Genomic DNA, 72,089 nt, shown 5'->3' with positions numbered 1-72,089 from the left:
AGACCTCCAACCCTGTCCAGCTGTTCAGAGGTAGAAAAGGAGTAGGTAGAGAGTTGGATTTAACAAGGAATGAGGTTTTTCCAGGCTAGTACTTTGAAGGGAGACGGGTAGGACACTGAGAAAGAGTGCAAGGGAGTGATTATAATGGTAGACAAAGGAATCCAAGCTTTGTAAAGAGGGAAGTGAGGTGACGGGCAGGGTCAGGTCAAAGGATTATCAGTCCTAGTGGAGTCAAAGAATTGTCGCCAGAGAAGTGCTAGCGGGAATAAGATGGGTGGTGGCAGGTGGCAGAGAGTAGGACGATTGAAACTGAGATTTCAGAGGTGATATAATTATTGGTTATGACAAAGTCTAGGCTATGACATGGGAGTCTGTGGTGAACGTAGGTTGGAGACCAGAATCCTTTGAGATGAGACGATCAATAGATTTAGAGGCCAGAGAGTTGACGAGAGAGTCTGCATGAATATTGTAATCATCGTAAGGGTGATAAAAGTAGTAGTAGAGAGAAGGACCATGAGCCAGGTGCTGGAGTCTTCAGCGAATGGGCGGAGTTTACACGGTTGTGACAGAGAAACTGTAGTCTGATGGCACACCTTTTAAAGTCCTGGGGGCTGCAGGGAGGATGGAGAGACCATTGTCCACAGGAGGCAATGAGGGTTAAAGAGGCTCCTGCCTGACCTCTGCTTTCCTGTTGTGTTCCTTGTCTGTTTTCCTTTTCATTTCTCTTCTTGAGTGCCTGCTTTCACATATTACAATTATGATTTGAGATATGTTCATTCTTTGAAACTCAACTTCTGCCCATTGAAGTGACTAAATGCCTGAACTGGGAGAGCAGAGGTATGGAAGGAATGACAGAAGGAACAAAAGCAAGAGATATTTTGAAGAAGAACCAACCCAGTCTATCTGATCATTGCATATAGGAGGCAAGGGAAAAGAGGAATGAAAGATGACTGCAGAGTTTTAAGCCTGGAGGTGAGAGAGTAGCGAATATCATCACCACTGAAAGAAATAGAGAAATGAGCAGGAGGGCTCGATTTGGAAGCAAGATATTTTTTAAAATATGTTTTTATTTACAAAAGCAACACACAGTCATTGTGTCCTTGTATTATAACATATAAGGAAATTTAAAAAATAATTAGAGGTAAAATTTTGGTATACATTTTCCCAACTATGTATGGATATATATGTTTGTATTTTAAAGTATAAATTGGATCATAATTTACCTAAAATTGCATAACCTGATCTTTTAACACTTAACAATGTTGTAAACCTTATAGGTCATTGCATAGTCTACCCCAGTGCCATTTTGAAAAACCACATTAGTAGTCCATTGTACATATAATTTACTGTACCAGTCCTCTCTTGTTGGATATTAAGGTTATTTCAGTTCTTTTGCTACATTCAGTTCTTTTGCAATAGCTATTCTTGTAGCTAAATATTTGTTCACACTCACAATTCTTTCTTTTATTCATTTATTTTCCAAATACATATTGAGTGCTGAGTCCATGGAATCAAAAATGAATAAGAAACCATCCTGATCCTCAAAGTTCACACAGTTTAGGGCAGGGAACAGACAAGTAAATAGGCCTAAACTTACAAGGGTGAGTGGTAGACTGTAATTCTCTGATTCCCTAGAATATTGTATTGTTTAGATTTTAACTTAAAATGTATATCCTCAATACTTGGTAAAATATCATGATGATTTCTTCAGGTTAATTTTTAGAAGTGAAGTTGTGATTCAACGTTTTAAAGTTTTCAATCCATATTGCCCTGTTGCTCTTGAGAAAGGCTGCACCAGTTGTACTCCTGGTGATGGTGCAGCAGAGGCTGCTGACTCTCTTCTGATGCCCATTCTTCCCTTTCTCTCAGGGTGATAGATATCCCCAAGTTGTAGCTGGGCACCCAGTTTTGCAGCTGCAGATTAATTTCCCAGTTTCCCTTGCAGCTAGGTATGGCTATATGACTTGTTCTGGCAAGTGGGGTGTGCAGGAAAGGATGTGTTTGCAACTCCGGGTCCTTCCCTTATAGACATTTACTCTGGACATTCTCCTGTTGATTCCCTTGTTGATGGCTGAGAAATGGTGATAACAGGAGCAATCTGGGAAACACATAATCGGGGTGGCAGAACCAGCACAAACCCTGGGTTGTCGTCTCCTAGACAGCCATGTGAGTGAGCAATAAACTTCTATATTGTTTTGACACTTATATTTTTGTTATTGTTACTGCAGCTTAGTCTGCACCCAGTTCATATAAGCAACATCTAAGAGAATCTCTTTCCCTAAACCCTCACTAACACTTTGCAACTTAAGGCCAAAACTCTTCTCTCTTTTAACTTGTTTCTTTAATGGCCCCCAAATTCTGTCTTCTTTTATTTACATGTTTAATGGTTATGGAGTTACTTTGAACTTGTTAATTGGAATTTTAACAAACAGTTCCACGTTTTGCTTCTGATTTAACCCAATTTAACCTAATTTAACTTTGGAGTCACTCTTTACTCCCCTTTCTCAAATCCACATCTAACCTGTCAGGAAATGTTTTGCCTCTACTTTCCAAAAAGATCCAGAATCTGACTCTTTCTCCTTCCACTGCTACCAACCACCCTATTCCCAGCCCCCTTACCTCCCATCTTTTCCCAAAAGAGCAGGCAAAGCGATCCTTTAGAAGCTACGTGAGTTCACGTCGCTTCTCTGCTCAAACCCTCCAGCAACTTCCCATTACACTCAGAGAAAGAGCCAGCGTTCTCTGCTGTGGCCTTGATGGCCTCCTTGCTGATCCTGAGTGGGTCAGGCACACCCTGAACCGAGGCCCTTTTCACTGGCTGTTCCCTCTGTGTTGTTTATTCTTTGTCCAGATATATTCATGGCTTACTCTCACCTCCTTCAAATCTCTGTTGAAATGCTACCTCCTCAACGAAGCTCAGCCTGACCACCCTGTTTAAAACTGCAACCAGTCCCACCAGCTTGGCAGTGCCATTTTCTTTCCTAACTACTTATTTCCCTATAGCATGTATCTCCTCCTAATATACTATGTACTAAACAATTTACTTAATATGCTTTTTGTTTATTTCCTATCTCCTTTCACTAGAATGTACGTCACACGAGAATAGGGATTTTGTTTATTTTGTTCTGTGCTCTATACCAAATGCATAGTACAACACTTGGCATGTAGTAGGTGTTTTTGTTTCCCATAGCTGCTGTAACAAATTGCCCCGAATTTGGTGGCTTAAAACAACACAAATTAATTATCTTACAGCTCTAATAGTAAAATGTTGGCAAAGTTGTATTCCCTCTGGAGGTTCTAGGGGAAAATATGTTTCGTTGCTTTTTCCACTTCTAAAGGCTGCTGACATTCCTTGACTTATGGCCCTGCTTCAGGACAACCCCTGCTTCCATCCTCACATCGTCTCTGTTTCTGCTCTCTTCCTCCATACTTCCCTTGCGATTACACTGGACTCACCTGGTGTATTAGCTTGGGCTGCCTCATAATCAAATACCTAGACTGGGTAGCTTAAACAACAGAAATGTGTCTTTTATAAGTGTACTAATCCCATCATGAAGGTCCCACCCTCAAGATCTTATCTAAATCTGTTTACCTCCCAAAGGCTCCATCTCCAAATACTATGGCGTTAGGGGTTAGAGCTTCAGCGTATGAATTTTGGGAACACAATTCCGTTCATAGCATGCAGATAATTCAAGATAATCTGTCTCTCTCAAGATCCTTACTCACATCTGCAAAGTCCCTTTTGGATTGTAATCCCTTGGCCATATTCATAGGAATATAGAATTAGAAGGTACATATCTTTGGGTGCCATATAACTGCCTATCATTTAGGTGATTAGTAAATATTTGTTGAATGAGTGAATAAACCCTTTGGAATATTAAATAAATTTCAGGTTTTGGTGTGGTTGCTGTACATTTAATTCTAGTTCAGGCCAGACTGACCTCACCTCTGGCATTCTAGTGGTTAATTGTTCCCAGAGGATCTTGGTGGTGGAAGCTCCCCACCCCCAATCTGGTGAGACAACTCCAGGTCAGCTCCCCTGAACTCTTGCTTCAGCTCTCTTCCCATGGAGCTTCAGGGAGCTCGTCATATAGTGTGAGCTGGTAACATCTCCCACTTCGTTCCTATTTCTGCTTTTCAGGCCTCTCAAGTCTCAAAATACCTTGTAGCCTGTACCACAGTATTGCCCTCTCAGCACTTATCATTAATCTCCTCTAACACCATCCTCAGGTCATGCTTCCTGCAAGGGTGCTGGTAGCCTCTCCCTTCCTCCCACCATGGGGAGCAGGGCTGGGTACTAGTACTTCAGTGACCATAATTTGGAGTTTTTGAAGAATGGATGATTACAAGCTCAATCATACTATAGTTGCTACAGCACCTAAGGGGAGATATAAACATCCATTCGTTTATTCATTCCACCAGTGTTTACTGAGCACTTTGCAAGGCATGAGGGCACCAAGCCCTTGAGAAGTTCACTAGATAAAACGTCACAGGAGCACAGATCAGAGAGACAGACACATGTGCTTCCTCCAGACCATAAAGAATGCTGCTGCTCTAAGCCAGAGGCTGTGTGGCTCCTGAGGACAGAACTAAGACCCTCTGGTAGAAGGTGCAAAAAGGCAGATTCCATGGAAGGGATCACGTTTGATTTGTCGTGTCTTCCAGGTAGCAATTTCCCTGATACAGAGAATGTTTAGGCAGAAGACTGAGAGGATTAGAGGAGACTCCTACACTGGTGGGAGTTTAAGTCATATGACCCCAAACTTCCTTCAAGTCCAAGATTCTATTTTTTGATTAAGGTGGAGTCTCAGGCTGGGATAAAGTCATATGATTAGGTATATTGGTCACTGTCAGCTGCAAATGACAGAACCCACTCTGGCTGGTTTAAACAGAAAAGAGATTTTTTTTAAATTAAAGGATATTAGTCACTCACACAATGGTTGGGATGCTTTTCAAAACATCGTGGAGGGTGTGCTTCCAGGAACCGGAAACCACTCCCACTCTTGTTGCCGCCAAGCCCTGGGAGCCGGCATCTCTAGAAGGGACTAGATGCCCACTGGGAATGATTGCTGAGACCTGGCTTCCCTCTGCTTCCTTCCTTCCTTCCTTCACTGCCCCTTCTCTGTGATTAGCATGCACTCCTCAAGACTGTTCCTTCTTTTTTGATGTTGCCTTTATCAGAATACACGTTCCATGTTTGGAATTCCCCTTTATATTATATCACATCTTTTTTTCTGGGAGGTAAATGAAGTTGAAAAAGAAAACAATTAGGGAGAAGAAAAGACTCAGGGAGATCAGGCGTCATTTCCATTCACATAGCATCAGTTTTGTTGGCCACTGCACCCACGGGCACTACAAAACTCAGTTAATCCTAATGCGATTATTTAGCTGACGTGTTTCCTTTTTTCTCTCTTCCTTTTCTTTTGCTTTCTCCTCTGGGGTAAGGGATGGAGAGATAGTATTTATAAAGTAAAGACAAAAGGAAGAAAATTCCCTCCTGATTCCACGCCTCAGAGCATAAATATCTTCAACCAGGAGATGTTTTAAAAAATCTAAATTTGTAGCACAATTTATGTAACTTCCCCTGTTGACGGACATGGGGAATTTCCCTATTGCCTGATGTTACAAACATCACTACACTGGGCATGTGTGCACGTATATCTTTATGCATTTGTTGCTACTATTGCTATAAGATAGAGTCCTTGAAGTGGAATTTCTGGATCATATGCCATGGTATGTGTTTTTTTTTTATAGATGATGACAAATTACCCTCCTCCGAAGTTGTAAGATTTACATTTTCATCAGTAGTATATAAATGCACACTTTCCTGTACTCTAACACTAAATGTTAATTTTCCCCCCATTTTTAGATAAAAGATGGTCTCTCTTAAAAATTTTCTTTTGCTCTCAGTTTAGTAGTTCTTGTTTGCTTATGTTTATTGGACATTTTAATTTTTTTCCTTTGTGACTTGCCTGTTCATTTCTGTTGGTGATTTTCACACTGAATGGATTCTCTTTTTTAAAAAAAAAATATTTACAGGAACTCTTTATACATTATAGCTATTAACTCTTTGTGATTATTTTCTTCTAGATTGATTCTGACAAGACACTAATTCTAAATAGTGGCTTTACTCATATAGTTAAATTTGTTGGCCTTTTCCTTTATGTTTTCTGGGTTTTGCTTCATGCTTGGAAAGGCTTTCTTCATCACAAGATTATAAAAATTTTATATATTTCTCCTAAATATTTTTCAGTATTTTAATATATATTTTTTTCATTTTGCTATTTAATCCACTGGGACAGTTTTGTTAATATGGTATGAATTTGGAATCTAACTTTATTTTTTCCCCAAATGAGTGGCCAGTTTCCTCAGGCTTTAAAAAAATCATTCTTTCCTTAAGTTTCAGCTTTTGTTATATTACTACATATATAGATATATAGAGACATACAGATCTCTCTCTCTCTCTCTCTCTGTATATATATATCTCCAGAGCTATTTTGTACATTCTAATATGTTTTACTGCTTCTTCACTATTCATATTCCAGCAATATATTGCTTTGATTATATTAGTATAAACTCTTCCCTTATTCTTCTTTTCACAATTTTCTTGACACAGTTGACATCACAAATGCTGCTGAATATTTTTCTTGTTTATACTGTATCCGATTTTTCTCCTTGTGTGCATCGCCAATTTAAGCATGTTGACTTTGAGATGGAGGCTTGAAATTTTCCAGTTGAAATGCTGGGCAGGCCCTGGAGGTGTGAAGTGAAAGGGCAGGGATGAAGTCACAGTAGAGAGACCCAAATCTGTGAATCACTCTCACAATTGAAGCCAGGAATTAGCTGAGCTCTCAGAAGAAGGGTGTCAGGAGGAAGATGAATGGAGGGCCAAGGACTAGGCGTTAGAGATGGTAAACAAGCGGAAGAGGAGCCAAGCTAGAATCACAGAATTCATACTGTAGAAGGCAAGCTATAAAGATCAAAATGCTTGGGCCACATTGGAGGCCCCTGCTGAAAAAATAAGACCTTCAGGCTTTCTGTTTAGAGAGAGATGGACAAAATAGTGCAGGTACAACATCAGTACCGTTGGGATGAGGATTTGTAGGCAGCTCTGCTGTCACTTGGTCAACAGCTCAGATCCTATAACCAAATTTTATTAGTCAGTCTCAGAGAGTGATGCATTTTGGGTCATTTTTCTGTGCTGGTGATGCATTCAACTAATTAATTCACCTTCTGCTTCAACCAATGCCCCTGATGACTTAGAAAGCCAATTTCAGCCTGTGGCCAGGGGCAGGGTGGCAATCTGTGAGAGTGGGCCAGATGGATGCTAACTGGGCCATCCAAAGCTCTGAACTGCCGACCTTAGTCCCAGTCAACAAAAGAGACTGGCCATATTCAAAGAAGCAGTGACCTTGGTTTTGTACTATAGGAAGAGTATAGCCCTTGTGTTATCTCAGTGAGAAATAGGTCACAAAATTGTATATTTTAAACACAAGCATATAGACAACCTGAAATACTGCATCAGGTGTTTGAGATAAATGTGGTTTATAAAAATAGTTACTTTTGAAATGCATGCTGTGTAGCTTCAATCCTGCTGCTCAGTGATGTTTCAGTCATCTTCTGTTGACTATTCAGGAAATTCACCGTAGTAGTTCTTTTCCTATTTTTCATACTCACCCAGCTTGTTCACTCTCAGCAGTTGACTTACAGTTCTATTCTACTAGAAGATATAAAGCATTAGTTTTTAGTTTCATGTCATTCCCTTGACCCCTCCCATCCCCACCCCATCAGCCTCTCACCTCAAAATTTATTTTTCTATACCTTCATCTCTGCCTCCGAATCTCTCTGTAGCTCTACCCACCTCTCTTTCTCTCTCATCTCAAAAATATATAATCCTTCTTCACTTTGGACCAAAATTCATTGACATGTATGTCCTTTAATTTGCGTACAAGTAAAAAAGTCAAATAATGTTGAAAGGTTTTATTAGAAAATCATCAATCCCCTGGTTTTGCCCCTTTCAAATCTTAGGTGTTTTTTCTTGGCATTTCCCCTCCACATTTTAAAATAATATGCATGTATCACTTTCACCTGAATTATTCATACAATTACCCCGTATGTTATAATCATAATTCTCTATAAGATTTATATTAAACATAAATATGTAAAGTTCATTCACGGCTGAGCCAAGTAGTCCAAGTAGTGTACCATAATAACATTTCTTTTATCATACAATTCTTTTTTTTTCCTGGAGAAGCAATTTCCTTATTTTTTTCTTTGAGTCTAGTACTGATGCTTGCTTTGTCTCTTCAGCCTGCACTTCTTTTCCCTTTAGGATGTCTTTTACTTTTTTGTTGAAAGCTGGACATAATCTATCAGGTCAAAAGAACTGAGGTAAATAGGTCTTTATTATGATGTTTTATGTTTACTTGGCTAGGAGTTAAGCTGTGTTTACTACTTATTGCAGCTGTGGTATCAGAGGCTAAAATTTTCTCTAGTGTCCTTGGTTTTGTCTCTTCTATTGTCTTTGGGTTTCCCTAGAGACCTCTTCTTAAATAGGGTCTGAGGCTTGCAGTTCTGTTAGCTGTAATCCCCCATTATTATACAGGAGCCCTAGTGATGTGGTGGTGAGGTGTGGGAGAAGGGAATCATTGTGTGGCCCTGTGCTTGAGTCTCAGTCTATTAGTGAACCTGAGTTGGGTATTTCTCTTTCTCTATGTCAAAATCTAGAAGGATTTGGGTGTTTCCTGTCCTCCAGGTTGGTAGTCTATGGTAAAACTATAGGTTGATACAAATGAACTTATTTACAAAACAGAAATAGACTCACAGACATAAAAAATAAACTTATGGCTACCAAAGGTAGAAGGGGGGCAGGGATAAATTGGGAATTTAGGATTAACAGATACATACTACTATATATAAAATAGATAAATGACAAGGACCTACTGTACAGCACAGGGAGCTATGTTCAATATCTTGTAATAACCTATATTGGAAAAGAATCTAGGGAGTTTCCTGGTGGTCTAGTGGTTAGGATTCCGGGCTTTCATTGTGGTGGCCTGCATTCAATCCCTGGTTGGGGAACTAAGATCCCACAAGACTTGTGGCCAAAAAAAAAAAAAAAAAAGGAATCTGAAAAAGAATATATACAGCATATGTACATAATACATATGTATGTACATTATGAAACATTGTAAATCAACTATACTTCAATAAAAAAATAAATGAATAAATAAAATAATTTAAAAAAACCCCACAGGTTGATTAGGATCTGATACAACAGTTTCCCTTGAGGCCAGGCCTTTTCAAGGAGAACAGAGAGCTATGGGTGCATTTTAGAATGGTTACTTCTCCCCTTCTCCTGCCAGGAGCATGAGGGGATTTTTCTCCATTTTAGAGTGAGAATCTGGTACGGCTCATGCAGGTAAAATTGACAGAAGTGAGGGGCCCTTAAAGTTGGGCCCCTCAGAGTTTTTAACTCTCAAGCTTGTCCACACTGAATCTCCAGCAATGTGTCAACTACAGTTTAAAGTTTTCCTACTGGTATTGGCTCCAGCTGTGGGCTTCTGCTCCTGGTACGCTGTGCTCCTCTGTAGTGCCTGTCTGTCTTTCCAGTTTTCAAGGCAGCAGTTTGCCCTGTGACCTCACTTCTTTGATGCATCTAAGAAGAGCCATTGATTTTCAGTTTGTTCAGTTTTTTTCTTGTTGCGAGGATGGAAGTGATGACTTCCAAGCCCTTTACATGTCGTCCAGAAAACTCAAACCCTTTACCTCAGGTCTCTGGCTAAGTCTCTTATTCACTCCTAAAATCCTGTAAAATCTCTCTCAACAAAGTTTATCAGATACCTTCCTGTTCCTTTTGTGTGTGTTTTGTTTGTTTCCTGGAGACATCCCTCCTGAAGCCCTCTGTTCTCCTGCTCCTGTCTGGAATGCTTTGCTCTAAATTGGCTGCATCCTGAGGCTTCCTTTTGCTACAATCCTACAAATTCCCTTTGTATTTTTCCTGCCTTCTATCCTCTGTTTCATGCAATCCATGTTTTCTCTTTTTTTGTTTACTTCCTTATTTTAGTGGAGCATTTATTTTTATAGTTTCAGGTGCATGGAAAGCACTTTTTAAAAGATATTTAATGTCTGAATTGTCTATTCTGCTGTCACACATGATTATTAGTTTGGTGGGGTACATAATTCCAGGTTGAATATAATTTTCCCTCAGAATACTGAAGGCATGGCTCCAATGTTCTCTAATTTTCAGTATTTCTTTTGAGTAGTCCAAGGCTATGTTGATTCTTGGGGGGTTTTTTGTTTTTTTTTTTTTTCCCTTCTAGAGACTGTAAGATCTTATGGGATTCTAAAGTTCTACAATGATGTGCCTTACTTTGGGTCTTTGATCATTATTGTGCTACTTAGACCTATTTAACTAGAAACTCATGTCCTTCAATTCTGAGACATTTTCTGTTTTCTCCATTCTTTCTCTTGAGCTCCTATAAGTCGGATGTTTGATCTCCTAAATTTTCCTTAACTTTTCTTTCCTATTTTCCAATGCTTTATTTCTTTGTGCTAGTTTCTAAGAGATTTTCTTATTTTCCAGTACGTTTGCCAATTAAAAATTTTTATTTGTCACCACATTTTTCATTTTCAAGAGTTGTTTTTTGGCTCTTTATTGTTCCTGTTTTTATCCTTACCTTCTTCTTATATCATAGATGCAATATTTTCTCTTAAATGAAAATAATAATGATGGTTTTTGTACTCTTCCATGAAGAGGTTCCCTTCATCTATCTGGTGATTCTTGGCTGTGTTCCTTTATATTTAAGACTGAGTCACTAGGAAACTGTCTGGAATCTTTGTGTGCGTAGGCGGGGCTTGTGATAGATGGAGTGTTACTACCAGGTGCTCTGAGGGAGTCCTGGAACTGGCCTGGGAAAGAGAGTTGGGGGTCCCCCTGCTAGCTATGCAGAATTTTATTTACTCTCTTACTTTTTAGTCCCATGCCTCACCCATGCTCTTCTCCAGGTATGCTGTTCTCAAGGCTGTAGCCTCTTTGGAGTTATTTCTCCAGAGACAATAAGTTCCCTGTGGAGCTAGGGGATGAGTGGAGCCAGATTGTGCTTAGGATGGAAAACTGGGATCTAACTGCTCCATTTTTCAGGCCTCCAGCTGCCTCTCTCCTTTCAGAGTATCTCAGCTCTTGAGCCTTTCTGGAGCGATGTTAGGTAAGCCATCTTACTTCTCATGCATCTCCTCCCTCAGTTAACTCACCCACCAGTCCTTCATCTTCATTTCCTTTATGTACGCTAACCTCTCTCTGTTTCACTGAAATAGATATGTCTCTCCTTGTTGTACTGGGGGAAGTTGTGAGAAAAAAAAGGGAGTAGAAGCATCTTGAGTCCAGCAGCTCAATGCCCTAAGTCCCTGATGGCCATGCTCCCTGCTGCTAGATATGAGCCTTGTGTCAGGACATGTTTAGTTGGTGTACAGGTCAGTTCCAGGCTAAGGAACCAGTGGTATTACATAGGAGGGTAAGGGGTGGAGTGGGAAATGCCGGATCTGAGCCCTCAGGCTCCCTGCTCCAGGAATGTCAGAAGCACACACAATGCAATCTAGTGTCTCCACGGTCTACTCTAGCTCCAGAGAGCTCCTCAGAGCTGCAGCTTCCTGGGAACACATTTGCTGTTGTCTTGAAGACTACAACAGTGTCCTACTGTAGAGCACAGGGAACTGTATTCACTATCCTGTAACTGAGTCACATTGATGTACAGCAGAAATTAACACATTGTAAATCAACTATACTTCAATAAAATTTAAAAAATACATATTTGTTGAAAAAAAAGACTTCACAGAGCTTTTGTTGCCGTTTTTAGTTTTTTTGCCCACCACCCCTTGCCTTTGCTCCTTCTCCACCATTCCAGCATTCCAGTTGCACGCGCTTGTTTATCTGCTCTTCTTACTATCTCCATGTTTAATATTTTGGGACCTTAAAAGCCCATGATCAGCTGCCTTAGATCACAGCTGGTGCTGTATGCTTACCTCATCTTTCTCCTGAAATTTCCAATTTTCCTTCTCCCTCACCTTTCCTCCTCTGTGTACAAATACGTGCAGAGTTCCTCATCTTGAAAATATTTTCTATGAACTCTGTGAACCCCTCAAGTGACCATCCTTTCTCATTCCCTTCCTCTGGCCAACTTGTCAGAAGAGTATGTACTTTGGGCCTTTATTTTTTCACCTCGCAGAGACTCTCATTTAATGCCTTACATTGTAATCTGACTTAAGCCCCATTACAACTTAAAACATCTGTCTCCAAAGTCACCACATGATCTAATTTCTAGATCAGTTGTATTTTCTTACCAAGTTTGATCATCTTTCCTTTTTGAAATGCTCATCTCCTTAGCCTGAAAAACACATTACCCTAGGACTTTTGGCCCTCCCTGTGGGTTCTTTTTTTTTTTCCTTCTCTTTTTAGTCCACCCTATTCACTCCCCACAGATGGAGATGAGGCTCAGCCTCTTGGTTTTTAGTTGTTTCTTTTCGAATGCCCTCATCTTATCCACTATCCTGGCATCAAAATTTCTCATCCAAATCTCCAGTCTGTAACTGCCTTCTGAGCTTCAAAGCTATAACTCCAATTATTTGCTTAATAACCTCGCTTACAAATTTGACTGACACTTCAAATTTAACATAGCACTGAATTCATCTTTTATCAAAAATTAATTACACCTCCTGATGTACTCAGGAATAAGAATGGTGGTGTTGTTTTCACTTTCAACTCAGCTCAAAACATTTAAACCATCATTTACTTTTCCCTCTCACTCACCGCCCCCATATGCAATCAGTCTTCTTTTGTATTGCCTCCCATCTTTTGCTTTTTTTTCTTTGCATTTTTTTTTTACTATGCTAGGCAGAAGCCTTCCTTAACTCATTATCCACTTTACTACAGTTGCTTTCAAAGTGATCTTCTAGGTTCTAGTATCTTCCCCTCAATTTACTGACAGAACAATTGACTGATGAACATTGCCCCTTTTTTAAAATAAGTTGAGGCATCTTTCTCTTTGCCCTTGTAGCTCCACTACTCAAAAACTTTCTGTGGCTCCTGAGTTGGGCTGACCACAAAGGCCTTTACAGTTTTGAAGTCAGCTCTTGGATTGTAAATCAATTTTATTTTTGTTTTGCCAGCAAATAAGCAGAACAAGGATACGAGCAGGTGGGAATGCTGCCTTGTTGCCTTCCTAGTTCTTCATGAAGGTACACCTGATATTTAGTGGCTCTGAAAACCTCTGTGGAATGAGGAACTTGCCAGGTCAGAGAAGCTCAGAGCCCTAGTGTCACTGCCTTTTCAATCTTTTGGGGCTTGTCAGAGGTGTACCAGGGAAAAGTGGGTATGTTGGCAGTTAAACTATTCCACAGTGACATAGCTTTGTGTGCTATTTCCTGTTGTAGCATCAGACCTATCTGAGGTTTTAGTAGAGTGGGCTTGGGCCATTGCCCACCAAAGTACATATATATGCAGGATGTCAAATATGGTATTGTCATGACCACTTTTTCCTGTACTCAGGGCAGACATTACTAATCAATCACAGCCTCTTTTGTAAGCCAGGATGTGGCTCCAGAATCCTCAACAAGGTGCTTCAGCCATCTCTTACTAATGGTTTCATTCATTCATTCCACAAATATGTGTGTAGCAACTACAATGTACAGGCATTATTCTAGGTGTTCCAGATATTGCAAAGAAAAAGCCAGGTGTCTGTTCTCATGAGGCTTACATTCTAGTTGAGGATAAAGGAAATAAGCAAACAGACAAGATAATCTGAGATAGTCATAAGCTCTATGAGAAAAATAAAACAGGACCCTGTAATTGAGAATGACTGGGGGTAACTATTTTGGATGGAGAGGTCAAAGAAGGCTGCTCTCAGAATGTGGCTTTTGGTCTAAGACCTGACTGAGGAGAAGCAGGTGGTTCTGTAAAGAGCATTCCAGAGAGGAGGAACAGCCTTGAGGTTGGGAGCCATTTTGGCTAGTTCCAAGGACAACCAGGAGGTGAGTGTGGCTGAAACAGAGTAAAGAGTGGGAGAGTGATATGAGAGGAAGGCAAGTGTTGTTGGTCTGTTTTTTTAACTGCTGCATTCTCAGTGCCTAAAATAGTGCTTGGCACAAAACAAATGTTTGTTTAATGAGTAAATGAAGGGAGAAGCTCCAATGTGATATAATGACAAAACCTATTTAAAGACTCTTTATGGTCTGATCCCTACCTACTTTTTCAGTCCACAATTTCCTTGCACAAATAGACTTTTTTTTTTTTTTTTTTTTTTTTTTACCACAAATACACTGTGAACACTTTTTTCTTCCACATTTTGTTTCCCCATATCCTTGCCTCCCAGGCTCCTTGCAAGTTTTACTCTTTAAACCCCAGATATTGTCATGTCTTTTCTGTGAGACTTTTCCAGTCAACTCAAAATAGGGTAACTTTTGGGGCTTCCCTGGTGGCGCAGTGGTTGAGAGTCCGCCTGCCGATGCAGGGGACGCGGGCTCGTGCCCTGGTCCAGGAGGATCCTGCATACTGCAGAGCGGCTGGGCCCGTGAGCCATGGCCGCTGAGCCTGTGCGTCCGGAGCCTGTGCTCTGCAACGGGAGAGGCCACAACAGTGAGTGGCCCACGTGCTGCAAAAAAAAAAAAAAAAATAGGGTAACTTCTTCTTCTGAATTCCTCTAATACCTGTCATAGGTGTCATTTGTTAACACTGAATGTAATAAATTAAACAACTTTATTATCAACTTTCTTCATCCTGTTTCTCCCAACCACTACTGTTTTTGAGGAAAGAGGCTGTCGCCTGTGTTTTGAAGTCTTGAGCTCCTCCTGGTTGCTTTGCCCATGGTGGTTGCTGAGAGAGATTGTGTCGATGATATCAGTATCTCCTCAGAGAAGCTAGTGTCTGTGACTGGTGAGTTGAGAGCATGTGGCGTTGATGTTCTGTTTGGGCCCACGTGAATCAGTGAACCCCCTTCTGCTCCCTTCGCAGGGGAGGGCTCCACTGGTCCCAGGAGCACCTGGGAGAAGGGACTGGATGAAGGATGATGGTCACCTTGATGACTACCTTTAGGTTGTTGAAAATCATCACCACGACAAAAGTCAGTAAGATCTCCACTAATCGGTCCTCTGTCAAAAAAAATCTCCTTTCCTTTGATGCATCAATAACTTCACCTTTATATTCAAAGCACAGCAAGTAATTAATCTCTTATATGTGGGAGAACAAAGCATTGAATGAAATCCACATTTTAGATGTTGGAAGGGGCCTGTGAAAGAACCAAAATAAAACCGAACGAATGCAAAGCAGCAGTAGCAATTATTCACACTTCAGGAATCCAGAATTTAATAACCATGAACAGAACCTTGATAGATAAACAGCAAGTTCTGGAAGTAAAGTTTAATTACCATGTAATTTTTATCATTGGGTTACATTATCACCTGGGGACATCCCTGCAAATGCTGAAAGCTATGATGTCCAACTGGAGATACATGTGCTTTATGTCCCCTTCAGAGAGAGAACTTCAAATATGAAGTATTCAGTCACCTTGGTCCTTTTTAATCACTGCTCTAAAAGTCCCTCTATCTCTCTCACTCTCTTTTTTTTTAAAACTGTTGGTTAAATAAAAGTAGCAATAAATACAATCTGCCCTGAGCAAATAGACCATACATCAAGAAGTGAACACTTAGCATAAGCCATTTTCCATGAGACCCATGAAGCATTTCTAATTGAAACTTAACAAGCTACAAGAAGCAGACAGTCTAATCTGAAGCTCTAGAAGGGAAATGTGATCCTGCATGCAGACATAGAAGCTTTTTAATTTAGCTGGAAGAGAGTGTGACTGTGTGGTTGCGTGGTATAATTTTTTTAATACCTGGAGTGTCATTGTTTGTTATTTCACATTTATTGAAAAATGTAGATGCCACATGTAACAGAATAGCAATGTCTTGTTCCAGCCTGATGGCTTAATCTTACTAACCACATAATATATGCTAGCTGGAGGTGGGACTATTTAATAAAACACTGGAATAAATTTGTTGTGCTTACATTTTAAGGAAATTAATAAAAGTAACCTCATCTGCAAAATTTAAAACTTTATTGATTTTAAGTCTGTATGAAAGAGCAGTGCAGGGATGATCACTAGATGAGAATGGATGTATGGATCCTCTATGAGGATCTTAGTCATTGATCACAGGAGCAGGTGTGCCAGGATTGAGGCACATTGTACTGGAGAGAAAGGCAAAGATATTAGCAGGATCTTACATTTGTCTGGGTTTCCATGTTTGAGTCCTCTGTGTGCACATTTTTTCATTTGAGTGTAACAAGCCTCTAAGGTGGCAGGGCGGACACGGCCATCTCCATTTTATACAATAGAATGGAAAAGGATCCTAAGACTTGGAGAGACTTTCCCACCCAAGATCACAAAGGTGGAGCCCAGACCATCCACTCCCCAGTTAGTCACAGATCAGATATACACACACTTAAATGGACACAGTGTCTCCACAATTTCTATCAAAAGGGCTCTCTGGTAACCGGAAAGACGTCATGACTATTTTGTCGTAGAGGGTGCTTGGGCCAAACCCCTCCTTCCTTTTCCGTTCACTGATCAGGGACCCAGAGTCCTCCCACTCCAGCCCAGCTGCGTGCAAGGTCTGCACAGATAAATTACTTGCCAAGCCAGAGCTGAAAGCTAAAACATGTGATTATTCAAAAAACAGATGCAAAGGATAATAGAGGTTAATGACAGCTAGTCAAAGTACAAACCTTGGTGTTTCTCTGTCTCTTTTGGAAGAACAATCACAACTGTCATTCATCAAGTAATTCTGCACTATTGAATTAAAGAACAAGTACTGGTTTTGAAATGGTTAAAAGATAACAGTAAGAGGGAGAGGAAAGCAAAGTTCCAACTCATCCCATACATCTCCTTTGGCTTCCTCGAAGGCGTCCTGGACTGGGGCCTGCGGGACCCGCCATTCAGGTTGCGCGCGTCCGGGGACTCTTCACGGGAGCATCTTCCTTAAACACTTCAAGGGGAAGTCCGCCACAAGTCCCTCTCTCCCAACATTCCAAGTTCCGACCTAGCTCTCCCCACCCTGCCCCCCAGTACAATTTCGGCCAATTCCTAATCGCCTCTAGTAATGTCAGTTACTCTTCTCGGCCTCAGAGTGGGAGAGAAGAGAAAGCAGGTGCTTCCCGGCAGGCGGACCCCGCGAGGGCATGCAAAGTTCCCGCGCCGAACTCAGGAAAGTTGGGTGACCGCCTTCCTTCCTCCACGCTCCCCGGCTCTGCGGCTTCTTCCAGGAGCGCGCGTGGATGCCGAATAAAAGGCGGCGCGGAGGGCACTCATGTCGCAGAAACATACCCAGCTGCCTCTGGGAGCAGAGAACAGGTGCATTTTCTCCGACGTCCGGGAGCGGCGCCCGTTGCACCTTGCCCGCGATCGCGCCCCTCGCGCGGACTCCCGCTCGCCCTTTGCGCCCCCGCCCCCCCCAATTCGGGGCGGGGAGAGGCGCGGGGCCACGTGTAATTATTGCCGGCGGGGCCCGCCGGGGAAGCGGGGGTGGGCGCGCCGGCGGGGGGCGGGCGGCGCGGCGCTGGCATAAAGGGGCGCTGCGCGGCGCCCCGGCGTCCGGCTCCCGCGCAACATGCCCGCCCACGTCCCACCGCGCCGCCCGCGTCTGCGGACGCCACCGCTGCTGCTGCTGCTCTTGGCCCTGGGCGGCCTCCGCCTGCGCGCCGAGCCCGGCGACGGCGCGCAGACCTGGGCCCGCTTCGCGCGCCCTCCGGCCCCGGGTGCCGCGGGGCTCTTCCACGACACCTTCCCCGACGGCTTCCACTGGGCCGTGGGCAGCGCCGCCTACCAGACGGAGGGCGGCTGGCGGCAGCACGGCAAGGGTGCGTCCATCTGGGACACGTTCACCCACCGCTCTCCGGCGCCTCCAGGCGACGCCCCGGTAGCCGGCCTGCCGTCGGGCGCCCCGTCGCTGTCCCCGCCCGCCACCGGGGACGTGGCCAGCGACGGCTACAACAATGTTTTCCGCGACACGGAGGGGCTGCGGGAGCTCGGGGTCACCCACTACCGCTTCTCCATCTCGTGGGCGCGGGTGTTCCCCAATGGCAGCGCCGGCGCCCCCAACCGGGAGGGGCTGCGCTACTACCGGCGTCTGCTGGAGCGGCTGCGGGAGCTGGGCGTGCAGCCCGTGGTCACCCTGTACCACTGGGACCTGCCCCAGCGCCTGCAGGACGCCTATGGCGGCTGGGCCAACCGCGCCCTAGCGGACCACTTCAGGGATTACGCCGAGCTCTGCTTCCGCCACTTCGGCGGCCAGGTCAAGTACTGGATCACCATCGACAACCCCTACGTGGTGGCCTGGCACGGCTACGCCACCGGGCGCCTGGCCCCCGGCGTCCAGGGCAGCCCGCGGCTCGGGTACCTGGTGGCGCACAACCTCCTTCTGGTGAGTTCGAGGGGCCAGGCGGAGGGCCACGCCGGGGAGAGGGCCACTGGAGACGTGAACCTCCGGTTAGATGAGGCTCCATTTGAGCACATCTGTGAGGTTAGCTGGGATTCACACCCGGGGAGGAGGCGGGGGGGCGGGCCGGGGGGCGCTGAGCATCTTGGACTTCCCTGGAAAGCGTGGAGTTGGGAATGGGAGGGAAGCCCCCGCCGTGGGAGTGCCTGTGATTGCCCTTTTGGGCCCATCGTCAAAAAGAAATTGGAATTAGTTTCTCCTGTGAGAAAAGGGAGCTCCTTTCTCTGAGGTTAGAGGAATTCCTAGAGGTAAGATAGGGAGGAGTAGGAGCAGACACGGGGAGCATGAGAAAAGAAACAAGTTTGTTCGGAAGCCACGCAGATAGCGTTACTCTCTACTAGAATTTGTGGAGATGTCGAGAGTTCAGTGTTAATCCAATAAGATCTGTCTTGCTTGTAGCACAAGTTCACGCTGCAGCAAATTTGAAGGTATTAAAATCGCATCTACTGCAGAGCAGAGTTCAAACTGTCTTTGGATGTTCTTTCTGTGGATTGAACACTACATCCACCAGGCTTACTTAATCAGCAGGGGTATAATGACCCCTCATAAAATCTTAAACAAAGCTAGCCATAAAAGATAGAAACCACTACAGGGTGGTACAGATTGGGTCCTACAACAACTGTATTCGCACGATGCTCTCTCCAATAGGAAGGATTCCTCAGGGATGAGATTATTAGCCTGACACAATTGATTTTAACACCCTTGTGCAAAAGGCTTAATAAATTTTGACAGCAGGAAGAATGAATGTGCCATGATAAAGTTGTTCCCCAAATAATTCTTTCTCCTTTTTCTCCTTTACTTAGTATTGAAGGTTAGGTCTCATCGATTTGAGGGTTCATTTATAATCTCAGTTATTGGTACACTTTGTACAGAATTTTGTATCATGAGAGAATATTTTATGGATATGAGCAAACATTTTAATAAAACTGTTGAAATGTGTAACTTTGGGCACCACATTTTGGTGACTTGTGGGCCTACTGGAAGACCTATTTTTCTTTAAACATCTTTATTGGAGTAGAATTGCTTTACATTGTTGTGTTAGTTTCTGCTGTATAACAAAGTGAATCAGCTATACATATACATATATCCCCATATCCCCTCCCTCTTGCGTCTCCCTCCCACCCTCCCTATACCACCCCTCTAGGTGGTCGCAAAGCACTGAGCTGATCTCCCTGTGCTATGCAGCTGCTTCCCATTAGCTAGCTATTATACATTTGGTAGTGTGTATATGTCCATGCCACTCTCTCACTTCGTCCCAGTTTACCCTTCCCCCTCCCCATGTCCTCAAGTCCATTTCTACGTCTGTGTCTTTATTCCTGTCTTGCCCCTAGGTTCTTCAGAACTTTTTTTTAAAGATGGAAGACCTATTTTTAAATTTAGAATTAAACCACATATTTTGAACAAAGTCAAGATGAAGACCACTTCTACACACTTTAATTGAAGCCATAGATAATTGAGGCAGAACAGTATTGGGTTATTGAGTTGACTTAACTGCTGGAGCTGCTGGTAATGTTGTAATAATGGCTAATTAGATTGTATGTCAGCTCCACAAAACCTGTTTGGTACCACAGGTCATAAAAGAATGTTGGCTTTGTTTGACAAAAAATTTGTGATTTTAGTGATTCCATATTGATACATATTTTTCATTAAGATACTTTAGAGCAGTGGTAATAAACTTTTTCAGTCTGTCAATCCTTTTAAGGAATCAGAAGACCCTAAATAGCACCTGTTCATGGTTGGTGATAGAAAAACTATGGGAAAAACTGGCCGTCTTTTAAAGAAAACGTAAGGAAATTTCAGTTTGTACCAGTTTGTACCAGAAACAAGAGATATGTGGACCAGCTGAAGGACCTAATAGACCATTCCTGCAAAATTACTACTTTAGATTTAAATCACATGAGTTCTATTTTCAGAATGCATGTAATAAACTCTGTGTAAATACAAAAGTTATCAATTGTTATAGCCACTTACATGATCAGTTCATACATAAGATAAGGAACTGGGGCTGTAGGAGCTTTCTGGTACTCTGGTATTTTATTTTATTTTGATTCTAAGCTACTGATTTTTTTTTTTTTTGGAGTACAGTTGCTTTACAATATTGTTAGTTAGTTAGTTTCTACTATACAGCAAAGTGAATCAGCTATACATATACATATATCCCCTCTTTTTTGGATTTCCTTCTCATTTAGGTCACTGCAGAGCACTGAGTAGAGTTCCCTGTGTTATACTGTAGGTTCTCTTTAGTTATCTATTTTATACATAGTATCAATAGTGTATATATGTCAATCCCGATCTCCCAACTCATCCTACCACCACCCCCTCCCCCTTGGTATCCATATGTTTGTCCTCTATGTCTGTGTCTCTATTTCTGCTTTGTAAATAAGATCTATACCATTTTTTTCAAATTCCACATATATTACTCTGGTATTCTAAATAGTCAACATGCTTTTGGTTCTTGTGCCCACTCTTGGCCTTTTGATTAACTTCCCAGTTATATTTTTGTATCCTTACACAAAAACTTGCCAAACACTAACCATCTTTCCCAGAAATGCAGTGGACTTTGTGTTCATAAGAAATTAGTAACAGGGGGACAGTTGGTTTTGCTGATGCTACAAACATAATTACAGTTGCTGTAAAATATTAATTTTGCTTTCAAATTTCTTTGGTTTGGAATTTAGTCATTCTTGTATCTTACAAAGAAGTAAGTTGTCATGATCAAAAATGGTATCTTTCATTGTTTCATATGAGATATTTTCATTCTGATTTCAATACTCTTTCTTGGCGTGTGTGTTAGGGAGGGAAGTTTTGATCTTAGTTGAAAAGATAAATTATATTCCCCAGATTTTGGTAATGGAACGTTTTGGTAATAGAACATTTCAGCTAGGGCTTAGATATTACTGGCAGGGGTCACTGGGCCCCTAGCTTATTCATCTGCGTTTGGGGATGTAATAACTTGTGAAGGATAAATCTGGCCAACACCCCTCCCCTGCCCCATTCTCTGCTTCCACTAATTTACAGGTGGACTAAGGAGACCCCCTGGGGAGACTGGAAATTTGGACACTACCGCCCCCCCCTACCCCGGAGGACAGGAGGCAGGCCAGACAAACTGCAGGATGAATAATGAGGTGGGGAGGCTTTGCTCAGAATGGAGTCTTCGTGGTTTTTTGCGGGTTTCTGGTGCTGAGGTAAACCTTAATAAAAATAGCCTCTGTGTGTGTATGTGTGAGAGAGAGACAGAGACAGACTGACAGCCAGAACTGAAAGGAGGATTTCTCTGCAGAGCCCTAGGAATCCAGACTGCTTTGCTCAGAGTATAACCCAGGAAGAAGACACACCTCCTCTCTGACTTGAAGAGGGACTGCTCTGCCTTCATGGCTCTTGAAAGATGGTTCTTGATGGCCCCAGAAAAACTAGTGTTAAGGCCTGTGGTTGGGAGTCCAGCTCCAGCGGTGCCTCTGAGTCTTTGTTCTGCCCGTGGGTTTCTGACCGAGTTGAAGATAAACATGGGCCTCCCAGGGAGTCTTGCAAATGTCTGTAAAGGGAACCTGTGGGAAAAGACAACTTGTTTCACTTAAGGAGGTGGGGCTGGGAGATGTTACTTTGGGCATTTCGTATAGTGCAGACCTGACTGGTATTGAACATCAGTGCTCCTGTCTCAGCTGATCTACCCACAGCATCTGTCCAGCCACTATTCTCTTTCTTGCTACACTTCCTCAGCTTGGCTTCCAGAACCCAACTGCCTCTCCCTTCTCCTCTCAGCTCACTGGCGATTCGTTCCCAGTTCCCTTTGCTTATTCCTCTTCATCCTGCCTCTAAATACTGGAGTGCCTTGTGCTCCCTCCTGGGACCTCTTCTTAGATTCGCTCCAAGTGAACTCTTTGAATACTCTATGTCCTGATGACTCCAAATTTTGAGTCTCCAGCCAGAACTTCTGATCTGAGCTCCAGACTTGGAGCACTTGGAGTGCCTTCTCCACTCTGATGTCAAATAGGCATGTCACATTTAACATCCAAAATCAAATTCCTGTTTTCCCCATCTCCATTATGGCAGCTTTGCTCTTTCAGTTGGTTGGGCCCCAAACCTTAACTTCTTCCTTTCTCTTACATCTTATATTCAATCCATCAACCAATCCTATAGCTCTACCTACCTTCAAAATGTATACAGAATCAAAGCACTTCTTTTATCTATAGCTACAGGTCCAAGCCCCTATCAGATTCTGCCTGCATCACTGGAATAGCCTCCTAGCTGATGTCCTTGCTTCTGCACTTGCCCCTTGCAGTTTGCCATGATGGATATTCTCAAGGATATCATTATGTATGAACAAGACAAAGTCCCTCATTTATTAAAATCCCACTTCTTCTTCGAGAACCAGCTCACATGCTCCCTTTGGCTCCACACTCGAATGCCATCTCTTTCTCCTGTGGAATCCCACAGTGCTTCACTCTGATGCCTCCTACCATACTTCTCCTTTTATTTAATCATTTGCTTCCTTTCACTAGCCAGGTAATTCCTTAAGTGAGGAAACCAGGTTCACTTCATCTATCCTAAAATGCCATCTTGCCCTTGGTAGGTGCTCAGTAAGTGGCTTCTGGCTGTTTAACAGCCTGACTCTGCCTTCATAAACTGATGCTCCTAGGATCTGCTCTCTTTGTCAGTCTTTCTAGCCATGTTCTTATGGGACAGGGGGTACTAAATTCTAATCAGATAGTAAGATCAGTAAATATAATGGGGCAGAATCTGATATTTTTCAGTAAAAATATAAGGTTCATCATTAAATGTATGACTCCATTGTAAAAATTTCCAAACAACTGAAAACTATCTATAGTCACTATGCAACACTATAAAAAAGTTTTCAGAATGGGAGGTGGGGAAATTCTCCTGGCTGGCTTTGGGAGCATTTATTGGAAGTGGCTTGAGTTTTCATTCCCTAAGTAATAGTGGAGGCAATTTATCTACTAGATACATGTTTAAATTATACATGCTATGTACTTTTGTGAAGCACTTTACCAATTTTCCTCTCATTAAAATGTTTTTGGTACATTGCTGGAATAATCAACTGGGTTGAACGTTAATGTATTTTATAGACTACTGAATTCAATGGTGTGTTTAATCAGAAATGGTTAAAATATCTCCTGAAGAGCTTGACTCACTCTTCTTTGAATATCTGATTGAACACAGTGTTTTTTGAAGGTCACAGTCAAGTCCAAGAAAAAAATTTACAAATAGGAAAAGAACTAATAAAATAATTTCAAAATCATAACAATGTTTTACAATGTCAGTTATTTCGAGTTGAAGAAAAGAGGGAAAATACAGACTACTAAGCATTCAAATAATGCCAATATACATTTCTTAAGTGCAAAATGAATGAATGCACAACTGTATTACCTGAATGTGTAGTTAGTCATGAATTTGGCACACAGAAGTCCTCTGAGTTATCTTAATTTTTCAAAAAATATGATTGCTCCAAGCCAGAATTTTAAAATTAATTTGTACAAAAAGTGCTTTTCTTTCAACGAATGTTATCTTTTTAAGGCATAAAGGAAATTTTAGGTGTAGGAAGAGAATAAGTACAAAATAAAATTGAGAGGACAAGAAATAAAGAGTGGGTAAGTAAGAATACATACTGTTACTGAATCCTTCAAGATCCACATCTTCTCAGGAAACTGCAAAGTGATACTTGTAATCTGTACTTAAACAGATAGAGCATATAAAAGGTAGATTATGCTTATCTTGATACATTCTGGGTACAAAGATAATCTAAAGGATCAGTATAGCTCTTTTCCCTTCCACCTTGGGATAAACTCTTATTTATCCTTCAAAGACTTGACTCAAACACTCCCATTTTGCGATAACAGGCAGAGAGGATCATTTACTCATTTGCGACTCCTTGAGGTCAGAGACTGCATATCATATTTCTTTTTAAATTTTTAGTGCTTATCTCAGTCCTTGGAGCAGAGGAAATATTCAATACAATTTTTAATGAATGAATAAATATAGATGTAAAATAATTTTACTTCAATATGTCCTTTTTTTCTTTCTTCTAAATTGAACACCTACAGTCTGTTTTCTCACCCAGTATCTGGGAAGGAGTTTTAAAAAGTGAGGAAGAACAGGGGAAAAAATTTCTGCCCAGATAAGTATGTAACCTTTGCACATTTACAAGGCAAAAAATATCCCCATCCCCATTTTCATCCCGTGGACAGGGGAGGAGGGGAACAGGGGAAGGGGGAGAATGTGACCTTGTGAGTGCCTGACCTGGAAGCTGCATCATCTCTTCCACTCACCTCCCATTGGCAGGACTCAGTCACGTGGTGTAAGGAGCATGGGAATTACTGCAGCTGCGTAGCCATGTGCTTAGCGAATCAGGTGGGAACACGTCATTAAGGACAAGCATTCAGCTCTCCTACACCGTCCACCTCTCAAATATATTGTGAAAATTAAAACAAAATCATGTATGTCGACATGTTCTGAAAAACGTAAAGAGCTCTACAAAGGTGAGGTATGAATTTTTATTGTCAATAATAATAAAAGCAAGAGTGTTTGAGAAGTGATTCTCTTGAGCTGTTTAGGTGAAAGGAATTAGACAAACGCTTTAGAAATTGTTGCCTCACTTAACTTCTTCATTCAGTGGGATAGAGTCTTTGCAATTATTTCAACAGCATTTGACTAAAGATTTTCAAATGAGTTTTGAGATAATTTATTTTACATAAAACCTATTACCAAGTACCTTTTCTTGATGTTTAAAGGAAATATACTAAAATTTATGACTGATATAATTTGATATATTGACTTAAAGATAAATATTTAGTGAACTTGCATGGCCCCAGTCTGAATAGATTTTTTTTATTAATAACATTATTATTTGAAGTATGGATGTCAGAACATCATCCATGAACCAGTATCATTTATAGTTTGATAAAATACTCAAAATAAACTGAAACCAGTACTATACATTAAGTTTAAATATAATGGTGAGAAGATATTATTTGCATGTCTATAAGTGCACTACTATTTGATAATTAGAATGTTAGAATTAGAAGGCACCAGGGAAATCCCAGGTCAGATTTCTTCTCAGGACCAACTCCTTGCAGTTTCCCTGGGGTCCTCTAGCTTCTGCTCGACTATTTGCGGCAAGAGGAACCCAGCTCCTCTCAAGTTGCCCACTCGATTTTATCTTTTATATTGATTGGAAACCTGCCTCTGTATGGGACTCACCGCGGTTGTCTCTGCCTCCCTAAATCTCAAAGAATGAAACAAACTGCTTTTTGACGAGACAGCTTTTCAAATATCTGAAAAGGCCACTATGTTCTTCCTAAGTATTTTCTATTTTATTCACACTCATGGCTGCTCCTCCGAGAAGAATTAGAGGGAGCTGGCATTTAGTCAGGGCTCCTTCTTGGGAGACTGCGGTGGGGCAGACAGGAATGTGGTTGAATTCTGAGAAAGCAAATGTGGCTGTTGAGAGGGCTCTTTATCTTCTGACACTTGAGGAAACGGTGGGGAGGGAGAGGGAAGAGTTGACCTTTCTATCTCCCCAGAGGTGGGTCTTTGAGGAACAGAGCAGAACAGGGATGTCTGTGGGAGCTGCCTGTGTCCATCGCCCTTACCAAGGGGCTGCAGATGGTGGAGATGACTGAGGACACCCAAAGTAGGAAGGGCGTTCTGGGCTCCGCGTTCTGGGAACCAGCTGTGCAGCCGGGGCCAGGTGCAGCAATGCGCAGTTCACGTCATAGGATCAGCGCATGGAGGGGCCGAAGCTCAGATGGGAGAGGAGGGGAAGGACACGAAGCAGGAGAAGTGAGCCCAGACTCTTTGAAGGCTTCTCTTAAGATTTGATGTGCAGACCAAATTTCAGCTGCCCCAGATGTTCAGGGCACATTTCTTATTCTGGACACCGAATCCTGTCCCTGCCGTCCAAGACTGCATTCGCGGTTTTGGCTGTTACCTTCCTGCGGACTCGGATTAGTTTGTGGTCAGCGAAAACCTCTCAGGCTTTTAAATTTTTTCCCATGTGAATTGCTGTTAAGCCAGACTTCCCTTGTCATCTCCTTTTGTCACTTATTTTTGAACTTTTAATCGTATTAAATTTCATCCTCAATGTGTAAAGGTGAGAGGAGGATTACCACAGATGGTGGATGCTTCTTAAAAATTGGAAATAACCTAAATATACTAGGGTGATCTGTTAAAGGAATAGCAGTGCACAGGTATAGTGGAATAAATAGTATTCGGCCATTATAAAGTTAATGTACGGTGATTAAAAAGTTGCACATGGTATGTTATTAAGAGAAAAATGCCATATGATATATTATGCTTCTTATATATCTCTGTTGTGTGAAGAAGTGTGAATAAGTAGAGAGCACTCTATAGCTCTTTAGCTGTGCTGAGCTCTCTTCAGCCACTGTCCTTTCCCCCAGCTTCTTTCGTGGCATGCCCAAGCCTAGATTTGTTATCCCTGCTTTCTCCTCCCATAAAATCCTGCACTGCCCTTCTAATAATACTTCACACATTTTATTGAAATTATTTGTTTGTCTTTCCCCAAAGACCTCAGCTTTGAGATGCTAGGAGTCATGTTTATCTTGCTTTCCATTTATATCCAGAGCATGAATGAAAGAGTGCACTGGCTCCCCCCACCCCCTCCCCCCCAAATGTGAAAGGGAAAAAGAAAAATGTTAACAGTGGGTTATTTCTGGATAGTGCGATTATGGGTAATTTTTTCTTTCTGATTATCTGGATTTTCTAATTGTTCTATAAGCAAAATGTAATACTTTTGTGATGGAGAAATCGTAAGTGGTGTTTCTGGGAAAAGATGGCTGAGTGAATTTACCCATCTAATTTATTTTCCCTCTTGAAACCCCATTAAACTTTAGTAAAGAAACAGTTAAAGCAAAGAAGGGGGGCGGCAAGGGGAGGGAAGGAGCAAAGGAGGGAAGGGTGAGGGAGAAAGACCCACAGTGATGGAGAGAGCAGAATAGTAACAGAAATTTGGAAGCTGAGAAGCAGGTGGGAGAGTATTCCTGACTCAGCGGATCTGAGCAAGCTGACTGCTGAATTGGCTGTGGGAGAAGCCAAGAACCAATCCTACGATTGCAGAATCTTCCAGAGGCTCAGAGAATAGCAAGAGCAGGTACTATGGAACTGGAGGTGAAGGGAGTGGGTGCTTAAAATGAGAATTGGTTGAAAGCTGTGTAAGAAACAACTAGGTTTCTGGGTCTCTTCCCCCAGTCCCGCCTGTTGGGCATATGCTGCTTCTCCACTCAAGGAGAAAACTCGAAGTGAACTTTCTGGAGAGTATAAAATGGAAAGTGTCTGGACTGAGGGACATCAGGCACAACTGAGGGCATGAGCACCACACTGAAAATAAGGACTAAGTGAACATATGCGACAAGTTTGAGACACCCACCCCTTCCCCAGACCCCTCCTCCACCCCGCTCCCAGCTCTCCTTGCCCACCAGGCTCTTGGAATGTTGGCTGTGTGACTTCTACTCTCCAGGGAGGGACTGGAAGTGTCTTCTCCAGGGAGTCTGATGAGCTCATGCGGAAAGACCTAAGATGCTGATCCTAAAGGTTCCACAACAAATGGCAGAGACAGATCACTCCACAGTGAAGCTCAAAATCAACATGCCCCACCCACATGCTCAGACCTTCCAGTCAGGGTTTTTGTTTCTCGTTCTTAAACATGAGTAGACAATCAAGAATCAACAGGATCCGAGGAAAGCCTCTAACTTGAAAGATTGAGACCCACCTAAATGAAGAGGGGAAAAAACTCAACTTTCTGGGGCAAAAACTTGGAGGAAACTGAGAATATATAAGGAGGAAAAAAAGCTAAAAAGAAAAACAGAAGACTCAGTCAAAAGATATTACAAACTTCTAGTTATAAAATAAGTCATGGGATGTAATGTACAGCATGGTGATTATAGTTAATACTGTATTTTGTGTTTGAAATTTGCTAAGGGAGTAGATCTTAAAAGTTCTCACAAGAAAAAAAAAATTGTAACTATGTGTGGTGATGAATGTTAACTAGACAGGTTGTTTCACCCGAGTGAAGTGGGCAAGTAGGAGAAGTTGTGGCCCTGGGTGAGCATGTGCCCCAAGTAATTCTCTGTCAGGAGGGATGAGGTATGGTCCTGCCAGATTCTCTGATTTTAAAAGAAGCTAGAAACTCAGAATTTTGAGTGAAATTTCCTGAATTTTAAAGATTATCTCAAAAAAAAAAATTTAAGCCTGACAAAGGCCAAACAAATCTGTATGGATTTTGAGTTTATAACCCCAGACCTATAGCATCTGGCTCATCTGAAGCCCTGACAGGAGCGTGACTCCACACCCTCCAGTGTGCCTCGTCCATCACTATCTCCCTGAGGCTCTAGACGGGGGCTGTGGCTTCCCACTGAAGTGGTGAAATTTCCCCAAATTGAATGGTTGCATATGTTGAAGAATGTGGATTTTTGAGCGTGTTCAGATTGGGTAGTGCCAGGGATTAGATCCTGCAATATTAAATAAATAATGGATATTCACTTAAACTTATTTTATTCGATGACATCAGTAGGTCTTTGTCAGATCATTAGACAATCTACTTAATCGCAAAGAATACTCACACCCTACCATATTCCCAGGCCTGAGACTGGAGGCTTGCTTTCTGGAGTAATTGAAAGACAGGGGAGTGGAACTTTGGGGCTACATAGAGCAAAGACAGGAGTGAGACACGGGGATGAACACAGTGGCTCAACTGGAATTGGACCTACAAACTTCCCATCACCTCCCAGCAGCCTGATCACTCTAAGCAGATAGCATCTGTCTCTCCTGGTAGGGGAAGGGAGGGTATTCGGTGCCTTTGAACGGCACCAAAGTAAGGATCTCACCCACTGACATTGGGGGCTGGTCCTCTAATGAAGTGACTGACTTCCTGGCAAATCAGCATAGCTTGCTGCCTATAAAGTGTCCCCATGCCTATAATTTTGACTAGATTTTAAACACTTTTCTCTTAAATAAAAGTGAATGGACAGCCAAGCATCAAAAGGTATTTGAGGAAAAGTGTCCACCATGAAACAGGGAGAATAAAATAAATACACAGAAAAGCAAACCATGAAAAACACATTATGCAGGAAATTAAATACACACAAACTGAAAAAGGAACAAATCAGAGAATATTTAAAAATTCTTGAACATCAACAATGTGACTGTTGAAATAAGATGTTTAGTAAAAAGATTGAAAGATATAGGAAAAGAAGTGCCCCCAAAGTAGTACAAAATGACAAAGAAATGGAAATATTAAAGAAAGGGGAAAAAGATTTAAAAGATGAAACATAAAAGTCCAACATCAAACTAATAAGAATTCAGAAAGACAATAAGGAAATGGAGAGCAGGAAATTATTAAAGGAAGAATATAAGAAAATCCTTCAGAACTGAGGAACACAAGCCTTTAGCTTTAAAGATCCTTCTGAATTCTTAGCACAATGAATGCACAGTTATGTAGGGATTTAGAAAGCTTACCTTCTGATATGGTACTGGCACAAAAACAGAAATATAGATCAATGGAACAGGACAGAAAGCCCAGAGATAAACCCACACACATACGGTCACCTTATCTTTGGTAAAGGAGGAAAGAATATACAATGGAGAAAAGGCAGCCTCTTCAATAAGTGGTGCTGGAAAAAATGGAAAAAATGGACAGCTACATGTAAAACAATGAAATTAGAACACTCCCTAACACCATACACAAAAATAAACTCAAAATGCATTAAAGACCTAAATGTAAGCAAGATCCTTTTTGACCCACCTCCTAGAGAAATGGAAATAAAAACAAGAATAAACAAATGGGACCTAATGAAACTTAAAAAAGCTTTTGCACAGATCATAAAGAAGACGAAAAGACAACCCTCAGAATGGGAGAAAATATTTGCCAACAAAGCAACTGACAAAGGATTAATCTCCAAAATACACAAGCAACTCATGCAGCTCAATATCAAAAAAAAACCCAATCCAAAAATGAGCAGAAGACCTAAATAGACATTTCTCCAGAGAAGATATACAGATGGCCAACAAACACGTGAAAGGATGCTCAACATCACTAATCATTAGAGAAATGCAAATCAAAGCTACAATGAGGTATCACCTCACACCGGTCAGAATGGACATTATCAGAAAATCTACAAGCAATAAATGCAGGAGAGGGTGTGGAGAAAATGGAACATTCTTGCACTGTTGGTGGAAATGTAAATTGATACAGTCACTATGGAGGACAGTATGGAGGTTCCTTAAAAAACTAAAAATAGAACTATCATACGACCCAGCAATCCCACTACCGGGCATATACCCTGAGAAAACCATAATTCAAAAAGAGTCATGTACCACAATGTTCATTTTAGTTCTATTTACAATATCCAGGCCATGGAAGCAACCTAAGTGTCCATCGACAGATGAATGGATAAAGAAGATGTGGCACATATATACAATGGAATATTACTCAGCCATAAAAAGAAATTGAGTTATTTGTAGTGAGGTGGATGGATCTAGAGACTATCATACAGAGTGAAGTAAGTCAGAAAAACAAATACCGTATATTAACACATATACATAGAATCTAAAAAAAAAAAAAGCTTCTGATGAACCTAGGGGCAGAAGAGGAATAAAGACACAGACGTAGAGAATGGACTTGAGGACACGGGGAGCAGGAAGGCTAAGCTGGGACAAAGTGAGAGAGTGGCATGGACATATATACACTACCAAATGTAAAATAGCTAGTGGGAAGCAGCCACATAGCACAGGGAGATCAGCTCGGTGCTTTGTGACCACCTAGAGGGATGGGATAGGGAGGGTGGGAAGGAGATGCAAGAGGGAAGGGATATGGGTATAGATGTATACATATAGCTGATTCACTTTGTTATACAGCAGAAACTAACACACCATTGTAAAGCAATTATACTCTAATAAAGATGTTAAAAAAAAAATAAATCCTACCTTCTGTGTAATCTTTCCTAAGAAGCTAATGGAAGGCATGCACCAACGAAATTACAGAGTAAATAAACGGGGAGAAAACAGATGTAGAAAAGTATAGCTATAATCCATAAGAAATAAAGAAAAATTCTAGGACGAGAGCAGTTCTAGACAGCATCTCGTCCAGATGGAACCAGGAGGATGGAAGAATCTAGCAGAGAAGGGAGAGCTCTAAGTAAAAAAGTAGACTCAATAGAATAGAGGGTAGTGAATATGATGGAGAATCACGAAAACATTAAAACACGTAGGAAGTATTACACAAGTTTAATAGTGAGGTGATGATTTATTCAAGGGAAAATAAAAAGCTGTACAAAAAAAGAAATATTATAGTGTCCTATTTGGCTCTCCAGTGAACAATATTTATATGAGAACCTCGATGCGACTATTGGTTAATGATTTGAATAAGAACAGACATTTGGGAGAATGAGGCAAGAAAATTGAGGGGTGTGAGAGAGCTAACTCTTCATTATGTTGAATTATTAAATGTTGGAAGAAGCATATTATTTAGAAATATGGTAGTAATTACTGGAAGAAACAGCTAAAAGTTAACTGTAGTTGTCTGCAGGGAGCAGAAGTGGGAGTTTGAGAAGGCCTGGGGAAGATGCTTACTGTTTTTCATAAGCCTTTGATTTTAAACTACATTAATGAGTTTATTTAATTAAAAATAATTTTGAAAAAGCCTGTACCACTGAATAATGCTTTAAAGTTTCTGAAATGCTTTTGTGTATTTTGGGGGGCCGGTAAAATAGTTGAGAGGCTCAGATTTTAGGGATCTAAACTGCCAAGGGATCAAACTGGGATCAGAACCCAGGTTTTCCAGCCATCTTACCACTGGGCGTATACCCTGAGAAAACCATAATTCAAAAAGACATATGCACCCCAGTGTTCATTGCAGCACTATTTGCAATAGCCAGGACATGGAAGCAACCTAAGTGTCCATCGACAGATGAATAGATAAAGAAGATGTGGTACATATATATACAAAGGAATATTACTCAGCCATAAAAAGAAATGAAATTGAGTTATTTGTAGTGAGGTGGATAGACCTAGAGACTGTCATACAGAGTGAAGTAAGTCGGAAAGAGAAAAACCAATATTGTATATTAACACATATATGGGGAATGTAGAAAAATAGTGCAGATGAACCTATTTCCAGGGCAGGAATGGACGTAGATGTAGAGAACGGACATGTGGACACAGCGGGGGAAGGGCAGGGTAGGATGAATTGGGAGATTGGGACTGACATATATACACTACTATGTATAAAATAGATAACTAATGAGAACATGCTGTATAGCACAGGGAACTCTACTCAGTGCTCTGTGGTGACCTAAATGGGAAGGAAATCCAAAAAAGGGGATATATGTATATGTATAGCTGATTCACTTCGCTGTACAGCAGAAACTAACACAACATTGTAAAGCAACTCTATTCCAATTTTAAAAAAAAGAGCCCAGCTTTTCTGAACCCCTGGTTGCAGTGCTCACTGCCTTACTGCATGCTGTCTCCAGCCCACAGTTTTCATTTGTGTGTGTGCTGGTGAATGTCTAGACCAAGGGTAGGTTCCCTCCTTGTCACATCGGCGCTCAGAAATGGAGGTGTCACGAGTGTACCTGGGCTGTGAGCTCTGCATATTCCCTGCCTAATAACTTGCCCGTTGTGTAAATATTTGCTTGGTGGAGTAATGATTCCATGATAACTCAAATAATAGTCATGAAAAAGACACATTTCAATTCAGAGCTCTCATTTTTTTTCTTCTACACAATTCTCATTTCTGAAAAATTAAAGAAACCAAACAATCTTTCGTGAGGAGTTACAGCAGAAACCGTGTGTGGATGTTTCCTGGTGTTTATTGCTACTCTGTGAGAAATAAGATGGGGGAACGAAAACCGCGTCATTCACAATTTGATTAAAAAGCTTTTCTTCTTTTTTTTCTTTTCCTTTCATGTTTAAGCCTTGCAGTTTTGAATTTTCCCTTTCTTCATAAAGGAAGACAGGTCAAGCAGCTATGATTCCAGTTCCCCATTCTGGAAACACCCTCACAGCTGTTTAATACATTTGGCCTCAACTCAACCCCCTGTCCACTCACTCACTGCCTTTCAGCCACAGGAAGGGCTTGCTGTTGTGCCTTGGGGCCCTTTTTTCTGGTTCTTCTCTCTGCCTGGAATGTTCTCCCCACCCCACTGTACCCCCAGATCCACAGCTCCCTCACCTCCTTTAAGCCTATGCTCAAAAGACACGTTCTCAAATGAGGCACATCCTGAACACCCCATTTAAAATGCTTCTCCCAGCACCCCAGACTTAGTGGGAGTAGAGGACCCCTTCCTGGCTCAAGAAGCACTTTCTGGGGGCCTGGAGAAGAGAAGAGTTCACCGAGTTCATAGGTACTGCAGATGAAATGTGTGAACATGACTTTCTTGGGTTTGGTTTTTAGCTTCAGAATAGAAGAGCAATTAAAAAAACAAACAAAAACAAACACACAGCCTCTGGCATAATAGTGGCTATTGAAAAGGCAGCCTTCGATTCCTTATGCAACCCCCAGACAGAAGCTCATTCTTTGGATTTAGTAGTTGCTCAACACTGCAGGGCCAAGAGGCTTATGCGTGTTAATTAACACCCTTGATGAACATTTGTAAATGAGTCCCACCAAAGCCCAAGCTGACCAGCTTTTTTTGTGATAAAGAATAATCTTCGGGGATTATTTAAGATCACAAAAGGAGACTAAGGAAAAAATGTTCCTAGACTTGGAAATGGGGCAGAAGGATTACTGACGTCCTCCTGAGCAGCGTGCCTATTAGGTTAATCCTATTCTCTGATTCTGACTCTCTGTGGGTGCAGAAGGGAGTGTGTCTTTTTTAGATTTGTTGTTTACTGTGGATCAGGGTATTTTAAGTTCTATAAGGGTAGATGTTAATGGAAATGATTCTTGCCTAATAGGAGCACATACGGATTTTGTCCTACGGAGATGGAAAATGAAAAGATTAAAACTACGGCATATTCAATGAAAGGAAAATAAAGACTCCTGTGAGTGCTACCAAAACCAATGGCATCTCCTCTCCTTGGCACCCAGGGCTCCCTTATTTTGTTCCCTTATTTTCACACCACTTACCATCTTTTAACATGCTTTTTAGTTCACGTTTATTATGTTTGTTGTTTTTTTCTTCTCTCCTCCTGCTGAGATGGAAGTTCCATGAGGGCAGAGGTTTTTGTCTGACTTGTTCACTATTGGATCCCTAAGCGCCAGAACTGGGCCAAGCCTATAGTAGGTGCTCAATAAATACTTGCAGAATGAAAATAGCCCTTAACATCGATCACTGACTTTCAAACTTTTCTGACCTTGACCCTGACAGTAAGAAAGGCATCTTATGTGTTGACACATACACAACAGAAGTCTCACAAAACAATACTTACCCTTATGACATGTGGTGCACTCTGAATAGAATTAGTTCTATTTTATTTCCATTTTCAAAATTTCTGTGGCTATACATAACTCGATTTCACAGCTAGAATCTGTGGTGTGAAAAACTTTGACTTAAGACCATGTAGAAACTGCTACCACATAAGGCAAATGGGAAAAGGGGGGGAAAGAGGGGCAAGCAGATTACTTTCTATTATAGGCTATTCCATAAAACATATTTCCTATTCCTGTAATCTTATCCTGTCTGACAATGTAGAAGACCTCACACATCCACATGTCACTTTTTCTTTACGCGAAAAGTGTTCTCTCTTGCAAGGGAAATTGAGTTATTTCCAAAGCAAAGAGCTATGAATGAGCCTGGGAACTGAGAAATGATCTTAAAGTCTCAGAGAGAGTCAGTTGGTTGGCATCTGCTGTTGATAAGTCAAAGCAGGAGAATTAGGTGACGAGGCAGAAGTAAACATTTAGAAAGTAAAGGTGACTGTTATGGAAGAAAAACACTTTTCTCAATTTTGTTGAAGTCAGAGAGTAGCCGTTTCATGAGGGTATTACAGAATTACTTTGGCAATTATAGTGATAGATGTTTACTGAAAAGAGCCTGGTTGACTGATGAAACTTAGGATGCTTTGGCTGATCTTGGGAATACATCCTTTATCTGAGTCCTTTATCTTCTTGTCGCTTTTTCTCATCTAGCCTGAGGTCTCCCTCCCTGTTCCTTTCTCGGCTCTCATTTTGTTGCTATTAGAAAAACAGGTGCAAAAACCAGGAATTGGAACCCCTCTGTGTCTCCGATAACGTTGTGATTAATGGACCAGATGGATTCTGGTCACAAGCCAGATATTTTGTTAACAACCTAGCATCAATGATTTGGAAGGATTTTCATAGCAGCATGATTTAGTATTAAATAGAATGATTTAACTGATGTTGATTAGTCCTGTACAGATAAATTAATGAGGCAAGAAACCTAATCTCTGATTTATTGATGTATTTACCAAGAGTGAGTTATGAAATAATTTTTACTTCATTTGAAGGAACTTTTTATTCAAAAATGAATGAGTTAAGGCCTTTTATGTAACCTACTTTGGAAAAATCCAGACAAAATGATCATAAGTAACAAAACTCCAAAACTACACCATGATTTTAAAAAAAATCTACCTTGATCTGTATCTTACCTAGTTGTAAAAGCATTCCTTTGAGTGAGTTCTTATAGAATCTCAAACTTGGTTATATGTGTATTAGGAATTCTATATTTGCAAATGACCAACCCCAACTAAAACTAGGTTAAAGAGGAAAAGGGACTTTATTAGAAGGACACTGGGGTGGGTCACAGAATTGGCGAAGAGCTCCAATGACTTTGGGAATAGGACTTGGAAATCACCATTCCCGTTGAGGAAGGCAGTCTTTCTCTCTCACTACACACATGTGCATGTGAGGGCACTTTCCAGTAATCATCACCTTTGTCCAGGACCTTAATCATAACTACATTTTGGCAGTAGCGTTCCAACTTGCAGCATCCAGTTGTTCACATTTTAATCCATTCTGCAAGAGATGATTTTGATTGTATGATTTTGATCCTCATTGTCTCAGAAGTTTATGCTCACCTGTTATGATCTGTTCTATCAAATCCAAATAATTTTGCATTTAAAAGTTTTCATATTCTGGTCCCACACTTTCTATTGTAAACTTATATGCCAAAAGCCACAACGTTTTAAACGCTTTCTCTAATTAGGCTAGTATCATTATTTTCACAACACTGAATACATTCTTATGTCTGTGCCTTTAATCATAATTTCCATGCTTAGATACTCCACTGCCCTCCCCAAGCACCAGCCACATTCCACTATGAGGATATTTTAAATGCTTGTTGCCCCTATACCACTCACCCCAAATGTGGCCCGGGCTAGAAAAGAGATCCTAATTGTTTGGCTTATTACATGGATCTTAGAGTTTTGGGGTGAATTCCAGATGATCTGATGAACTACAACTTGGTCAAAAACATTTTGATGGAGAATAATGTAATGAACTGGATCATTTGGTCAAAAATAAATCTCAGTTACTAGACTTTCTGTATTAATAATTTTGTTTTTCTGTGAATCTTTTAAGCATTCCTAACTTTTTTCCCCCCAGAAATTATGAGGCTAAAGTGTAAGAAACTGTTCTTCCATGTTTGTGAAATTTTGGAGCAACTGAAATGTGTGACAATAGGAGATTAGTAAATCAATAAGTAATTGTTGGATGGTGTGAGATAGAATTAGTTGGAACAATCCAAGTCATCCATCTTTGTGCAAAACATGAAAACATAGCTAAACAAGCGGGACAGACATCATCAGTTTAGGAAATAATCTAGTAAATAATTTGAAGCAGAAAATTCCTGAAACTTGAAAATTTCAGTTACTTTTATTATTTATTTTTCTTATTAGAAAAGCAATGCATGCATGCTTATTACATAAAAGTTAGAAAATCAGAAAAGCAGAACAGCATTAAAAAATGGCCATAGTCCCACTCAGTAGAGATGACAACAATTATCCCCTTGGTAGAAATTCTTCAGAATCCTGTCTTATGTATATTTATTTTATAGATGTGCATATGATTCCATAAATTAGGTAACACTGCTTATGATTTGACTGTAGCTAACTATAATTTATTAAAGTGATTTATTTGTAGCCAACGATTAATTTGTTCCATTTAACCCCTAATTTGTGAGTTATTTCAACTAATCCCTATTGTTGGCCTTTTAGATTTGTTTCAAGTAATCTAAGAACTATGACTGGCACATAGTAGCTACTCAATAAATGTTTGACTAAAAGAATAAGTAAATGAATAATCTCATGTTGTTGGATGTTCAGATTGTTTCAAGTCAACTCTGTTGTTGATGGAGAGTGTACAGTCTTGATGAAGAGCTGCCAGTTTATGAAGAAGCATGACATCTACCCCAACTGTATTTGTGCAGAGGGCAATGGGAAAGGGATGTCTACTGTGTCTGGGGAGCCAAACAAGCCTTCACAGGGGAGATGAGAGTGGAGGTGAATTTGGAAGGAGAGAGAATTTTTCAGAGAATAACTGGGGAAAATAGCAGTAAGAGGAAGCAGGATTAATTAGGGACTCCTTCTTGGAAGAGGCAAGTGTAAACAGAAGGCAGGGAGGGATAGAGATGATAGAGGAAAAGTAGAATGTCATTACAGAGTTGATAGGTTGTCATCCAAGGTATGTACAGGCTTGGGTGAGGGGTAACAAGAAGTTGACCTGACAGTAGCAAAAGAGCAGAGTTGGGGAGCGATGAGATATACATTGATAGGAAATTGTTAATTTGTGGGAGGCTGTAAGGCTTGGTGATCGAGCTAGAAATTCTACTTATTTAATTGGCTAAGAAGTACAAAATAAAGTCAAGCAAGCCCAGCTGCTGCCTAAGTCCATGATTTTTCTGACTGGGTATCAGCGAGGGTGGACATAAGGCCCTGGGCATAGGTTGGGGCCTGGGTGATAGAGGCAGGTCCCAGGCAACTTTTGAGGAACTGCACACAGAGATTACTGGTTATTTTTGTAGATAAAAGTCATAGGGGCCTATTTTTTTGAAATTATTTATGTGCTCTATTAGGTGGTTGTTTTGGGGGAGGATGCTTGAAATTCTTTCTGAAGGAACTTTAGTTTACAATCCATGGGGCTGTGCTGATAGAAATAAGAGGAATAATTCGGCCTACAGTCATGAAATTTAGGCTAGTTGGTGTACTTGTGTAACAGCCCAGGGCAGCAGTGACTTTTAAGAAAGTCCCTAGATGTGTAATCATGATACTATTCTTGAACTTGTGGTAAGAGGATGCCAAAGGGGAAAAAAACTTTCCAGTGCTCTCTGAAATTTATCTAGTCCTTCGACCTTTCTCAGAAGAGTACACCTTTATTTTACAACCAGAACAACATCTTGAGGGCTCTTTTTGGGTAGGGAGTAGACACAAATTAGCCGTTTGAATGTTATTCTGTTTATGGGCTGCATTTCAGTTCTTTTACCATTGGTCTCAGTCCATTTAATTAAGATTATTTGTAGGATTAAATTAATCCTTCAAGAATTATTCCATTTCAGTTTTTTAAAAATCTAAAGAATGATTAAAAAAAAAGTGACCCATTCACTGTCACCTCTGAAATACATTTGAATGTTTAGTACCGTCCATGTCTTTTCCAACTTCAGACTCAGTTACCCAGCTGCCAACCAGGGATCTTCATTGGGATGTCAAACCCATGACCTAAACAGAACTTGATCGCTTCCCTTCCCCAGTCCCTTATTTTTTGCTTTCTCTGTTATCCTTGATTCTTCCCCTCACAAGTCATATGTAACATCCAATTCATCAGCAAGTTCTACTGATTCCACCTTCAATGATAGACTAAATCTGGCCCCTTCTCACTATCTCCTTTGGTCCAAACCAACCTCATCTTTTGCCTGGACCATTGCAACAGCTCCCTAACTGGTCTTCTTGCTCCCATCTTGCCCTCCTAGAGTCTGTTCACCACACAACAGCCAGTCATCTTTTAAAAATCATAAATCAAGTGACATTACCACCACACTTGAATAATAGACATAAATGGCCAGTCACAATTCTAAGTGCTTTCCATATATTAACTTATTCAATCGTCATAAAGATGTGAACATTAGGTGCTATTGTTATCCCTATTTTCCAGATGAGGAAACAGAGGCACAGAGTTAGATTATGTGTCCAAAGTCACACAGCTAATAAGAGTACAGATTTAGAACAGTCTGAGTGACTGTTGTGGTTTTGGTTTGTATTTCCCTATTGATATTGGTGTTGAGCACCTTTCCATGTGCTTATTGAGCATTGGTGTGGATGCTCTAGTGAAATGTCTGTTCAAATTTTTTGTTCATGGTGGGGAGGGGGGTGGTTTCTTTTTTATTATCGATTGGTAGGAATAGTGTATTTACTTGGATATAACTCTTTCGTCATTTACATATTTTTAATATTTCCCCTCAGTGTTTTGTCTTTTCTTTCGTTAACTTTTGATGAGCAGATTTCAATCTTGATGATGTCCAGTTTATCAATTTTTTTCTTTTATGATGAATGCTTTCTGTGTTCTAAGAAATCTTTTCCTACTCCAAAATCAAGAGGGGCTATGTTTTGTTCCACAAGCTTTATAGTTTTAGCTTTTACATTTGGATCTATGAGTTATCTCATATGAATTTTTATGCACAGTGTAAGGTTGAGTTCATTTTTCTCCATATATTTTCACAATTGTTGCAGGAGAATTTGTTGAAAAGTCTTTCCTTTTGCCATATAAGTGCCTTGGTGCATTTGTTGGAAATCAGCTGGCCATGGGCTTTAAAAAGTCTCTATTCTTCTCCTTTGATCTATTTGTCTGTCCTTATGCCAATATCACACTGTATTGACTATTATGCTTCGACTTTGTTCTTCCTTTTGCAGAGTATTTTAACTGTTCTAGGTGCTTTGAATTATATACATTTTAGAATCAATTTATTAATTTCCACAAAAATTGTATTGGGATTTTGGATGGGATGGTGTTGAACCTAGAGATCAACTCAGGGAGAACAGATAATTTAACAAGGTTGAGTCTTACAGTCCATAAAAGTGGTATCCCTCTCACATGTACATTATTGATATTATGTATAAAATAGACAAGCGATGGGAATACACTGAACATAGCACAGGGAACTCTACCTAATGCACTGTGGTAACTTAAATGAGAGGGAAGTCCAAAAGGGAGGGGATATCTGTATATGTCTGGCTGATTCATTTTGTTGTGTGGTGGAGGCTAAAACAACATTGTAAAGCAACATACTCCAATAAAAATTAATAAAAAATGGTATTTCTTTCCATTTATTTAGGTCTTCTTTAATTTCTTTTAGTACTGTTTTGTGTAGTCGGTTTGCACATCTTTTGTGAAATTATTCCTAAGTATTTTATGGTTTCAGTGTTATTGGAAGTGGTATTGTATTTAAAATTTATTTTCCAAATGCTTGTTGCTCATATATTAAAATACAATTGAGTTCTGTATCTTGACAGTGTATTCTGGTAACTTGCTAAATTCACTTATTAATTCTAATTAGGGTTTTTATTTTTTTTTAGATTCCTTAGGGTTTCTATATAGTTAATCGTGTTTTATATGAATGAGTTATTTTCTCTTCTTTCCAATCAACATGACTTCATTTCTTTGATTTGCCTTACTACACTGGCTAGGACATCCAGTATAGTGTAAATAAAAGTTGTGAGAGTGGTTAAGTTTATTTCTAAGTATTTTATTGTTTTTGTATCTATTATAAATGGAATTATTTTCTTAATTTCCTCTTTAGATTATTCATTGATATTGTATAGAAATACAACTGATTTTTTTTTTTTTTTGCGGTACGCGGGCCTCTCACTGTTGTAGCCTCTCCCGTTGCGGAGCACAGGCTCCGGACGCGCAGGCCCAGCGGCCATGGCTCACGGGCCTAGCCGCTCCGCGGCACGTGGGATCTTCCCAGACTGGGGCACAAACCCGTGTCCCCTGCATCGGCAGGCGGACTCTCAACCACTGCGCCACCAGGGAAGCCCAATACAACTGATTTTTGAATGTTGATATCATATCCTACAATTTGCTGAATTCACTTATTAGCTCTAATAATTTTTGTGTGTGTGTGAATTCTTTAGCACAAAAGAATTATGTAGAATCACGTCATTGGTGAATAGAGATAGTTTTACTACTTTCCGACTTCTTTCCTTTTCTTCCCCCTTGCCTAATTACTCTGGTTAGAACTTGCAATGCACTGTTTCTGTCTTGATCCTGATCTTAGGAAAGTCTTTCACCAGTTGAGTATGATGCTAACTGTGGGTTTTTCAGAAATGCCCCTATCACATCACAGTAGTTCCCTTTTATTCCTGTTTTTTTTAGTATTTTTGTCATGAAATACGTTTGGATTTTGTCAAATGCCGTTTCTGCATTCACTGAGATGATCGTACGGGGTTTCCCCTTCTTCATTCCATTAATGTGATGTATTGCATTGATTGATTTTCATATGTTGAACCATCCTTGCATTCCTGGGATAAATCCTACTTGATCATGGTATATACTCCTTTTAGTATGCTGCTGGAATTGTTTTGTCAGTATTTTATGGAGTTTTTTTTGTATCTATACCCATAAGGGCTATTGGTCTGTAGCTTTTTTTTTTTTTTCTTGTGATGTCCTTATTTTAAAAAAGAGAAATTGAAGCAGAGAAGTCTGTCACTCACAGGTCCTGGAGGAAGTACGTAGCATGCCTTAAGGGACCACATGGGGTGGTTAAGGCAGAGCACAGAGAGAGGGAGAGAGACAGAACCCCAGACTCATGCCTTTAATAGGGTCCGTGTGTGAGTGCTTTGGGGTTCCTGGGCCAGATTGGTCAATTCAAACCAAAAGAGGGGTTTTGGTAAGCCCCACAGGGGTCTTTTGTAAGGGGTGCATAAGGCATATACAGTCTGCGAGGCATGGGAGACCTGTTGATCACAGGGGCTATTGGGGAGGTCATCTCAGGAACTTACACTTGTTTGTGATTGTGGGCTGCTGTCTAGGCAGGGCATGCGCTTGCATGAGGGGCTAGTGTCAGTTTAAGTTCCCTGTAGGACACACAGTTAAACAAAATGGATGCCAAGGCAGAATACCATGAAGTAGCTGGTTAAACTCTTGACAGATGCTTTACCTGCCATGTGGGGGGTCCCTCAGTCCAGTCAGTCGACACATAAAACTAATCATCACACTTTCCAGTGCTACAAATTTATACTGTACTTCTCTAAAATAATTGACCACTTGAAAAACACTTTCACTTATATCATATTTAATCCTTGCAATGTCCCTGAAGGAGAATAGATGCTATTCCCATTTGTTCAAAGAAGTACCTGAGGCTCACACTGGTAACAGAGGATTTGGTATCCAAACTTGAGATTCTTCTAATCCAAACTCCAGGTCGTATCACTATATCACAGCGATGCTATGGGCTGAATTCCTCAGCAGGTGGCGTTTCCTTTACCTGCTGTGTTTTTCTTTTTGTTCTGTTGATCCTTTAGGGAGAGAAGGAATAAGCATTCATGGAGACCCTACCATGTGGAAACTCTGTTAGGTGTTTTGTGTAAAGTATCTCATTTAATCCTTATTACAGCCCTGTGAGAGACAGAGGAAAGTTAGTTTTACCTGCCCTGGTTAAGTTATGTGGTCAAAGGCACACAAAAAAGTGATGGAGCAGGAATTTTATCTGATATCAAACACCACGTGTGCACTTCCCTATAGCCAGGGTCATTCGTTTCCTTGCCAGACCTCCTCTGAGCCATGTCAAAGTACTCAAGGTTAGAAGAGTGGTCTGTGATTGTAGACAGTTCTACTGTATGGCTCTGACTTCAGCTACCTGCAAAACTGACCCATATCAGGAAGTTCTTGGTTGCTGCCACTTCTCCCTGGCCTCCTGACTCCCCCCTCTTAGTGCTTGTCCTGTAGAGGTATGTCTGTTAGGGTTAGGCCATGACTATCCACGGGCTTCAAATCAGCCAAATTAGCGAAGTCCTCTAGGCTAACATCGTGAGTGCTACAGCGTGGATTTCCCCTTTTCTTTTCTGTTTAACTGTTAACTGGTGAGATTTCTTGTCAGTGGGGAAGGGAGAGATAGGGTGGTGAAGGTGAGGAAGATAGAGAAGGGTGGGGTACATCACAAATCCAGCAGCATAGCACAATCAACCCTCAGTTTCTTGAATCACATGGGCAAAGGCCACTATTCTTATGATCAATATTGTATTCTCCATTTCCTTCCTAGCATATAGATAGCTGCTTTAGGTCATGAAAAAACACATTCCGTGAAATGAAACCTAGTAGATGTTTACTAAGAAACTAAAAATGAAAGACATGCACTATTTGATTCCACTGAAATATCTGGCTGAACTCATAAGAATGGTGATGAGGCCATTCTTGGACACCTGCACTGAAATGAACTGAGAGCAGAATATTAAGGAACAAGGAAGAGGAAGTTTGGCATATGAGTGCAAGAGCTTCTTCAGGCCCAGGGAGTGGAATGAAAACTGGCATGATCATTGGGAGAATGTGAGTCAAACAGAGAATTAGAATGGAATTTTCCAAGAGAATATATTAGGAGAGCAAAAGGCTGATAAACAGCTCTTGCATTTGGAGAAAAACAGGGGGAGTAAATCAGGAATTCAAAAGTAAAGAAAAACCTAATTCAAGTAAGGGAGGAAAAAAACACTATTCTTTGTAAATAGAAAGGAGACAAATGAAAATAAGATATCAGAAGTCAGCAAGATTTTATGGGAGTCTGAAGTTGATTTAATGGAAGCAAAGCCCATTTCATTGCTGTAGGAAACACCCAGCTGAGTTGCTGATTCACTGTGGACATCTGATCTCTTCAAAGCTGCATTTAGGTGTTTTTGCTCTTGGCTTGTATCTTGTACCCTGCGGGGGTCGGCAGGAAGCCAGCCATGTCCCAGAGTACTGGGTGGTGGGCCAAGATTAGATGTCGGAGTTGGTTCTTTACCGCGCTGATTCTTCTTAGAGAAGAACAAAGATTGTGAGAACATGTGTTAGAATTTTTGTTATGAGACATGAATACAAAATATTAAATTGACTCCAACAATTTAAGTCGACTTGAAAACTCCCGGTCTCTTAGGATAAAAAAATATAATCCTATTTAGAAATTCCTGGTGTAATCACAGATGCGGGATTGACTCTTTTCGCGAAGGCTATTAATTAAAAACTACATAATCCAAAGTCATTTAAGTAGTAAGATATTATAACAAATTCTTATTTCATTAACTTTTCAAAGTATGAATAATAACTACATATTCAACACAAGAAATTCACATTTTTCCACTGGCTGCTGAAAAACAGTGGAAATGATTCCAGTTATGGTTGCAGCTCACTGTGGGCTGACTTACCTCTGGAATTATTTATTGGTTCCAGGTGACTTTTACATTGTGGGGTTAGTCATTAGGTTAGACTTGATGAGAAACAGATACAACTAGAAATGGGGATTCAAATACATGTTGTATTTCTGCTCACAATCAGAGATAAATTCACCGTGGTTTTTCTCTTTATAGGCTCACGCCAAGATCTGGCATCTCTACAATACTTCTTTCCGCCCCACTCAGGGAGGCCAGGTGTCCATTGCCCTGAGCTCCCACTGGATCAGTCCTCGAAGGATGACTGAACATAGCATCAAAGAATGTCAGAAATCTCTTGACTTTGTCCTAGGCTGGTTTGCCAAACCCGTATTTATTGATGGGGACTATCCTGAGAGCATGAAGAATAACCTTTCATCTCTTCTGCCTGATTTTACTGAATCTGAGAAAAAGTTCATCAAGGGAACAGCCGACTTTTTTGCTCTTTCCTTTGGACCAACCTTGAGTTTTCAACTGTTGGACCCTCAGATGAAGTTCCATCAGTTGGAATCTCCCAGCCTGAGGCAACTCCTTTCCTGGATCGACCTTGAGTATAACCACCCTCAAATATTTATTGTGGAAAATGGCTGGTTTGTTTCAGGGACCACCAAGAGAGATGATGCCAAATATATGTATTACCTCAAAAAATTCATAATGGAAACCTTAAAAGGTAGGATTGTGGATAAAATCCTAATTTTCTGCCAGAATCCACTGGAAAAACAATCTTTAAGATGATCTTAATAAACTGTGTGAATTTATAGTTTTTAATCAGAATGTAGAAATTCATTTTGGCAATAGTAGGAATGCATTTATGTAACACCTTTCTCATTTGGGACCTTGAGGAACTTGAATTAATTTTTTAAACTCGTTTCATAAATGAGAAACTGGGTTATAATGTTTAAAATTACTAGACTTTCAGAGTTACTACTCTAGATTTTTTAGATTATATTAAAGATTAAGTAAATCCCAAGATATCTAGATCTCTGTACACATTTTTCAGTTCAGATTGCTTGTACTGAATAAAACACTTTTTATTAAAGAAAAAAAGGAATATCAGTATTTTCTGAAGAAAAGAGTAAGTAGTCCATGCCTTTGAAGACTTAATTCATTTACTGCATCAGGCACAAAGATAGGTGCTTAGGATAGAAAGTAGAACAAGATATCTTGGCCCAAAGGGCACCCACTAGAAATAAGGGAAATTCAGATAAAAACATATTGGAGCTAAGCCTATCTGTGAAGACATTTAGTAATATTTGTAGAGTTATCTAGGTTCTCTTAGAGCCTTTCATCAGTGAGAAGGGTCATCAGTTTACCAAACAATAAGCATTATACTTACTGAAGTAGTAAAATCCTCAAATGCTCTTGAATCATGAGACGAGTGCCCATCACAGGGTCATGTTGCTCTTGTCCTCTTTCCTTTGCAGCCATCAGGCTGGACGGGGTGGATGTCATCGGGTACACCGCGTGGTCCCTCATGGATGGCTTCGAGTGGCACAGAGGCTACAGCATCAGACGTGGACTCTTCTACGTCGACTTTCTAAGCCAGGATAAGAAGTTGTTGCCGAAGTCTTCAGCCTTGTTCTACCAGAAGCTGATAGAGAAAAATGGCTTCCCTCCTTTACCTGAAAATCAACCCCTAGAAGGGACATTTCCCTGTGACTTTGCTTGGGGAATTGTTGACAACTACATTCAAGTAAGTCAGCTGACAAAACCAATCCGCAGTCTCACCAAGCCCTATCACTAGTAAGTAGTACTTCCTTATTAGGTTGTCATGGCACATTGTCCATTCCTCAGGCCAAACACGGTTCCTTAGTGAGCACGTTAAAGGCACGCTGCACTCTTCTCTCCAAAAATCTTCCTAGCTTCATCTTGCACTTTAAATCAGCTCCAAGGGGAACAGATTAAAAATATATCCATCTTTAAGATCTGATAGGATAGTGAAAGATAAAACAGTCTCTTTTAATACCATGGTTTTCAACCCCTTTTAAAGTAGTTGTTCTTCCATAAACAAGATATAAAACAGAACTCCACATTATCTGAGATCTTGGTGGAGCTGCTGAGATTGAAGCAGGAGCATTAGGCAGAGCCCTCCTGAGGCATAACTGTGGAACCCCCAAGCTTGTGGAAATAGCTCCAGAAAGAAAAACACTTGCTCTATGATTCACTGATCGGAATGCCATTTCTAGCAACAGTTTTTGAATTGCAGTGGTAATGAAGTTCTTCAAAATGGTCAACCAATATTTATTGAGCATCTGCTGTGTAGTTAGCCCTCAATATTATTTTTAATTTTTCCAACTTTAAAAGAATCTGTTTTCTAGAGTTTGATTGAATACTTTAGCGAGCACTTTTTGGATGCTTAGTGTTAATTGCTGGGGGGAGGGGACCTGGTTGAGGGGAGTACACACTAAGATGAGTAAGATACGACCCCTGCTTTCAAAGGAGTCTATTGAGGGAAAATGATGGGTCGCAAATAGTTTGACAGTGTGAACAGAGCATGGTGGTAAGTGAGCAGGGTGGGGAGGGAGTGGAGGTGTTGCTGAACAGAGTCTGTGTGTGCAAATAGAGACCAAGACGGAGACAAAGTTTGGTATCCACAGACAAGCAAAGGGTTTAGCATGTTGGGTGCTTCTAGCCAATTCACTGGTTCTGCTGGGGAGGAAAAATAACTTTTCCTCTACCCTTCTGAGTTCTTAACTGAGACCCCTGTAATAAGAGATAGATTAACATGAGAAGAACAAACAGAAGTTTATTAGTATGTTTACCTCATGTATACATGGGAGACGCTCTGAGAAAAATGAGTAACTCCCCAAGGTGGCTTAGAGTTCAGGCTTAAATACCATCTTAATAGGAAAAGGGGAAAAGTAAATGCTTTTTAGGAAAGATGAATGGGCCCTTAAAAGAATAGATGGGAGCTATGATAGTTTGTGACAAAGTTTGCCTGCATGTGATGTTGGCTTTGAATATCCTCTCCTGTGATAAATCTTCCGTGCTTGGTGAAACTCCCACAAAGGGATTTATGACAATCCTTTTGAGTTCCTTTTGGAGGATCTGTCTCTAGGCAGATAAGAGGAGTTCAGAGAAAGCCTTTCCCTTGCATTTGCTATTTTTCAAGTACCTGCAGCTCAAAATAATCAATATACTGAAGGGGCATTTTTGAGGTGGCATGCCCTGAACTTCTACAGTCATATTTGGGGACGGCATATTCTGTTACCTTTCAGTTCGAAAGAGGTGTTTGGAAGAACGCTTGGATCTGAGGGAAGGCCTTCTAGTTGAAATGGGTTGCTGTTGTTTTGGTAAATATGAAATTGAAATCTTTGATTTATGGGAGAATAAATCAACACCTGGTGGTGCAGTGGTTAAGACTCCATGCTCCCAGGGGGCCCAGGTTCGATCCCTGGTCAGGGAACTAGATCCCACATGCATGCCACAACTAAGAGTTCACCTGCCACAACTAAGATCCCATGCAACCAAATAAATAATTAAGAAAAAAATTTTTTTAAATCACCACCATCCTTAATACTTTTTTTGCCGAGTTGTATTATTCTTACATCTTATTCAGACCTCCAGTTAGTTTTAGGGACACTCTCAACTTCAGTCCCTTCCTTACATTTAAAAGGCATCCAATGAGGACACAGGGAGTGGGAAGGGTAAGCTGGGACGAAGTGAGAGAGTGGCATGGACATATATACACTACCAAATGTAAAATAGATAGCTAGTGGGAAGCAGCCACATAGCACAGGGAGATCAGCTCGGTGCTTTGTGACCACCTAGAGGGGTGGGATAGGGAGGGTGGGAGGGAGACGCAAGAGGGAGGGGATATGGGGATATATGTGTATGTATAGCTGATTCACTTTGTGATACAGCAGAAACTAACACACCATTGTAAAGCAATTATACTCCAATAAAGATGTTAAAAAAAAAGAAAAGCATCCAAGGAACGCTGTGTTTGCAAGGATATCTGAGCCCAGTAGCTTGTCTTCCTGGCTCCGGGTTTTCCTCCCTCCTCCATCTCCCCTTCTCCCTCAGCCCACTGCTATTTGGAACCTCCCCATCCTAATTTCTCCTGCAGTGGGATCCACAGTGGGGGTTCAAGTAGGATCTGAAGCGGCAGAGGTGGTGCTAGTGATGGAGGAGGGAAGGAGGAAGGAAGGAAGCGGGGAAGGCCACTTCCTAGTGCATCCTGGTTGGTCCCTGGTCCTTTTTCTACCTCTTGACCTTCTTCTGAGCCTGCTTCTTGCTGGACCCTGGGACCCTAGTCACTGAGGGCTTGTGCTCTGTCCCATCTCTGACAGCAGCCCAGCCAGGGCTGGTAATTCCCAGCTTTGTCTTTTGAGGAGAGAAGGCTCCGCCAGCGTTTCTGTGCAGATGGTATGAACTCAGGGAGCAGTGGGGACATTTGTGGGGAGCCCTTTCACTCCTGCTTTGTTCCCATCCAGGGACTGTGTCTGCCTTGGGAACTGGTCAGTGGTGAGAATGTTTTAAGAGTACATCTTACTTCTTCCAGAGAGAAGAAAACTCTGATCAGAGGCGACAAGTACGGCAGGCAGCGAAGACGTAGGGAGATAGGGAGAGAATTCCTTTTTCTGCTCCCTAGAGGCAGTTGTTTAGACTTTGATTTAATGCCAGCCACCCATCAGCCCTGGAGCTTTGCCCTCGGGCTGCACAGCTCAGGGCCCCTGCTACCTTCACCTAGCCGAGCCGCCTGGCCCGCTCCCTGCTGACCCAGCCAGACACAGACCCTCTGCGGACCGCAGCTCCTCTAGAAGCTCTCTAGTGGGAAAAGGCTGCAACTGCTCTTTTATTCTTTCTGCTTTTCACCTGGAGCGTTTGTACTACTGTGGCGGCTCTCTTCCCAAGCTAATAACTTCCTAACTGACAAAGTAAAAACAAGTTTTTTGTTAGGACAGTTCTGATGAGTGTATGGGTAAGTTTTAATTTACAAGCAGGTCTCTATACTTTTAATGCATTAGAAGTGAATTTCATTTTTATTTTATTTTTTTTGTCGTTCAATCGATATTTATTAAGTACCTACCACTATGCTCAGACCAGGGAATAGTGAGACAAATACACTTAGGTGCCTACCTCCGTTCAAATACACAGGTTGGTAAGAAAAACAGCAAGACCCATCATGGTGTTTTTAGCTGGCAATACTTTTTTTTTTATTAAACATCTTTATTGGAGTATAATTGCTTTACAATGGTGTGTTAGTTTCTGCTTTATAACGAAGTGAATCAGCTATACATATACATATATTCCCATATCTCCTCCCTCTTGTGTCTCCCTCCCTCCCTCCCTATCCCACCCCTCTAGGTGGTCACAAAGCACCGAGCTGATCTCCCTGTGCTATGTGGCTGCTTCCCACTAGCTATCTATTTTACGTTTGGTAGTGTATATATGTCCATGCCACTCTCTCACTTCGTCCCAGCTTACCCTTCCCCCTCCCGGTGTCCTCAAGTCCATTCTCTACATATAAGTGAATCTCAAACCATTGAAATTTATCTTTTCACTCCTGGCTAGTGTTTCAAACTCCCAGTATGAATGAGGCATGCATTTCACCTGAAAAGCTTTAAAAATAACACCTCATTAACACCACCTGTCTGAAGTCTGATCTTAGGCTTGTTCACATGGATTGTCACTGTCCTTGGGCCTAATTTCCCAGCCAAGAGGTTTGTTTTCCCATAACCACTAATGCTCATAGCTCATAAATACAAAACCTGCTATGTACTGGGGACGTAGAGCTTTTTTAACATTGGCCACTGTTAGGGAAACATTTCTTCCGTAATATACTGAATACCTATATTATAACCTTCTGAAAGGTTCAACTTTTTCTTTTTTTTTTTATTAAGAAATAAGTCAGTACATCGGTGGAGATTATATAGAATTTTGCCTAAACACCCATTTATAAATGTCCTGTATTTTTAAGAAATAGGGTATAAATAGAAATTATACCCTAGTCTCTCATGTTTGTTTTCAGATGGACTGAATAAAAGCTGTTGTTCTGGAACAATTATGGTAGAAAAGTTACGAATTTTGTCAACTCAGAGCTCTGTAAAAATAATCCAAATAATTCCTTCAAGCTATGAACACTTTCACTTCCAAAGAGTATACAAATATTTTCTCTTGCAAAGCTGAGGAAACATGATTTGTGGGTGCATCACAGTGGAAAAATACTTCTGACAGCATTCCCACAGCATTAGAGGAAATGCATGTGTGGGTGATCTACAAGGGACAATTCTCCAGAAAAAGCAATTTCCCTCTGACACGCTGTATTTTATTACTTTCCTTTATAAGCACAGCACTGACCCCTCTAGAGAAACAAGCTCATTTGCAACAGGCCTGAAAAATGCAAGGAAACCTCTGCTAGAGATTCAAAACCAGAGTTTGACCCCAGCTTTTATATAGAGGGTCAAACTGAGGAACCAATTCTAACAGGATTATTTCTGAGGAGAAAACTGGCTTTGGTGGCGGGTCCTTGGGATGAACTTTCAGTTTCCATTCCTGCCATGGTTGGCATGTGGAGGAAGGATTTTGTGATTTTGATTTTGCAATTTGTCCACTTTCCTAAATACATGTTTTCATTTTGAAGGCTTGTAAATCAGAGATTGAGAACCATTATTGTCATGATCGTCACAGAAAAATAATTTAGAAATTTTTAAAAAGCTATGTTAAAATATCCCATTATGGGTGGATGACAGAATTGTTTTCCACATTCTCTATCACTTTCTACCATCAGTCAGAATGAGTTTGCTAAATTCTGTTACAGACTCTAATGCCAATAAAAGGCAACCGTTATGCTTATGTTCCACGTCCTTCACCTAGAGCAAACCTCCATTTAGAACGTGATTTTAAGAAGCGCAATTTAATCTTAAATATCGTTTCATTTTCTGACTCTCACTCAGGTTTTAAGCTTTATCATTTTTTTGTCTAGTTTTTTTTAAATTTGAAAGCCTCGTATCATTAGTGATTTCTTACACTAAAAGAAAAACATCCAAAATATTCTGCTTGCTTAACGCAGACCAGAGGTGTGTGAGAATTATTAATGTTTGTCATCTGAAGTGACCCCAAAAATTCAGATTTTTTTTAACATTAAAGTAACAGTTCCAGAGTTACAGAGAACTATGGGAAAAACAAATGTGCACCCATCAAAGGGAAATATTTTCTTCTCCAAGAACTTCCTCTTTATGAAAAAATAGTTTAAAAATTCAGCTAGAAAGGTTTCTGATTTTACCTATTTCGCTGGCTGGTTTTGTCAAAAGAACTGCGTTGAACGACTTTCCAGGACCGTCCAGGTGAGGCTAACGGTTACTCTCCTCCTGCCAGGTGGACACCACTCTGTCTCAGTTTACCGACCCCAACGTTTACCTGTGGGATGTCCACCACAGTAAAAGGCTTATTAAGGTGGACGGGGTTGTGACCAAGAAGAGGAAATCCTACTGCGTTGACTTCGCCGCCATCCGGCCCCAGATCGCCTTACTCCGGGAAATGCACGTGTCGCATTTCCACTTTTCCCTGGACTGGGCGCTGATCCTGCCGCTGGGGAACCAGTCCCAGGTCAACCGCACGGTCCTGCGCTACTATCGCTGCATGGCCAGTGAGCTCGTGCGCGCCAACATCACACCGGTGGTGGCCCTGTGGCGCCCCGCGGCCCCGCACCAGGGGCTGCCGCCACCCCTGGCCCGGCACGGCGCCTGGGAGAACCCTCTTACCGCCCTGGCTTTTGCAGAGTACGCCAGCCTGTGCTTTCGAGACCTCGGCCACCACGTCAAGTTCTGGATCACGATGAACGAGCCGTCCACGCGGAACATGACGTATATCGCGGGGCACCACCTCCTGAAGGCCCACGCGTTGGCCTGGCGCGTGTACGATGAGAAGTTTAGGCGCTCTCAGAAGGGTAGAATATCCATAGCCCTGCAGGCGGATTGGATAGAACCGGCCTGCCCTCTCTCCCCAAAAGACCAAGAAGTGGCCGAGCGGGTTTTGCAATTTGACATTGGCTGGCTGGCCGAGCCCATTTTCGGCTCCGGGGATTATCCACGCGTGATGAGGGACTGGCTGAACCAGAGGAACAATTTCCTCCTGCCTTATTTCACTGACGAGGAAAAAAAGCTAATCCGGGGTTCCTTTGACTTTTTGGCTTTAAGCCATTACACCACCATCCTTGTAGACTGGGAAAAAGAAGATCCAGTAAAATATAATGATTACCTGGCAGTGCAAGAAATGACTGACATCACCTGGCTCAACTCCCCAAGTCAGGTGGCCGTGGTGCCCTGGGGGTTACGCAAGGTACTGAATTGGCTGAAGTCCAAGTACGGAGACCTCCCCATGTATATAATCTCCAACGGCATCGACGATGATCCGCACGCAGCTGAAGACAATCTGAGGGTGTATTACACAAAGAATTACATAAACGAAGCTCTGAAAGGTAAGGAGCCCCCGAAACAGCGGTCTCTTGAGGGTTAAGTCACCTGAGAGCCTGATACCTGATAGAAACTCTCAAACATACACACACTATCACCTGCAGAGAAAGTGCTATCTATTCCTTGACACACTGAAAAAGTCCAAGTGCTAGCTAGTATTTTCCCCAGGGATAAAGGAGTTTGGCTAAAAGAGGAAGATGGAATATCCCTCGCACCTGCTCTGGGTGGAATAAACCCTGGACTATCTTGTCCTCCATATAAGATGGCTTCACAGCAGTCTTGACTGCTTCACGTACTTAAAGATTTAACCCAGGTGCATCCTAGTAGGCTTAATTATGTAAAGCCTACTATGTTAAATGTATTTACCTCTTTGTCTTCGGATATAAGAAGCCTTTTCTGATTAAATCTAATTAAATCTGAAGCTTTATTAAATGGTATTGACATTTTTGCTGATATGCCAGGGCTATGTAAAAGCAAAGTGTTGTGTGCAAAATATTTTCATAACTTTTCTCCTGTCCTTTTGTTTTTCTAGCCTATGTATTGGATGGTATCAATCTTTGTGGATACTTTGCTTATTCATTTAATGATCACACAGCTCCGAAGTTTGGCCTGTATCCTTATGCTGCAAATCAGTTTGAGCCCAAACCATCCATGAAACATTACAGGAAAATTATTGACAACAATGGCTTCCCAGGTCCCAAAACCCTGGGAAGATTTTGTCCAGAAGAATTCACCCTGTGTACAGAGTGCAGCTTTTTTCATACCCGAAAGTCTTTACTGGCTTTCATAGCTTTTCTATTTTTTGCTTTTATTATTTCTCTTTCTCTTATTTTTTACTACTCTAAGAGAGGCAGAAGAAGTTACAAATAGTCTTGATATTTTTCTCATTCATTTATTTGAAATAATTGTACACACACAGCAGCTGTTAACCATTTGTACTTCTCAGTGTTGTGAAACTGTAGATTTTATATATCTGACTTCTAGAAGACCTTTTTGTAGCATTTGACAGAGCTTTTGAAATGAGCATAAGTGATTGTAAAATATTGAATAATGTGAATAGTGCCTGGATTTGTTCTTTTTGGCAGGGGGGTGTTAAAAAAATACTGACAGGGGCTGTCATTTCTGCAGCACATTCTATAACAGAAGCATGAGAAATGGGAACCATTCTGTAACATTTTTACAGAAATTGAATGACAAAATTAAGAATATTTTTTGTCTGTGCCCATTGCTATATGCAGTGTTTATCTTGAAGTCATATTGCAAGTATTGGAATCAAAAGTTAAGTCCCAAGTAACCATATCTTAACTGCCATGATATGCCTAATGGTCTCTGCTGAGCCAAGTTCCCCTTGAAAAAGAAGATGGCAGAATATAGAACAGATGACAAAGGGCCCTCGGCTGGAATGTTCCTTTTAAAGCAGTGTTTCTATCAAATACTGTTATATTAATTTACATATCTGGTTAATGATAGGCTTAGCAGAACAAATGACAGAACTTTATATTTTATGTAAGTATAAAATATATTTTTTTATATTTCGAGGCACTCTCTAAACCCCAGGTCCTTGAGGGCTTTGTGTCCCTGTCGAGGGCCTGCACACATGGACTTTCACTAAATGTGTGCAGAAAAATATGCATGAATTATGCAATATTAGGCCCTTAAAGAAGCATAGACCGACTGTGAAATGCATTATACTGCAGTGGCTGGAGGGGGAGGAAAGGAGGAAAAAGTACTTGTTATGAGCAACGTTGTGATTAATTTTATTATAAACTCTTTTATTTAGAGCAGACCTTGGAATGAATGAGGTGACCTTTTCTGAGAGAATAAGAACGAAATAATAACTTATTTTATGAGGAGTGACTCCACTTTCTGTTCTTTAGAATATGCCAAAATTTCTTTGAATTGAGTCTTAAAAATTCTTAGTAGGTTCAAAAGCATTTGGTCTAATAACGCTGGAAGATTTGTTTCTGTAATTGCTGAGGTCCATTTTATATTTTTGCTGCTACTTCTGTGGAGCTAGCTTTGAATGAGTTTTGCTTCGAACTTTTATACAGAAACATGCTATGGATTTTTAGAAAGGGCTAATTAGATCTTATCCTTTAAAGCCCCTTAAATAAGTCTTACTGATTTTCAGACAGGGAAGTCTGTTGCACTGGAGTTGGGGATTATCCTAATGTTTGTTTTATAGATAAGCCAAAATTATATCAGGCAAGATAAATCAATATCATGTCTGGCATAACTAATCTTGCTGACACAGGGTTCTAGTGAATAAAAAAAAAAACTGTACTGTATCATGTATCATCTTTAGAGGTGGTATGATTTTTTTCCATGAAAGATAAGCTTTTGGTGGTACTCTTAAAAATTAGACTTATTGTTAAAATTGCAAACTAGAGAATAATAGTTTATTTTATGTATATATTTTTCTGATTATAATAGTAATATATGCTCATTGTAAAAAACTTAAAAACACAGAAACTGTATATAAAGAAAAAAATAACCTGTAATTTCACCGCCTTGAGGTAGCCACTATTAACATAGTGTATGTATTTTATTTTACATAGAGTCAGATCATATTGTAAATAGTTATGTGTCTTTATTAATTTTCATTGTGTGCATTTCCTTTGTCAGTCTTCAAAGGCATGATTTTTGATAGCTGTAGAGTAATTCCACTATATGAATTTATCACATCTTATTTAATGATTCCTATTTGTTGGACTAGTTTCTTATTGTTAATTACCGTTAAATAATGGATTTTATTTAAAAATAATTTTCTTGCTACAGCATTTAATTTCCTTGAGTGTGGAGAGAAGCAGTTCTGTCCCTTGATAAAGAATTGTAATAAATCTGCCTGAAACTTTTTCTTACATCACCAAATAACTAGATAAATTTCTTAATTATTTTGTTCTTTTGGGTTGATTAAACCACCTAGAATATGATCTGAGTGGTGAAGAAAGGGATCTGAAAGCAGGAGTGAAGTTCGAGGCTGGAAGACGGTAGGGGCGGGGAGGGTGCTCCAAGCTAATCCCTATGGTTGAGCTGAGAGGGAGTTTCAGACACTGAAAGAGACAGGAGGCGCCAAAGAACCAATGAGAAATGACACTTCAGCATCATTCAGCGAAGTTATCAGGTGAGCATCACGCTAACTTTGAGTCCCCGTAGACCTTAGGGGGAGGTCGGTGGCTCACCCCAAGCGGAAAGGGGGAGTGGGCAGGGCGCCGCTCAGATGAGGCTGGGAACCCGGAGGCAGCAGAAGGTGCTAGAAGGGCTTTCTGGTCCATCGGGGATGGAATCCTCATTTCTTAACTGGCTTCTCAGGGCATTACTTCTTCCATTGATGCTTTACTTTCATGAATTCTGAGTTTTTCACCATGTTACATATATGTTTTAAAATATAGAGACCATTCCCTTGGAAGTCCTACATCTCAATACCTTTTGGGGCCAGCTGTGCAGCGGCATTAAGTGGTAAGCCGTGGTCCCCAAGGCCTCTGGGCTAATTTCTGCCATATTTCTGTTTGCTCTACATTCCAGGTTCCTTCCTTTGAACGTGGGGTTGGGGAGTGAGAGGGGGAGGAGAGGTGTGGTGGGTCATGCACTTATGCCCCATTCATTTTGCTTTAGTTTGGAAGGATGGTTTTTCATATTCATTTAAGGATATTTTTCATTTTATTTTTGGACTTCCACAGATAGTAATTAGAATCTACTAATGCCTCGGAAACATTTCTTTTTATTATTTATTATAATGCCATCCAACAGAGATATAATGCTAGCCACATATTTTAAATTTTCTAGTAGTCACATTAAAAAAATAAAAGGCATAGAAAATAAAGCTTGATACTATACAGTATTTTATTTTCCCCAACATATCCAAAATATTATAATTTCAATATGCAGTCAATATAAAAATGATTGAGAGTTTTACATACTTTTTTGGGCTACTAAGTCTTAGAAATCTGGTGTGTGTTTTACACAAAGCGCACATCTTGTGCTCAATTTGGACTGTATACTGTAAGTAGCTACATGTGGGCAATGGCTACTCCATTGGATAGTAAAGGTCTATAAAGAGAGACTTGCTCTGCTACGTAAATTAGCTGCATTATTAAGCTATCCAAAGTATTTAATGAATTACAAGAATAAACATTTTTTTTTCAACAATCTTCTGAGGTCTAAAATCCAAAGAAATTATTGGCATGTAAATTTACCATTAAACTAAAACTACTGATTAAAACAAATATTTTAAAGACTTTTGTGGATGGAAGAATTCTGCAATTCTGAACATCGTAATTCAGGTGCTGGAATAAACTGATTTTCTTTTTACATAGTCTATAATCCAGTCTTTTCTCTAATTCAACTTGCCCCTTTCTGAATTAATAGAGCAATTACTATATTGTTCTATAGCATCTCCATTTAATATTTATTTTTTCCATTTTAACATCTTTATTGGAGTATAATTGCTTTACAATGGTATGTTAGTTTCAGCTTCACAACAAAATGAATCAGTTATATATATACATATGTTCCCATATCTCTTCCCGCTTGCGACTCCCTCCCTCCCACCCTCCCTATCCCACCCCTCCAGGCGGTCACAAAGCACCGAGCTGATCTCCCTGTGCTATTCGGCTGCTTCCCACTAGCTATCTACCTTACGTTTGGTAGTGTATATATGTCCATGCCTCTTTCTCGCTTTGTCACCGTTTACCCCTCCCCCTCCCCATAGCCTCAAGTCCATCCTCTAGTAAGTCTGTGTCTTTATTCCTGTTTCACCCCTAGGTTTTTCATGACATTTTTTTCCCCTTAAATTCCATATATATGTGTTAGCATACGGTATTTGTCTCTCTCTTTCTGACTTACTTCACTCTGTATGACAGACTCTAGGTCTATCCACCTCATTACAAATAGCTCAATTTCGTTTCTTTTTATGGCTGAGTAATATTCCATTGTATATATGTGCCACATCTTCTTTATCCATTCATCCGATGATGGGCACTTAGGTTGTTTCCATCTCTGGGCTATTGTAAATAGAGCTGCAATGAACATTTTGGTACATGACTCTTTTTGAATTACGGTTTTCTCAGGGTATATGCCCAGTAGTGGGATTGCTGGGTCATATGGTAGTTCTATTTGTAGTTTTTTAAGGAACCTCCATACTGTTCTCCACAGTGGCTGTATCAATTTACATTCCCACCAAGAGTGTAAGAGGGTTCCCTTTTCTCCACACCCTCTCCAGCATTTATTGTTTCTAGATTTTTTGATGATGGCCATTCTGACTGGTGTGAGATGATATCTCATTGTAGTTTTGATTTGCATTTCTCTAATGATTAGTGATGTTGAGCATTCTTTCATGTGTTTGTTGGCACTCTGTATATCTTCTTTGGAGAAACGTCTATTTAAGTCTTCTGCCCATTTTTGGATTGGGTTGTTTGTTTTTTTGTTATTAAGCTGCATGAGCTGCTTATAAATTTTGGAGATTAATCCTTTGTCAGTTGCTTCATTTGCAAATATTTTCTCCCATTCTGAGGGTTGTCTTTTGGTCTTCTTTATGGTTTCCTTTGCTGCACAAAAGCTTTTAAGTTTCATTAGGTCCCATTTGTTTACTTTTGTTTTTATTTCCATTTCTCTAGGAGGTGGGTCAAAAAGAACCTTGCTGTGATTTATGTCATAGAGTGTCCTGCCTATGTTTTCCTCTAAGAGTTTGATAGTTTCTGGCCTTACATTTGGGTCTTTAATCCATTTTGAGCTTATTTTTGTGTATGGTGTTAGGGAGTGATCTAATCTCATACTTTTACATGTAGCTGTCCAGTTTCCCAGCACCACTTATTGAATAGGCTGTCCTTTCTCCACTGTACATTCCTGCCTCCTTTGTCAAAGATAAGGTGACCATATGTGCGTGGGTTTATCTCTGGGCTTTCTATCCTGTTCCATTGATCTATATTTCTGTTTTTGTGCCAGTACCATACTGTCTTGATTACTGTAGCTTTGTAGTATAGTCTGAAGTCAGGAAGCCTGATTCCTCCAGCTCCGTTTTTCGTTCTCAAGATTGCTTTGGCTATTCGGGGTCTTTTGTGTTTCCATACAAATTGTGAAATTTTTTGTTCTAGTTCTGTGAAAAATGCCAGTGGTAGTTTGATAGGGATTGCATTGAATCTGTAGATTGCTTTGGGTAGTAGAGTCATTTTCACAATGTTGATTCTTCCAATCCAAGAACATGGTATATCTCTCCATCTATTTGTATCATCTTTAATTTCTTTCATCAGTGTCTTATAATTTTCTGCATACAGGTCTTTTGTCTCCTTAGGTAGGTTTATTCCTAGATATTTTATTCTTTTTGTTGCAATGGTAAATGGGAGTGTTTTCTTGATTTCACTTTCAGATTTTTCATCCTTAGTGTATAGGAATGCCAGAGATTTCTGTGCATTAATTTTGTATCCTGCTACTTTACCAAATTCATTGATTAGCTCTAGTAGTTTTCTGGTAGCATCTTTAGGATTCTCTATGTATAGTATCATGTCATCTGCAAACAGTGACATCTTTACTTCTTCTTTTCCGATTTGGATTCCTTTTATTTCCTTTTCTTCTCTGATTGCTGTGGCTAAAACTTCCAAAACTATGTTGAATAAGAGTGGTGAGAGTGGGCAACCTTGTCTTGTTCCTGATCTTAGTGGAAATGCTTTCAGTTTTTCACCATTGAGGACGATGTTGGCTGTGGGTTTGTCATATATGGCCTTTATTATGTTGAGGAAAGTTCCCTCTATGCCTACTTTCTGGAGGGTTTTTATCATAAATGGGTGTTGAATTTTGTCGAAAGCTTTCTCTGCATCTATTGAGATGATCATGGTTTTTCTCCTTCAATTTCTTAATATGGTGTATCACGTTGATTGATTTGCGTATATTGAAGAATCCTTGCATTCCTGGAATAAACCCCACTTGATCATGGTGTATGATCCGTTTAATGTGCTGTTGGATTCTGTTTGCTAGTATTTTGTTGAGCATTTTTGCATCTATGTTCATCAGTGATATTGGCCTGTAGTTTTCTTTCTTTGTGACATCCTTGTCTGGTTTTCAGGGTGATGGTGGCCTCGTAGAATGAGTTGAGGAGTGTTCCTCCCTCTGCTATATTTTGGAAGAGTCTGAGAAGGATAGGTGATAGCTCTTCTCTAAATGTTTGATAGAATTAGCCTGTGAAGCCATCTGGTCCTGGGCTTTTGCTTGTTGGAAGATTTTTAATCACAGTTTCAATTTCAGTGCTTGTGATTGGTCTGTTCATATTTTCTATTTCTTCTTGATTCAGTCTTGGCAGGTTGTGCCTTTCTAAGAATTTGTCCATTTCTTCCAGGTTGTCCATTTTATTGGCATAGAGTTGCTTGTAGTAATCTCTCATGATCTTTTGTATTTCTGCAGTGTCAGTTGTTACTTCTCCTTTTTCATTTCTAATCCTATTGATTTGAGTCTTCTCCCTTTTTTTCTTGATGAGTCTGGCTAATGGTTTATCAATTTGGTTTATCCTTTCAAAGAACCAGCTTTTAGTTTTATTGATCTTTGCTATCGTTTCCTTCATTTCTTTTTCATTTATTTCTGATCTGATTTTTATGATTTCTTTCCTTCTGCTAACTTTGGGGTTTTTTTGTTCTTCTTTCTCTAATTGCTTTAGGTGCAAGGTTAGGTTGTTTATTCGAGATGTTTCCTGCTTCTTAAGGTAGGATTGTATTGCTATAAACTTCCCTCTTAGAACTGCTTTTGCTGCATCCCATAGATTTTGAGTCGTCGTGTCTCCATTGTCATTTGTTTCTAGGTATTTTTTGATTTCCTCTTTGATTTCTTCAGTGATCACTTCGTTATTAACTAGTGTATTGTTTAGCCTCCATGTGTTTGTATTTTTTACAGATCTTTTCCTGTAATTGATATCTAGTCTCATAGTGTTGTGGTCGGAAAAGATACTTGATACAATTTCAATTTTCTTAAGTTTACCAAGGCTTGATTTGTGACCCAAGATATGATCTCTCCTGGAGAATGTTCCATGAGCACTTGAGAAAAATGTGTATTCTGTTGTTTTTGGATGGAATGTCCTATAAATATCAATTAATTCCATCTCGTTTAATGTATCATTTAAAGCTTGTGTTTCCTTATTTATTTTCATTTTGGATGATCTGTCCATTGGTGAAAGTGGGGTGTTAAAGTCCCCTACTATGAATGTGTTACTGTCGATTTCCCCTTTTATGGCTGTCAGTATTTGCCTTATGTATTGAGGTGCTCCTGTGTTGGGTGCCTAAATATTTACAATTGTTATATCTTCTTCTTGGATCGATCCCTTGATCATTATGTAGTGTCCTTCTTTGTCTCTTCTAATAGTCTTTGTTTTAAAGTCTTTTGTCTGATATGAGAATTGCTACTCCAGCTTTCTTTTGGTTTCCATTTGCATGAAATACCTTTTTCCATCCCCTTACTTTCAGTCTGTATGTGTCTCTAGGTCTGAAGTGGGTCTCTTGTAGACAGCAAATATATGCGTCTTGTTTTTGTATCCATTCAGCCAATCTGTGTCTTTTGGTGGGAGCATTTAGTCCATTTACATTTAAGGTAATTATCAATATGTGTGTTCCCATTCCCATTTTCTTAATTGTTTTGGGTCCGTTATTGTAGGTCTTTTCCTTCTTTTGTGTTTCTTGCCTAGAGAAGTTCCTTTAGCAGTTGTTGTAGAGCTGGTTTGGTGGTGCTGAACTCTCTCAGCTTTTGCTTGTCTGTAAAGGTTTTAATTTCTCCATCAAATCTGAATGAGATCCTTGCTGGGTAGAGTAATCTTGGTTGCAGGTTTTTCTCCTTCAACACTTTCAATATGTCCTGCCACTCCCTTCTGGCTTGCAGAGTTTCTGCTGAAAGATCAGCTGTTAACCTTATGGGGATTCCCTTGTGTGTTATTTGTTGTTTTTCCCTTGCTGCTTTTAATATGTTTTCTTTGTATTTAATTTTTGACAGTTTGATTAATATGTGTCTTGGCGTATTTCTCCTTGGATTTATCCTGTATGGGACTCTCTGTGCTTCCTGGACTTGATTAACTATTTCCTTTCCCATATTAGGGAAGTTTTCAACTATAATCTCTTCAAATATTTTCTCAGTCCCTTTCTTTTTCTCTTCTTCTTCTGGAACCCCTATAATTCGAATGTTGGTGCGTTTAATGTTGTCCCAGAGGTCTCTGAGACTGTCCTCAGTTCTTTTCATTCTTTTTTCTTTATTCTGCTCTGCAGTAGTTATTTACACTATTTTATCTTCCAGGTCACTTATCCGTTCTTCTGCCTCAGTTATTCTGCTATTGATCCCATCTAGAGTATTTTTCATTTCATTTATTGTGTTGTTCATCATTGTTTGTTTCACCTTTAGTTCTTCTAGGTCCTTGTTAACTGATTCTTGCATTTTGTCTATTCTATTTCCAAGATTTTGGATCATGTTTACTATCATTATTCTGAATTCTTTTTCAGGTAGACTGCCTATTTCCTCTTCATTTGTTAGGTCTGGTGGGTTTTTATCTTGCTCCTTCATCTGCTGTGTGTTTTTCTGTCTTTTCATTTTGCTTATCTTACTGTGTTTGGGGTCTCCTTTTTGCAGGCTGAAGGTTCGTAGTTCCTGTTGTTTTTTGTGTCTGTCCCCAGTGGCTAAGGTTGGTTCAGTGGGTTGTGTAGGCTTCCTGGTGGAGGGTACTAGTGCCTGTGTTCTGGTGGATGAGGCTGGATCTTGTCTTTCTGGTGGGCAGGTCCACGTCTGGTGGTGTGTTTTGGGGTGTCTGTAGACCTATATGATTTTGGGCAGCCTCTCTGCTAATGGGTGGGGTTGTGTTCCTGTCTTGCTAGTTGTTTGGCATAGGATGTCCAGCACTGTAGCTTGCTGGTTGTTGAGTGAAGCTGGGTGCTGGCGTTGAGATGGAGATCTCTGGGAGATTTTCGCTGTTTGATATTATGTGCAGCTGGGAGGCCTCTTGTGGACCAGTGTCCTGAAGTTGGCTCTCCCACCTCAGAGGCACAGCACTGACTCCTGGCTGCAGCACCAAGAGCCTTTCATCTACAGGGCTCCTTAATTTGGGATGATTCGTTGTCTATTCAGGTATTCCACAGGTGCAGGTACATCAAGTTGATTGTGGAGCTTTAATCCGCTGCTCCTGAGGCTGCTGGGAGAGATTTCCCTTTCTCTTCTTTGTTCTCACAACTCCCAGGGGCTCAGCTTTGGATTTGGCCCCACCTGTGCGTGTAGGTCGCCGGAGGGCGTCTGTTCTTTGCTCAGACAGGACGGGGTTAAAGCAGCCGCTGATTCGGAGGCTCTGGCTTACTCAGGCCGGGGGGGTAGGGAGGGTCACGGAGTGCGGGGCGGGCCTGCGGCGGCAGAGGCCGACGTGACGTTGCTAGCCTGAGGCGCGCCGTGCCTTCTCCCGGGGGAGTTGTCCCTGGATCCCGGGACCCCGGCAGTGGCGGGCTATACAGGCTCCCCGGAAGGGGGTGTGGATAGTGACCTGTGCCCGCACACAGGCTTCTTGGTGGCGGCAGCAGCGGCCCTAGCGTCTCATGTCTGTCTCTGGGCTCCGCACTTTCAGCCGCAGCTCGCGCCCGTCTCCGGAGCGCTCTCAAGCAGCGTTCCTAATCCCCTCTCCTCCTGCACCGGAAACAAAGAGGTAAGAAAAAGTCTCTTGCCTCTTCGGCAGGTCCAGACTTTTCCCCGGACTCCCTCCCGGCTAGCCGCGGTGCACTAACGCCCTGCAGGCTGTGTTCACGCCGCCAACCTCAGTCCTCTCCCGGCGCTCCGACAGAAGCCGGAGCCTCAGCTCCCAGCCCCGCCCGCCCCGGCGGGTGAGCAGACAAGCCTCTCGGCTGGTGAGTGTCGGTTGGCCCGATCCTCTGTGCGGGAATCTCGCCGCTTTGCCCTCCGCACCCCTGTTGCTCCGCGGCTCCCAAGCTCCCCCACTCCGCCACCCGAAGTCTCTGCCCGCGAAGGGGCTCCTAGTGTGTGGACACTTTTCCTCCTTCACAGCTCTCTCCCGCTGGTGCAGGACCCGTCCCTATCCTTTTGTCTCTGTTTAGTTTTTTTTTTGCCCTAACCAGGTACGTGGGGGGTTTCTTGCCTTTTGGGAGGTCTGAGGTCTTCTGCCAGCGTTCAGTAGGTGCTCCGTAGGAGTTGTTCCACGTGTAGATGTATTTCTGGTGTATCTGTGGGGAGGAAGGTGATCTCTGCGTCTTACTCTTCCGCCATCTTCCCGGAAGTCTATCTCCATTTAATATTTAATATTGAACAACGCTGCTAAAAATTTCAGCCTGGGAAGGAAAATATTAATTTGGATGACCAATGTTGACAGGTGGGCCTGGTTCTAGAGGGGAAAACAGAAGCCATGGCTGTTTTGTTTTGAGTATTTAGCGCAGTGTCCCATGCAAAATATTGTTTAATAAAGGTCAGTTAGTTCAATAAATGTGGGAAGGAGTGATGGAGTTAATGAATGAACAGAATTAGCTCACCGACACCATCTTTGTCCAGAGACTGATTTAATAGGGACCATCTGTCAAGAATCAGAAACTGCTATATATTAGATGCCACACAGCTCAATTCTTTGTATTCAGAGGAGGGAATGATGACTTACATGTAATAACCTTTGATAACCTGTCTTTCTAGGTTGCAAGGCAGTAAACTGCTGTCCTGTCCTCATCTGTAGACTACTCACTAGGTGAGAGTAGTATTAACTCTTTTCCTCATTATTCACCATGTCCTTCAACTAGTCAGTAATCCTTTTGTTTGCAAGACTTGTTATTGGGTTAAGTTCTTTATCTGCAAATAAAAACAGGGAACTCATCTAGAAGGAATCCCTTTACGTCATCTCCAGATACTTATAATTTCCTAGAACATGTAGCTTTCTACTTAGACCTATTACCTTTTTCAATTTTCATAACTATTAAATACTGTTAGAATTTTGTCTGTCATAGTGCATTTCCTGGACCGTTTTTGTTTCATACATTTGTGGTAAATACCCATTGTTTGATATCCAAGAGAAAGAGGTCAAGAAAAACCACAAGGAACCTTGAGTAAAGTGCAAATGCCAATAACTACTGTGACAGGATGCCTAAAGTATGGTGAAATCCCATTTCACGACATGATTGCTACACACCAGCAAAGACTTGCTGACTGATATTCAGCCCCTTTTTTGATCCAATAGGTTAAAGAAGAAAAACATTTCAACCTACATATTAATGGAATCAGAAAGGCTTAGGGAAAAGAGTCAGCAAGACCCATGTTCAGAATTTGCTGAGCCTCAGTTTCCTCATCTGTGAAACGGGAGTAACATAGTAAGTATTCAATAAATAAAGCACCTATCCTAGAAGTATTTTTTTCCAAACTGATTTCACTTACTCTTAACGTGCATGTGATTTCTTGTTAATCAGATTTTTGGAGCTCAGTAACATAAAACCAGGGCCTATTACAGTCAAATAATTCACCCAGAAGCCCTTTAGTTATTTTATTTGTGGCTTTGAATATACATCTTCATAGAATGTCCTTGGTAAAAACCAAACAAACAAACAAGCAAAAAATCAACACCCACATATACTTAATCATATCAATACTAGAGTATTTTCTTGGATTCTAATTTTACAAATGTTGGATTGATAGAATCCTGAAGATAATTTGGCAGGAGGTGTTTCTATATCAGTGTGTTGTACCATTTGCTCTTTTAAAATAATCTAATGACACAGGCAAAACACTGAGATTTGTGTATTTGTTACTGGTAAATAACTGAAGGCCCATTAACTAAATTTTTATGTGATTCAAAAATCTTTGGTAGAGTTTCTGATTTTGGTAGAATCTTCAATATGCTTATTTATGGTAAAACTAATTAATTTTAAATGAGCTTATTTATATGATATAAATTATTTGCAACTGAAACATTGCCCCTTAATAAACTGCTGGAATAAGCTGACATGTTTTTCTTTTTTGAAGTCTCAATTGATTAGTTTGTAAAATTCGTTTTTTTTTCAATATTGTAGCAGTTGTCTAATTATGGCCGTAAGCATAAATGTTGCCTAAGGCATTTCAGCCTGTTGTGATCTCCAAATGCATGTGAATCAAAGCTTTAGCTAATTTAGTTCTAAGTTATTAGACCGCAAGTTCTATAGTGTTTCAAGGCCATGCTGTTGCATTTAAGACATGAAGGCTTTATAACTTTTTTTTTCCTCTTTAAATTATGGGTATTATGAGTCTCTGGTAAGTAGCCCAGAGGCTTCAAGATAAAACATTTCAATGAACAGGGACAGTAGTGGTAAGCCACGGAGCAGTGAAATGGAGATATAATTAGAGCTAAAGATTGACGGGTCAGGTGAAAATATTCCATTAGTAAAGGACAACACGATAAAGAATGAACCAGATTTTCTTCCAAATTCGTACCATTCTAAAATGTCCTTATTTTTTTTTGTGCCTGTCATGAATCTATCAAGCCAGCAAAACAAACACAGTGGGGGTTACTGGGCGATCAGACTGACAAGATCAGAGCAGCAAGCTTCCCTCAGTGCGGGGGACTCAGTGGCAGTGGTTCATAGACACAAAGGGCTGAGATGAGGGAAGCCTGGAAGCACGTGAAAGCCTTGCAGTTCTGAGGAGAGCCCGTGGTGGGGCAGGGCCTCAGGATTGAGGTGTGCGATTTCAAAATGCAGATGACCAGGCCTTTTCCTTTAGTCCCCACTCTCTGAAGTGCCCTTGGGGAGACGGCTGCAGCACCTGAGGTTTGGCAAGGGGGCTCCCCTGAGACATTCTGACAGGTGTTCATTGACAGCCATGGCGTTACATGGAAGAGTGTGGTCAAGGCCGGGTTCAGTGGGTGCAAGAAGGTGAGGAAGATCGAAGGACAAGGGGACAGAACCAGAACCTGGAATGTCAGAATTCAAGATGAAGCTTTTTCGGTTTGTATCAGGAGGGTTGTGTGGAGAAGCAACGCCATTGGAGGTGATGATGTTTAGCGAATGTTAGTCCAGGGTACGGAGAAGGGCATTTACAAGGAGGCTGGAAAGTCTGGGAACGATTCAGGGCTTACGAGAGTGGGCCCAGTGGAGGAGGGGAGGGATGCAAAACATAGATGAAAATTGTGAGAGAGGCATTAAGGTGTGTCCAGAAAGCCAGAACATTCTAAGATGAACAGGAGCAGGTGAATGAAAGGCTCTGGGGAGCAAGGATTATGCCAGCTCCTCAACGTGGGAACAGAGGCCTCAGTTGTGGAAGGAAAGGGCTCTACCATAGTGTAGGCAGCCCCAAACCAGACTGGGATTTTCAGATTCCTAGGTCTGCTCTCAAATTTGCTTTATAACCTGGAGTAAGTCACCAAGGCTGCGGAGTCTTATTGTTCTTGTCTGTAGAGAGACGGGGTTAATCAAGACCAGTAGGTTTCAACCTTGGTTACACATTAGAATCATGTGGGAGCTTTTAAAAATCCCCAGACTGATTAAATCAGATTCTCTTAGGGTGGGATCCAGGCAGTGGTATGTTTTAAAGCTCCCAGGTGATTACCATGGGAAGCTAAAACTGTGAACCAGAAATCTCTGAGCTTGCGGATATCTTAATAGAAACCTCCAAAAAACAAAAACAGAACAAAACAACAGCATCTCTCCAACTTCATTTTATTTTTATATTTTTTTAATAGTAAGGAGGACCTTATTAAAGACAAATGGCTAGGGGTCATGACTATTACAATAGGGGATTGAGGTTGGACTACATAAAGAGGCCAGGGTGTCATAGCCATCAAGCAAAGCGAGGAGGGTCAGGAATTTTGGAATTATCAGACCAGGAATTTAAAACAACTATGATTAATATGCTAAGGACTCTAGTAGAGAAAGAAGCAGCACACAAGGACAGATGGGCAATGTAAGCAGAGAGATGGAACTCCTAAGAAGGAACCAAAAAGAAATGCTAGAGATCAAAAGCACTGTAACAGAAATGAAGAGTGCCTCTGATGGGCTATAAGCCCATCTACAAGTCTACTTATAAAGTAGACTGGACACGGTTAAGGAAAGAATCTAAAAAGATGATACAAATGATGCTTGCTCTGTCTCTTCAAATTATGTTTTTTTAATTTAATTTTTATTTTATATTGGGGTATAGTTGATTTACAATGTTGTGTTAGTTTCAGGTGTACAGCAGAATGGTTCAGTTGTACATATACATATATCCATTCTTTTTCAGATTCTTTTCCTATATAGGTTATTACAGAATATTGAGTAGAGTCTCCTATGCTATGCAGTAGGTCATTGTTGATTATCTATTCTATATATAGTAGTGTGTATATGTTAATCCCAAACTATATCCATCCCTCAAACAACCATAGAGGAGCCTCCTCTCCAACACCTGTTAAGCCAGTTAGTAAGAATCCCAAACTCCTAATTTATCCCTCCCCCCGCTTCCCCTTTGGTAACCATACTTTTGTTTTCAAAGTCTGTGAGTCTGTTTTGTAAATAAGTTCATTTGTATCATCTTTTTAGATTCCACATATAAGTGATATCATATGATATCTGTCTTTCTCTGTCTGACTTAGTTCACTTAGTATGATCATCTTTAGGTCCATACGCGTTGCTGAAAATGGCATTATTACATTCTTTTTATGGCTGAGTAATATTCCATTGTATATATGTACCATATCTTCTTTATCCATTCCTCTTTCAATGGACATTTAGGTTGCTTCCATGTCTTGGCTATTGCAAATAGTGCTGAAGTGAACATTGGGGTGCATGTATCTTTTCAAATTATTTTAACTTTAATTAGGTCCCATTTGTTTGTTTTTATTTTCATTACTGTAGGAGGTGGATCCAAAAAGATATTGCTGCAATTGATGTCAAAGAGTCTTCTGCCTGTGTTTTCCTCTAAGAGTTTTATAGTACCCAGTGTTACATTTAGGTCTTTAATGCATTTTGAGTTTATTTTTGTATGTGGTGTTAGAGAATGTTCTAATTTCATTCTTTTACATGTAGCTGTCCAGTTTTCCCAGCACCACTTATTGAAGAGGCTGTCTTTTCTCCATTGTATATTCTTGCCTCCTTTGTCATAGAGTAATTGACCATAGATGTGTGGGTTTATTTCTGGGCTTCCTATCCTAGTCCATTGATCTATATTTCTGTTTTTGTGCCAGTAACATACTGTATTGATTACTGTAACTTTGTAGTGTAGTTTGAAGTCAAGGAGCCTGATTCCTTCAGCTCTGTTTTTCTTTCTCAGGCTTGCTTTGGATATTTGGGGTCTTTTGTGTTTCCATACAAATTAAAAAAAAATTGTTCTAGTTCTGTGAAAAATGCCACTGGTAATCTGATAGGCATTGCACTGAATCTGTAGATTGCCTTGGGCAGTATGCTTATTTTGACAATATTGATTCTTCCAATCCAAGAACATGGTATATCTTTCCATATGTTTGTGTCATCTCTGATTTCTTTCATTAACATCTTGTAGTTTTCAGAGTACAGGTCTTTTGCCTCCTTAGGGAGGTTATTGATAATTCCAAAATTCCAAAATCCCTTCCATGTCTGGTCCTGATGCTTGCTCTGTCTTTTCAAATTATGTTTTTTGCCTTTTGGTAGATGTTCTAATTTTTTCTTGGTAACTGGACATGGTGTACTGGGTAAAAGGAACTGCTGTAACTAGGTCTTTAGTAATGTGAGGGTGAGGTTTGGGGGAACAGGAATCATTCTCTAGCCTATGGTTAGGTCTCAGTCTTTCAGTGAGTCTGTGCCGTTGGGCTGTGAACTTCATAGCATTCCTCAGTTTTTTCTTCTATCTTAGGTGGGACAGGATGGATAGCATGAGATGGTGTTGGGTATTTCCATTCTCCCATGTGGAAAGCTAGAGCTGAGTGGAGTTGGGTGTTTCCCTTCCCCCAGGTCAGATAGGCTCTGATAATATCGCAGTAAGTTAGGCTCTGTTCAACTAGTTTCTCCTGAGGGCAGGTTTTTTAAGAACAGAGTGCTCTGGCATATTTCAAAATAGTTTCTTTTCTCTGATGACTGGGTTCCCCTGGAGTTTTTAACACTGAGCCTCTGGCAATTCATGAATTACATTTGAGGTTTTCCTCCCTGGCACTGATTCCTGAGCTGGTTTCCATTCATGAGACTCTACTTGGGTAAGCCCCAACTCCCTATGTTTGTCTGTCTCTCCAGTTGGGGGCAGCAGTTTGCCCTGTGTCCTACCCTCTCTTATGGATCCAAGAAGAATTGTTGCTTTTTCAGTCTGTTCAGCTTTTTACTCATTGTTAGGATGGAGTGATGACTTCCTGCCCATCACTGCTAAATAGAGAAAGAAAGGGAAGAGTCAATGAAATGCTGTAGTGCTTATAAAGCAAACTGGGGGGGCTACTTTCAACCCAACTGCAATACGGTTGCAAAATATACTCTCTAACAGCTCAGCAGTCCCTCCAGCTCTGTCAGTGAAGCACAAATCTATGAAGTCCACCAAGGATCATAACTGTTTATATGATGGGCTTTTGAACAGTTGGATCTGGTACTCTTAAACATCAACCTAAAAGGCTGGACAACATCATCATGATTCACCATCATGATTTTATTAAAGTGAAGTGGAAACAGTATATATTTGATGCATGTAAAGATGACTTGCACTGTTGTTTTTGAAAGTCATTAAGAATATCGTGTTGGGCTTCCTTGGTGGCGCAGTGGTTGAGAGTCCGCCTGCCAATGCAGGGGACACGGGTTCGTGCCCCAGTCCGGGAAGATCCCACATGCGGAGCGGCTGGGCCCGTGAGCCGTGGCCGCTGAGCCTGCACGTCCGGAGCCTGTGCTCCGCAACGGGAGAGGCCACAACAGTGAGAGGCCCGCGTACCACAAAACAAACAAACAAACAAAAAAAGAATATCGTGTTAACACAGGAATTTGTAATTTTGTTCACAACATTTTGTATTATGAATGACAAGTGAGTGTTTTATTTCTGGATACAATTACACATTGACGAAATCATCATAAAATGACTTTGCAAACAGTGTTCTCAGTGCATTCATGCTGGATGTCTCTTGTTGGATGTCTCTCTAGCCTTCAACAAGATATATCTGAAGAGGAATATTCATTATCTTTTCCTTCAAAGGAGCCCTTCCTTCTGTTTCCTTAATTTTCTTCAGTCAGCCCTTGGAGACATTCAGGCATGAAATTCTACGGGGATTTTTCGTTCTGATATTTCTAGCATCCGTGCTTCATTTGGATACTTGCTGCTGTTGTCTTCTTTGAACCTTTCACTTTGATTTTTCCAGTAATCCTTAAATGGTTTCCTGGCGTGTGTCCATTCTGTACATCAAGTGCCATTTTGATTTGGTCGCTTCTGTCTTCAAATACTTTTAATGTGTATCCCTACTCCCCACAATCAGCTGACATTTGCTCTCAAGTCTCCCTTCTCATGTCCTCTGGCCTGTTCACCCTCAACCTCACTGAACGTTAGAATCAGCAACTACTGCCTCTTACCGGGACTTGTGTGATTGTCTAATCGCTTCCATTAGATTATAAAGTGCTCTGAGGAAGGGACCTCATCTTATTTGCCTTGTTATTCCCTAGAATGTATATTAATTGCTTAAGAAACATTTCTTGTGTGAATAAATGCTTAATGAAACGCATTATAGATGCGTTCTTTAAAAAGAGTTCACTCTTTTTTTCCAGTTACCGAGGCTCAGTTGAACTCATTACCTGGAGTTTTGCTAGTCAGACTTCTCTTTAGCAATGTTTATGATGATAATTGGTGTTCATTGTGATTACCCGAGGGCGGTACAAAATCTTGAAGTATCTTCTCAGTTATTTAAAAGAAGATCATATTAAGATGTTTGTTTCTAGTTAACAGATT

The 72,089-nt window shown here is 40.8% G+C and overlaps 1 protein-coding gene across 1 annotated transcript; it reads left to right on the top strand.

The window, feature by feature from the left end:
* Positions 1-17,131: 17,131 nt before the first annotated feature.
* Positions 17,132-56,805, top strand: KL (klotho). Its single transcript, XM_027116531.1, has 6 exons — positions 17,132-18,468; positions 45,019-45,529; positions 46,284-46,552; positions 52,180-53,281; positions 53,809-56,400; positions 56,669-56,805. The coding sequence occupies exons 1-5, from the start codon at positions 17,656-17,658 to the stop codon at positions 54,144-54,146; spliced, it is 3,033 nt and encodes a 1,010-aa protein (XP_026972332.1). The 5' UTR covers positions 17,132-17,655; the 3' UTR covers positions 54,147-56,400; positions 56,669-56,805.
* The last annotated feature ends 15,284 nt before the right edge of the window (positions 56,806-72,089 follow it).

Source organism: Aethalodelphis obliquidens, unplaced genomic scaffold (assembly GCF_003676395.1).
Source record: "Aethalodelphis obliquidens isolate GAN/ISIS:26980383/991018 unplaced genomic scaffold, ASM367639v1 scaffold16, whole genome shotgun sequence".
NCBI lineage: Eukaryota > Metazoa > Chordata > Mammalia > Artiodactyla > Delphinidae > Aethalodelphis > Aethalodelphis obliquidens.
Note: the sequence above shows the minus strand (reverse complement) of the source record. Positions and strands in the feature narration are given on the sequence as shown.

What these genes read in the sequence shown, in the direction of transcription:
- KL (XM_027116531.1), top strand. Translation starts at nt 17,656, where the DNA reads ATGCCCGCCCACGTCCCACCGCGCCGCCCGCGTCTGCGGACGCCACCG. An exon ending in TGGCGCACAACCTCCTTCTG is followed by an intron (nt 18,469 to 45,018) that starts GTGAGTTCGAGG and finishes TTCTCTTTATAG; the next exon opens with GCTCACGCCAAGATCTGGCA. An exon ending in CATAATGGAAACCTTAAAAG is followed by an intron (nt 45,530 to 46,283) that starts GTAGGATTGTGG and finishes TTTCCTTTGCAG; the next exon opens with CCATCAGGCTGGACGGGGTG.